The sequence below is a fragment of the Myotis yumanensis genome, unplaced genomic scaffold (genome assembly GCF_028538775.1).
Source record: "Myotis yumanensis isolate MYYU_CA2020_CCGP unplaced genomic scaffold, mMyoYum1.0.hap1 SCAF_11, whole genome shotgun sequence".
NCBI classification, from domain to species: domain Eukaryota; kingdom Metazoa; phylum Chordata; class Mammalia; order Chiroptera; family Vespertilionidae; genus Myotis; species Myotis yumanensis.
The window spans coordinates 55,980,553-56,050,900 of record NW_027223762.1 but is presented as its reverse complement, the minus strand read 5'-3'; the positions used below and the strand labels follow the sequence as shown (position 1 = coordinate 56,050,900).

The window sequence follows — 70,348 nt, the reverse complement described above, 5'->3', positions numbered from 1 at the left end:
GCCTTACCAATAACACAAGTAGTTGATTAACACATATGTTATATGCTAATGTATTATATACTGTATTCTTACAATAAATAAAGCTAGAGAAAAGAAAATGTTATTAAGAAAGTCATAAAGAAGAGAAAATACATTTATAGTATTTATTGAAAAAAATGCACATTTAAATGGACCAGCACAGTTCAAATCCGTACTCCTGACACATTTCCCTCTAAATCTCATTCGGGAAAAATCAGTGGAGCAACATCGAAGGAAATGCCAACAGGAAAAAAGTCACCCCAATCTCGAGGTCTTGTCACAATCAGTGCGTTCGTTCTTCTGATTCCCCACAAATTTTGTGTAAAATTCGTATATGTTAATCACGCTGAACTAATGATTTGGGGTCTCAAAACTTTCGTTTAATATTACATCATTTTTTCATGTTTTCACATCGTCTTGATAACCATTAATTTTTTTTTATATTGAACAACTTACCTCATCACTGATCAGATTAAATGAGATAAATGAGAAAAGGGCTTGGCCTAGAACTTGGCACAGAATAAGCTCTCAATTAGTATTGATATTATTACTGCTGTTTATTAATCCACGATTGCTCACTACATAGATATTTCATTAGAAACACTGCAAACAAAACCCCCCCAAAAACAAGGCAGGAGGTAGGGAGCAGGCCTGTCTCTTTCTCGCCCCTCCCAGCTGTGTTGTGGGAGGAAAGCGCTCACTGGCTGAGTGCCCGGGTGATGTGGCCTCCCTCTTCCCTTCCAGGACAGCCTGTACCACGGGACCACCGGCATCCTGTACATGAGCGCGGCTGTCCTGCAGGCCCACGCCACCATCGTCTCTGAGAGCCAGGACCTGGGCAACTACATGACAAACACCGCGGCCACGGTGGGTGCTGGGCCTGAGCGCCATGGGGAGGGGTCCCCCCGGGCTTGGCTCTTTGGCTCTGCCTCCTGCAGAATAGCCCACCTGAGCCCTCGGGCTGATGGAGCCCTGAGGGCAGGAGGAGGGGTGTGTGTGTGTGTGTGTGTGTGTACACGTGTGCCCAAGCTCACGGTGCCCCAGGCCCAAGTTCAGGTGTCACCTCTCACCTTCTGTTTCCCCCCCTCAGCCCTCTTGCATCCCCTTCACTGCGGTCCAAATATTTTCTTTCCAAAGCACAGATTGCAGGGCCTTCGGGGCTCTCCTGCTGTGGAGTGGAGCCCAGGGCCCTCAGCACAGCTGCACTGGCCAGGCGCCCGTTTATTTCAGTGATGGGACCCAAGGCTAGGTAGCCCAGCCAAAAGGTGGGACAAGCGGGACCCCAGACCTTAGGCTCAACAGACCAGACTCAGGGCCCCTGTGCCTCCCCTCCTGGTCTCTGCACTGCGCCTCCTTCCTCCCTGTGTGGGAACGGCGCCCTCATGTGGCAGCAAGTTCACAGCTGACAGATTCCTCCTCTGACAGGCTTAGCCTTTATCACCTCACCTGGGAAACTTCCAAGGCAGGACTCCAGCTGGGTCTCAGTCACCGTGGCATCACTGTGGCCAGAAAGGTGGAGTCCGTGTCCCTGGGGGCTCCCACAGAGATCAGGTGGCCAAGGGGTGTAGCGTGAGGTGCTGCCCCAGCTTAAGAATGGGGTGCCAGCAAGCATCATGACCCACTAGGGTGGCCACAGGTATTCAGCTGCTTTTCCAGCCTGTCTTTGCCCTTCTCATTGAGCTATTTCCCCTCCTTCAACTGCCACCCACCCCACCTACGGCCCCGGCTCTTCACGGCCTGACCCTGCACACTGCCACCCGCTCTCAGCTGCTACAGCACACGGGCCTCCTGGCTGCCCCTGAACAAAACACATGCTCTGGCTCAGGGCCTTGGCAAGGACCCCCTCACCCCAGGAGGACGAAAGTTTTCGAATGTTCACTGTTATAGCCACTGTTGTTTTTGAAGTCTAGCAGGTGCCCAAAAGATATTTGTTGAATGAATGAATGAATGAATGAATGAACGAACGAACAGAGTGTGAGTGGACAGCAGGGCAAAGGCTGGAGCAGTCGGCCAGGCCTGGGAAGTGTGCTAAGGGCAAGGACTCTACCCTGTAAAGTGGGATCATCACCCGGTTTCATCTCATGCTGGTGAAACAGGGTCAGGCTTCCCTCTTGGGCACAGCAGAGAGCAGCGTGGGCATAGAGAAGGGCAAGCGAGGCAGAGAAAAGCCCTGGCGAGGGGTGATGGTGTGAGAGGAGGGAGAAGTGGGCCGTGGGACAGTGCAGTCAGATGACTTGGGACTTGGGTGGGAAAGGGAGGGAGGAGTCGGGGCGGCCACAGTTGTCTGGCTTGTGGAGCTGGGCAGGAGGAGGGTCCTGGTGCTCACAGCTTGTCCAGCTTCTGGGGAGAGCTCAGGGGCTCCGTCTGGACCATGCAGAGCTAAAGGGCCTCTGAGACTTCCATGGGGAGTGACCAGCAGGCTCTCGGACGGGAGTCTGGGCTGGCGTGGGAAACTGGGAGTCGTCAGAGCACACATGGTGACAGAGGACGAGAGAGGGAGACACTGTGGCTGGAAGACAGCGGGAGAGAGAGGGCCCAGGGCAGGGAGGGCGATGAGCTGCCTTATGGCAGGGAGGGATGCACAGTCTGCAAATGAGGCAGGAGCTGGGCGCCGGGAGTGTGGCCTCAGGATCCCCGCGGTGGGCAGTTCTAGGAGCAAGGAGCACGGCCAGTAGCTGCTGTCCTCAGGCGGACAGCGGGCACAGCAGGGTTAGGGCATGTGGCCAGCTGGGCTCCAGGGCCTGAGGGCCCCTTGGAGGGATGGGCAGCAGCCGGCTCTGTCCGTCTATAACAGTCACTCTCACCCCTTCCAGTTTTTCGCCTTCATCACCACCCTGCTCTACGTGCTCCACGCCTTCAGCATCTACTACCACTGAGGGCAGGAGTCCTGCCCGCGCAAAATGCTCCTGTAACGCGTGGGCCATGGCTCCCGAAGGTCGCTTCAGCACTCGCCATCTGGATGACACACAGACCAACAACACGTCAGTGGGACTAACAGACCGTCTTTTCAGATGAAATCACACTCCGTATAGCCTCCTGGACATTGCAATCCATCGTGATGACTATGAACAGGCTGCGTTGTCTTTTGCCTGGGAAAGTAACTGGTTCCAGAAAACGAGCTTCCAAAGCCCTCAGCGCTGAGAATCCCGATCCACCAGCGTCACCTGGTGGATCCACCTGGCTGGGGGACCCATCTCAGCAATTAGGGTCCCTAGGCAGGTGTGTGGGAACCTGCAGTCTTAGTTTCTTAAAGCCGAAATGGTGCTAGCAAAGCCTCCCCATCACATCTCTGCTTAGATGCAGACCCTCTCCCGCCCTGTGGTTCTGCTCTGATCGGCAGCAAAGACCAGCCACACTGCCACCCCATTACATCCCCCTTCCTCCCCTCCCCAGCTACGGGATCCAATTTAGAGACTAGATTTGCAGGAAAAGAAGTGAGTGACTCTACAAAATTGTTATTCAGTAAGAGCTGGGGGTGGGGGGTGGGGCTGGGCTGCAGGACCCCACCCGACAAGGACTAGAAGCCACCTTGCCCCCCCACGAAAGACCTTCAAGGAAGGAAGCAGGATGTTACGTACAAGGACTCTCCCCTGGGCTCCTCTCACGCTATGCGGGGCATTTCAGGAGGCCGGGAAAGGACCCCGTCCAGGGATGTGCTCTTTCGTGGGTGCCCACCCCCCTCAAGTGCCCGCTGTGGTGCCAGCAGAGAGGAGCCCGGGCCACTCCGCTGCCTCCTACAGCGCGGGGCTCACACGGCTGGACACATGGCTTCCGACTTTTGGACCATTTTCAACGAGAAGGCTGGCGTTGTGCACACAGAAACACAAAAAGAGGTGCTTGGTTTCAAAGTAAAGGTTTTCCCTGAGAAACACGCTGTGCATCTGGGATTTCTCCACACCGTCCTCGGCTCCCCGGTGGGTCTCCTGGCCTCTCGGCTCGGGCATCGCGGCTCAGGCATCGCCCATAACCGCACACACCTGGGACTCCTCTTAGCTGATTTAAGGGCTCACAGTTCCTATCTTCTGCTCCTGGGAGAAGGGGGACAGGGAGTCACCGAAGAGAAACCGGCTTCCCTGTCGTTGACTGCTGGCTTCCCAATTGCCCCGCTATCTTGAAAAGCCCCCATTTATCTCTCTCTTTCTTGCCTGGCAGCTGCCTGGGATGAGCACTGTTCGATATTTACCGAGTAGCCACATCCAAATAAAAGGTGTTTTACAGTAAAACATGCCGAGTGGGCCACTTTGGTGACGCTAGAAGCTGGGAACGCGCTGTGTCACAGCCTGACAGCCCCTGTGGAGGTTTCTCGGGCCCAGCCCCCCGGCCAGCCGCGTGCGAGGCCACATTTGTCTCCAGGGCTTGGGCAACACGTCCACCTCAGTCAGGACAGTCTGGGTACGAGTCCCAGAGCCAAACTCGTGCAGCTGAGGCAAAGCTGGGGGCGCACCGGCTGGTCCTGGGTGGGGAGCAGGCCCCTTGCCAGCCCTCTGCTCCTGCTCTTCTTCCTGTGGTGCTGTCCCCTCTCCCACCACCCCGCAGGCCCCCCACTCACCCAGCCCCGAGCCCTGCCCCACCCCTTCACCTGCAGCTGACGCAGTTCCAGACTCTCCATCCCCTTCCTACCTTGGGGGGTGGTCTCCTTTACTTCTAGGGCCCTCCCCAGGCTCCTCACTTTGCAGGGAAGATCCTAAGGCTCACCAGCAGGAAAGCAGCCCAGGGGCCAGGGCACAAGCTCATCTCAACTTCACTTTCCCATCTGCACCCCAACTTCCCAGCATCCTGCACCCAAGTCCTTGGCTCAGGGTGTTGGGCAACCGCAGACCAAGCATCCCACACCAGGTCCTGAGCACCAAGCATGTGGTTGTCGGGGTTCACCAGCCACACCCCTGTACCAGCCAAGCCAGTTGGCGGGTTAGATTTGCAGTTTTGACCCAGACAGCCAGCAGTTCTGCTTTGGCCAATAACTGGGCTACAATCTTTCAAAGAGATGAAACAGTAATAAAACATTAATATTTCAAAAACAAGCAACCATCCTGGCCCAGTGGCTCCGTTGGTTGGAGCATCATCCGGTGCACCAAAAGGTTTCAGGTTCGGTTCCCTATCCGGGCACATACGGAAAGCAACCAATTGAGTTTCTCACATCGATGTTTCTCTTGCTCTCTCCTCTCTCTAAAATCAATAAACATATCCTCAGGTGATGATTTAAAAAATAAGAAAAACATCATGCCTCTGGGGCAGTGGTCGGCAAACTGCGGCTCGGCAAACCGTGGCTTGCGAGCCACATGCGGCTCTTTGGCCCCTTGAGTGTGGCTCTTCCACAAAATACCAACTTTTGTGCATGGGCCACGAAGTTTCAATTGCACTGTACGTGTGCACCCGCACGTGGTATTTTGTGGAAGAGCCACACTCAAGGGGCCAAAGAGCCGCATGTGGCTCGCGAGCCGCAGTTTGCCGACCACGGCTCTGGGGTCAGCCAGAACAGGACTGGAAAAGCCCCAAATGACAGAATGTTTGGCTCCCCCCACCCCACCCCTGACCTGTCACTGGCCTTCGTGTCCAGAATCTGAAGTGGAGCCTGTCTCAGGGAAGCCTGGACGCTGACCTGGGAGAACCACATGCAGGCTCATCCGCAGCATGATGGGTGGCGGAGAAGCAGCACCAAACTGCTGATTTCCCCCAAAACCTGCAGAGCTAGATTCTCCCTCAGGTGGAGCTGGTCTTTCTAGGATAGCAGAGGACTCCCAGTCCCCGTGCTGCCACACACCTGTCCCTCGGTCACCATCCCCCAGGCTGTGTCTCTGCCTCTGTCCCAATCTGTGCAGTACACAGCAGCAGTTCACCTGTCAGCAGTTCACAGCTGGGGAAGGTGTGGCATGTCCATTGTGATGCTGGGCCACCTGGGCAGAGGCTCAGCTCCCAGGAACTCTTACTGACCTAGTAGACCTTGTAATCGCTGCGCTGGGACTTGTCTCTGTGGAGTTCAGCCCGTCTCTGCCCCAGGTGTGTGTTTTATGGCAGGAGAATGTTGGACATGGCGACAAAGCACTGGGCTGACTCAAAGCCCCACCTAGATGCCTCTTTATTGTAACTAGGCCACCCAGGACACACCCCGGTTTCTGTTGGCCTTACAGTGTCCCACTGACCTCCCACCCCTGCACCACAGTCCGTGGCTGCATCGCCCAGGGGACTGGAGCAGCAGCAGCCCCTGCCCATCCGTCTCCCCCAGCCCTTCCCGTCTCTGCCCATCCTCCCCTCCAGGCCCTGCTCCTGCACCAGCTGCTCAGTGATATCGCATCCTCACCTCCCAGGGGAAGCCATCCCAATTTCACATCCAGGCGCTGCGTGCTCAGGTCGTAGGTCAAGGCCTTAAACCTCACCCCCGGCGTTTCTCCACATTTTCTTCCTTGCTTTGACCTTTAACCTAAGAAGTTTCAAAGCACAGGAAACAGAAAATAGGAACCAGTTTATCAAAACACACAGAATGCCATCCCAGGAAGGTCAGCCAGCCCTGAGCCATGCTCTCCTCCCACTTTTGCATTCGCTCCAGGGGGATGAATTAATGTGTGTGACAGGCAGGGCCCCTGACACCCATTCCAGGCGTCTTCGTTGCTCCCATGATCCTGCTGGTGGTGAGGGCTGGATTCTGGCAACTGAGAAGGAAGCAGAGATCTCCTGAGGGTGGGGGCACGGGGTTCGGAAAAACTCTCGCTTTCCTGAAGGGGTCAGACATGACTGGCTGTCTTAGGCTGAGTTCCTAGGGACAGGCTCTCAGCCGGAGGTTGTGTGTGTGCAGGTTTACGGAGGAGGCTCCTGGGGAGATGAACCTGAGACAGGTGAGGGGGCTGGGACAAGCCGAGGAGGAGCTGGCCCAAGTGAGGTTGCAGCCTGGGCCCGACGAGCGGCTGCCCCTGCAGAGTTGCCCTGCCTGGCCGAGGCACAGGGCAGAGCCTCTGTCTCCCACATCAGCGCTATAGGCACCGGGTCATGTTTAGGGGTGAGGGTGCAAAGGCATCAGTGGCAACTGCTCTCCCAAGGGCCTGTCCCCAGCAACTGGAGGTGTCCATCCACCTGAAGTGGTGACCTGGTGACACCACCACACCCACTGCTCTGTCTTCTCCCCTCCTGCCTTGAACAAGGGCATCATGGCTGGGGCGACTTCCAGGAGATGGTGAAGAAGCTGGCCAGACATTGAACACTGTTGGACCAACACCAGTCACTGCTTTCCTCAGCGTTTTCTGTTTTGTTTGTTTTTAAAATTTGTTTCCATTGATTTTTCAGAGAGAGGGGAGAGGAGTGGGAGAGAGAGATAGAAATATTGATGAGAGAGAAACATCACATTCATTGGCTGCCTCCTGCACATCCCTCATGGGGATCGAGCCCCCAACCTGACCGGGAATCGAACCGGCAACCTCTTGGGTGCATGGGTCGACGCTCAACCACTGAGCTACACCAGCCAGGCCTCAGCATTTTCATTTTCTGTGAGGTTGACTCCCATTGTGATTGACTCTCTAAAAGGCATTCTCCTTCCCATCTCCAGCGCCCGGCCTTGCCTCAGAGGCTCCCCTCCTGCGTGGCTCTAGGCCAGTCGCTGGAGTCGCACACAGGACCTGCATGCCCAGAGCCAGGTTCTGCCTTTAGGAACCCCCGCCAGTCTCCAGCCCGGATCAGATTCTGTCCCTACCTGCCCCAAAGTCCTTCGCTGCCCTCAGAATGAAGTCCAGCCTCCTTAGGAAGCGGCCACCAGCCCCCTGCCCCTGATGGCCCTGCGTCAAGATGGCCCTGTGGCCACTCGGCCCTGCTGCTGTGGCCACAAGTGGTGGACTTCCTGTTCTCTCTCCCTGGGCACAGGAAGCCCTGACCCTCTTGTTGCCATGAAGAGCTCTTATTTGTCCTGCAGAACATCTTCCCGACTCCTCCCTCCCCACCCCTGCAGTAAATCTGCCCCCTCAGTGCCCCTGCACCTGGGTGCATGCTGCTGTCCCCACTAGGCCGCAAGGTTGCCAGGTCTGAGTCTGGCTCTTGGATGTTTCTATCATCTTTGCCCATCCCCACCCTCCCAGGACCGGCCCCACCAGCCTCTGCTCTGAGTGCTCTTCCCAGAACTGTGGGCAGGGGTGAGGACTTGCAAAGGCCACAGCCAGCCTGCAGGGACAGTGGCACAGCTGGCTCCTGCCCTCCCCGTCCTCATCTCCAGCCCCACGGTCTGACATCCTGGGAGCAAAGGCTGTTCAATGCCTGTCTCTTTACCTCCTGGACTTCCGTGTGGCAATCCAGCTCCTTCCACCCTGGCCTCTCATTTACAATGAAGAGGAGCCCAGCCCACCACCACCGGGGCCTGGCCCAGCTCTGGTGGCCTCTCAGGGCCCTGCTGCGGGCCCACCATGGACAGCTGGAGCACCAGGGCTGGCCAGCGTGCTTTCCAGTCCTCCCCTGGTTCCAGCCCAGCACACAGTAGGGCTAAAAAGCAGGCACTCGGGTGCCCGACAATCCCACAGCCTGTGTGTTAGGGAGCTCTTCTAAGGGAACTGCTAAAACCGTGGTTCCGAAATATCATAGGCCAACTGGAACAGCACGTGGACGTGGGGCCAGGAGGGTCAGTTGTGGTCGTGAGTGTGAGGACACCCCTGCCCTCCCCTCTGTGTGGAGGAGGCTGGTAGCGGCTGCTGTGGCTTTTTAAGGCGCCTCCTTCCTCAGACCCCTATTTCTCTATATGGAGACCTGCTCTTGCCTTTAGGAAGAAGGGGTGCAGTGGACCACTCTCCTGGGCCAACTCCGCCAGGCTGCCTGCCCGGCCGCAATGTGGGGACCATGAGTGCAGTGGAAGCTGTGAACTAGGCAGGGCATGTGGACTCTTCAAGACGGGTTTCTCACCCACAGCATGGCGTGCTGGTGGCCTCCCCTGACATCCAGGTCCAGGTGCCTCAGGGTGGAGACAGGCCACGGTGGCTGCTGTCAGATGCAGTTTGGTTACAGTGTGATTATGGCTAAGGGTAGTCATGTCGAGTGCATTTAAGTCACCTCTCCATATGCACTGAGAGGAGGGCCGCCATGATGCACCTGTAACAGCGGCGGCAGGTTTGGGAACCTGTGAAGTGTGATCGTCAGTCACTTGCACAGTCAAACCTGGAGGGAACCCACGAGGGCGCCAGGTCATGTCTCTTCCTCCAACAACCATAGGGAGCAGCCCACCAGCGTTAAGGTGATGGAACTGTTTCTCCTCTCGAAGTTAAGACTATTGAGGGAAAATAATTCAGGAGCTGTATGGAGGGAGGCAGGACACGCATTGACAGTTCCGTGCAGTTACCTGAGGTGGCCACTAGAGGGCCAGAGAAGTGGTCCTCCAGGTGGTGTCAGGGCTTCAGGGCTGGAAGCGGTGGGGCCGGCCCAGGAGGGGTCTTGACCTAGGGAAGGTCCTAGGGAATCTTGTCAGGGAGGGCTGCCCCTGCCGAAGGGGGGACACAGAGGTGCCCCTTGCCTCACATATGTTCCCAACCCAGAATGCTGGGCCAAGGCTGAAAGAAAGAAGCTGGTGTCCCACCCGTGTCACTGGGGCCAAGCCATGGAGAAGGGTCTGCTTTGCGTGGAAGGGGGAGGAGGGGCTTGTGTGCGCTGCCCTTCCCAGCCATCGCCACCACGTTCGCCCCTTTGCACTCAGCTCTGTTCCCCGAATGGCCACAGCCTCCTGGGCCCCTGGGTGAGGCCGTGTGGGTTGGGTTAGGGTTACAGTTAGGGTTAGGGTTAGGGTTAGGGTCAGGGTTAAGGTTAGGGCTAGGGCCGTGTGGAACAAGACACAGGCTGAACAGGAGCTGAGCTATGGCAGCTCCCAGGACCCTGAGGAGCCATATATAATTATCAACTTAAAAATTAGCCTGCTATATTTGGTCAAACATTTAATTAACTCACCTCTAATGCCTTGGCAGGGCCAGATCAAATGATTTCACGGGCCTTATACTGCCTTTGGGCCGGACAGTCCCCACCTCCGATTTAAGAGAATGTAAGGATCACCATATTTTAAATTCAATATTTGAAATGGAAAGGCTCAAAATGACTTTCTTGTCAGACCATTGAATTACTTGAAAAGGAAAGCACATATATTAAATTTATAAAGGCAGAGTAAATGGTTGGAAGGTATTTCCTTAACTACGAGTGCATCTGAAATCAAAGGTCTATTAAGAGTGATTGTTGGCTCAACACTAACAATGAATAATCCTAAAATAGAATTAAGAAAACAATTCCATGTACAATAACATCAAAAAGAATAAAATTCTGGCCCTGGCCCGGTAGCTCTGTTGGTTAGAGCTGTGTTCCATGCCAATAGGCTAAGGCTTCAGGTTCAATTCCTAGTCAGGGCACATTACAAGGAGCAACCAATGAATGCATAAATAAGTGGGACAACAAATATCTCTCTCTCTCTCTCTCTCTCTCTCTTCCTCTCTCTAAAATCAATAAAATTTTTAAAAATAATAAAATACTTATAAATAAATTTAATTAAAAAGTGTAAGATTTGTACACTGAAAACTACAAAGCATTGTTGAAAGAAAATTTAGAAGACCTAAATAAATAGAAAGACATCCTATGTTTATGGAGCAGAAGACAATATTGTTAAGATGGCAACATTTCTCCAAATTGACCAACACATTCAGTGCAACGCCTGCCAAACTCTCACTGGCAGTTTTTGCAGAAATTGAGAATTCGACCCCAAAATTCATGTGGAAATGCAAAGGACTTGGAATAGCCAAAACTAGTTTGAAAAAAACCAAAACAAACAAAATTGGAAGACTCATATTTCCCAATTTCAAAACTTAATACAAAGTACAATAATTAATACAGTGTGGTACTGGCAAAAGTTTAGATTTAAGGGGCAGATAGATTAAAGGAATATAACTGAAAATCCAGAAATAAACCCCCCGTTTACAGTCCATTGATTTTTTACATGCGTGTTAAAACAATTCACTAGTGAGAGGAGGTTTTCAATTGGATGTCCACATGCGAAAGAATGGCATTGGAGCCCTGATCCGTACCAATGCAAAAACAAACTCAAACTGGATCAAAGACTTAAATTTGAAAGCTAAAACTGCTCAAGTCTTAGGAGAAAACATAGAAATAAATGACCTTGGATGAAATGGTTTCTTAGATATGACACCAAAAGTGCAAGCAAAAAATAAAAAATAAGCTAGGTTTCATCAAAATTTAAACTATTTTAGCTACAAAGGATGCTATTAAAGGAGTGAAGTGGCAACTCACAGAATGAAAGAATATATTTGCAAATCATGTATCTGATAAGGAACTTGTATCTGGAATATATAAAGAACTCTTACAACTCAATAATAAGAAGGCAAAAATCCCATTAAAAACGTGGACAAAGAATCTGAATGAAAAATAGATGCGAAAGTGGCCAGTAAGCACATGCAAAGTTGTTTAACCTCATTCACTCCTAGGGAGATGCAAATTAAACCCTTACTCCTATCGGAACGGCTAACATTTAAAACAATGACAACACTGTTGTCAAAGCTGGCAAGGATGTGGGAAAACTGGATCACTTGTGTATTGTTGATGGGAATGTATGTAAAATGGTATAGCACTCTATAAAACGAAACATGAACATATATATAAAACCAACACAGGACCCAGAAACCACACTCCTGAGAATTGAAAACTGACATTCACATAAGAATCTCAACACAAATGTTCACAGCGGCTTCATTTACATAACCCCACACTGGCCACAACCCAGATGTCATTCACCAGCTGTGGTACATCCATATCATGGAATACTTTCAACAATTAAAAGGAGCAAACTATACATATAACAACCTGGAGAAATCTCCAGGGAATTGTGTTGATTTAAAAAAAAATTCAAATGTTGTATAATGTACTATTTAATTGAAATGATATTCTTGAAATCACAAAATTATAGAAATGGAGAACAGATTAGTGACCCAGGGGCTAAGAAGGGGTAGGGCAGGAGGGGAGTTATTGTGATTATAAAAGGGGCAAGGAGGCACCCTTGTGTTGATAGAAGTATCTTGTATCTGGCAGGGGGGCGGGGGCATAAAGGCCCCGTAGGGAGAAGGTGCCTTCAGACCACAGAACGAAGCAGGCACCTCCATGGGATATAACAGGGTTTATTATGGGGTCTTTACTTGCAGGGATGTAGGGTCGGAGCAGACAGATGACCCAGCACTGGAACAGATTGTTCTCCGCTATCAGACCTGTTAGTCTTTTTATACTGTAACTCAGGTTCTAATGACTGACAAGACAAAGAACGCAGTACCCGCCAGGGCCATCTTCCTGCTGGTCTGGTGATAGGTAATTGTTTATAATGTATACTATCACCAGTTTGATATTTATGTTGGTTGTCATGCCAGCTGTTACTGACAGAAGTATTTATGGTTACATTGTGTAAGTCTCAGGAACAGGGGTAATCCTCAACTGGAAGGCTTGGGTGGGTTATACAGCTTGACTATGGTGATGGATACACTAATCTGCACATGATAAAACTGTACAGAACTGAACACACACCACACACACACGGACACACACACACACACACATACGAGTGTACCTGGGATCTCTGGCAGGATCGGTGGACTGTGTCCACGTCTGGATCCTGGCTGTGACGCTGCACGATGGTTCTGGAAGATGCTATCACTGAAGGAAACTGGGCATAGGGTCTGCAGGGTCTCTTGGTATTATATCTTACAACTGCAGGGGATCTATAATGCCCTAAGACAAAACGTTATGGTTTTTAAAGTCCTTTGGATCAGGAGGCAGAGACCTGGGGTCTGGCTGTGGCTGTTCCATCAAGTCACTGTGTGACCCTGGGCGATCACTTCTCTGTGCTTCTGTGTCACATTTGCTTCTTTATCCCAAATATAAAGGTTCAAGTGCCCCAAAGGTGTCCGGAAGCTGGAGCTGCACGCGTGTCTCAGGGCCAGGACTCGGGCGGGCCTGAGGGCTCACCTGCAGGGAGGGCCAGGCTGGCCTGGAGCCAGGTGCTTCCTGTTAGGATCACACACCTCTGGTGTGGCTCCCACTTTTCCGATCGAGCCCAGCCCTTCCGACCGACTTAATATTTATCCGAAACCTCTGCAAAGCTGTTGAAAAGCAACTGCATCTTAACTTCCCTTGGTCCCTTTAATTCACTCTTTGGGCTCCTTCTTAGCCTGGAGGGAAAGGTGACAGGTGGCAGGTGGCAGGTCTTCTGAGGTGATGAAGACTAGGTCTGATGTCCCTTCCTACCCCCACCCCTATGCTACCGCACCCCCAGCCCGCTGCAGGGGAGGGTCTCTGACCCCTCAGGGTGAGTGGGAAGAGGAAGAGGGGCAGTGGAGAGCCAGCTGGCTGGGTCCTGTGTGCTCTGGCACTGGCAGAGGTGGGCTTGGCCTCGTTCTCAGACAGGTGTGTTTCCCCAGCGTCGGGGGAGAGTCCCCACCCCTGCCTTTGCTGTACGCTCTGGCTGGCGACCTGAATGAGGGAGGATGTGGCTCTGTCCACCTCAGCTGCTGAAGAGGGCACCCTGGGCAGCCAGCCCCACCGGCAGCTCAGTGCTGTCCTCTTCCCACAGGAGCTAGGAAGGCCCTCGGGCCAGTCCCTGGCCTCTTGTCCCCATCAGCTCCGTGGCCTCCTTTCTGGCGTCCTCACTGTGACCCCCTGGTCCCACATGGGAGCAGGCTCAGCCCTCACTCTGGATGCTTCAGACTTGAACCCGGGACCAGTCCTATGTCTCTCAAACTGCGGGGTCACAGGTTAAACTCTTCAAGCGGGCTCCTTAAAGCCCTTGGCCTGAGAGAAGCATTCATACCTCTCCCTTCCCTCGGAGATCAGCGGGTCCCCCAAAGCTTTCTTGTTCCTCAGCCTTTCATCCCTGATGTGAGTGAGCTGTTAGGACTCTGGTACTGATTTTTGAGCTCCTGGAGGAATAGGTTTAGGAAAGGGAGTGGTGATGGTGCGGACAGCGGAGCACAGCGCACCTGGGGGTTCTCAGGGGAGCTTCCCTGGGTGAGCCCCAAAGCCAAGCTTCCTGGGTGCCATGGACCCACAGAGGCATGGGCCTCCACACCCTCTGCTCATGACATAGAGATGGTTGTGTCCCCAGCAGGCACCCCAATCTCTGTTCTATAAACTGTCCTCGCACAGCAGGGCCCCTGCCCCGACACTCCTCGTCCTCAGGGGGTCAGGTGGAGAACCAGGCATCTGGACAGGCCCCTCACCCTCCTGCGCTGGAGGGTCCAGCATCTCCTGTGCCGGTGCCTCCCCTGACGTTTCCGTGTGATCACAGGCAGCACACACTCCCTTGTCTGTGAGGTGGATCAGGACATCTTCCCGTGTCACGGGAGGTTCATGCTGTAGATTCCACATGACAGACCCCCAGATCCCTGCAGTGCAGGTGCGATGAACCTCCCACATCCACTTGGCTTGAGGCCTTGTTTCTGTTGCAGCCAAAACCAGGGTGGCACATTGAGAAGAAGCCACTCCCCCTCCGGGCAGGGGTCAGCCCTGGCTGCCTTGCCCCTCCCCCAGGCGGGCCAGCGGTCAGCCCTCCTAGCACCTCTGCTTCCAGCCCTCCCTCTGCTCTGCCCCCTGCTCCTGCCTCTCTCTGCAACCACTGCCCGGGGAAGGGTTAGAATGAAAAGAGAATTACTTGAGAATTAACCAATCCATAATGATAATTTTTCATGTAAATTTATATAGTTCACATTCTAAATGTCTTGTCAAGTTTAAAAGAATGTGGCCTAGAAGGGTAGAAGTTAGCCTTTTTATAAATTTAAAAAGTGTCATCAGTCAAGGTTGGTGATTTTAAATGATGACATCCTAAATTTATCAACAATATTAGAATATGTGAGAGGATTTAAAACACATTAAGTCCCAAGGACATAAAAGAGCCACATCCCAGAGCAACCTCTGCGCTCTGAGGCCTAAAGCTGAGGCTTAATGCCAGGTGCTGCCTTGATCTATGGTGAAACCAGGAGGGACTTGAAGGCCTGCCTACATGTTCCCCTCCCCGCTCGGACCCCGTGGGTAAGGCCCCCAAGCCAAACACAGCTCCAGTGTAGTCCTGAGTATCGGGTTCAGTTCCCAATGGATGAACGGGAGGCGGTTGAAGCACCCTTCCCACATTGGGGACCTCTCCCACCAGGGTGAAAGCTGCATGAGGAAGAGACTTCCTGTCCAGTGGGAACTTGCCAGCGCCCACGTGGCGCCTACGAAAGAGTAGATGCTGAATGTGTCCCAGTGGAGGGCATGTACGGATGAATGCTGAACACATGAATTCCATGATCGGCTGGGGCTGTGGTTGTGTCCAGGCCTGAACTAATTCTGTGGATAGCTTTACCATGACTAACCTAGCACAGCTTCCCGTCCACTGTGCGAGTGACAGGACCCAGGGGCACTGGGCTACCCCCTCAGCTCTGGGAGAGGTCCAGCCACCCGCACAGCTGTAAGATAGTTGTTTTTTTTAATGCTGTTTTGATCCAGGTTTGAGGCCCGGGCTAGAGGCTGGTCAGTGACTTTCTTGAGCAGCTGATTAAGTCCACACCCAACCACTTCCCTCAGGTGGCTCTGACCCCGTTGTACCCCTAATCATCAGGGACCGGGAACTTGACAGCCATGGACAGCCCAGAAGCTGTCCTTCTCATCCCCTAGCAATTATTCAGATTTGACAGGCCACGGAGGCCTGAGAAACCTAGCTAATCCCAGCCCACTGGTCGCACAGCTGCCCCTACAGCTCCAGCTGCCTGCTACCCTGTCCCGGGGCAAGCCCCTGTGTGGCCTGCCAGGCAGCCTGCTCTGATTGGGAGCTGCAAGTGACAGTCTGCCTTTCATCTCTCTGAGCTCTTTGTGTTGTGTCCACCATCAAAGGAACCTTTACATCTTCGAGAACAATCGCGCTGTGAGCTGGGCAGGGTGGCCTGACCACTCGGTGGGGAGACCGCTCTCCCTTTGGCTCCAGGCCAGGGCGGGAGGGGCTTGTTAGTTAGTTGTTAGTCTGGTGCCTGCTCTGTGTCTGCTCATAGTGGCCACTATCTTCATCCCCAATCCCCCCAGCGTGGGACTATTCCACGCTAACTGGGCAAACTCTGGGGACTGCACACTAGCCCAGGCGGCCTCAGGGTTACGGTGAGTTACCACCACCCCCACCCCCAATACACACACACACACACACACACACACCACCTGCACAAGAAGTTACTCGATTGCTTAAGTAAAGCAAAACCCCAAGCCAATGTGCTCGGGCCCCACCCCCACCCCCTACATGAATATGCCAAGGACCTAACACTCAGATGGGGGCCAATGGCCTGTCCATGGAGAGGCTGCTACCCTTCTCCAAAGTGTGAACCCTGACGTAGAGAAGACGGGGCTTCTGGGAGGGCTTGTCAGGGAGGTCCCACTAAGAGAAGATCATGTGACTGGGCCCTTCAGGAAGAGTTGTTCCGGCTGGAGGGAACAGAGAGCACCAAGGCCCTGCCTCTGAGGATGGAGTGGAGGGGAGTGGAGTGGAGAGGAGAGGAGAGGAGAGGAGAGGAGAGGAGTGGAGTGGAGTGTAGATGAGTGGAGTGGAGTGGAGAGGAGAGGAGAGGAGAGGAGAGGAGATGAGTGGAGAGGAGAGGAGAGGAGTGGAGTGGAGTGGAGAGGAGAGAAGAGGAGTGGAGAGGGATGGAGAGCTGCCCCTACAGCTCCAGCCTGTGTCGTCCTGCCTGTAGGTGCGGCCTGGGGTCTTCTCCCGTTTGGAGCTGTAACAAAAATTCTGCATTCACCTGAGTGTGAGTGTGCTATGCTCACCAACAAAAGAATCTAAATTTTATGAAACGCACTTGTACACCACAGGCGTTCTGACTCAGGAAAGGTTGGGAAGCCCTGGGCCTGGGGAGGTGCCGTGGAGCTTACAGGGCCCAGGACCTGACCGAAATCTGGATCTTGAACAAGGAAGAAGATAAAGTGGGCGGGGATGGGTAGGCTGCCTCCAAGGTCAGCCTCAAAAGTTACACTTTGCTGCCAGCCCACATCTGTCCCTGCAAGTCCTATGTCAGAACCACTATACAGACACCATGATAGCCAGGAAAGATTGATCATTCACTCACATACTCAATCACACACTCACTCACTCACTCACACACTCACTCACACACTCACTCACTCATTCACTCACACACTCACTCACACATTCACTCACATACTCATACATTCACTCATTCACTCATTCATACTCGGTCATTTACTTGTTTATCAAACATCTATGCTCTAGGCCTTAATGACAGAAAAATGACTAAGACTGCTCTTTTCTTGAAAAGCTCCTAGGCCTATGGAATAATAAATAATTTCTGTAGGTAAAATGCTAGGCAAATAAAAGAGCTTCCTTGAGGGTGCAGGAAGGAGAGGTAGAGGGGGCCACACAGGTGGATGCCTGGGCTTGAGATACATCAGGTGAAGGAGAGGGTGGAAGGCAAGTACTTAGAGTGGAGAAGGGCAGGGAAGGTGCCCACCACAAAGCAGAGGACCTGTGAGCCTGAGAGCGTAACGTTAGGGCAAAATGAGTGCGGTGAGGGAAATCCAACTGACTCTCCAGGGAGAGGACTTGTGCAGCGACAGAGAACAAGAGGTGGTTGGTCAGAGACCTAAGAAAGTGGGGCAGGCCCTGGCTGGGTGGCTCAGGTGATTGGAGCATCCTCCCGTACACCGAAAGGTGCAAGTTCAGTTCCAGGTCGGAGTGGTAAGAGAGACAACCGATCAATGTTTCTCTCTCACATTGACGTTTCTCTCTCTCTTCCTCTCTCTCTCTAAAATCAATAATAAGCATATCCTCGGGTGAGGATTAAAAAAGAAAAGAAAGTGGTGCAGCCTTGTGAGCAGCGCAGATCATGTAGCAGGTTTCAGATGATCCAGGGTGCAATGTCTCCTGACCCGCTCAGACCCAGCGTCGCCATAGGGCCTACGATGGGCAATTGCTCCTCCGAAGGAGCTCAGTCTGGAAGGCTAGCTGCAGACTAGTTCTCATATGCAAGAGACGTCAGGAGCAGCCATGCTCAGGGAGTAGGCTGGCTTCCAGTCTCTCAAAGGATGTCACACTCAACTGTTGATTGAGGACCTCCTCGGTGCCGGCACTGTTCCTGGTGAGGAGGGTGAGGCAGGCTTTCCAGAGGACCAGCACTAATAAGCGAGCAAACATGGGATAATTTCCAGCTTAAGAAAATGCCATGAGAAATGGCCAAGGGGACATAAGAAGTGACGTAGGGAAGACGGGGCTTCTGGGAGGGCTTGTCAGGGAGGTCCCACTAAGAGAAGATCATGTGACTGGGCCCTTCAGGAAGAGTTGTTCTGGCTGGAGGGAACAGAGAGCACCAAGGCACTGCCTCTGAGGATGGAGTGGAGTGGAGTGGAGTGGAGTGGAGTGGAGATGAGTGGAGTGGAGTGGAGAGGAGAGGAGAGGAGAGGAGAGGAGAGGAGAGGAGTGGAGAGGAGAGGAGTGGAGTGGAGTGGACTGGAGTGGAGTGGAGAGGAGTAGAGTGGAGAGGAGAGGAGTGGAGTGGAGAGGAGAGGAGAGGAGTGGAGTGGAGAGGAATGGAGTGGAGTGGAGTGGAGAGGAGAGGAGAGGAGTGGAGAGGAGAGGAGAGGAGAGGAGAGGAGTGGAGAAGAGAGGAGTGGAGTGGAGTGGAGTGGAGAGGAGAGGAGAGGAGTGGAGTGGAGAGGAGAGGAGAGGAGTAGAGTGGAGAGGAGTGGAGTGGAGTGGAGAGGAGAGGGGAGGAGTGGAGTGGAGTGGAGTGGAGAGGGGAGGAGTGGAGTGGAGTGGAGTGGAGTGGAGTGGAGAGGAGTGGAGAGGAGAGGAGTGGAGTGGAGAGGAGAGGAGAGGAGAGGAGTGGAGAGGAGAGGAGAGGAGTAGAGTGGAGTGGAGTGGAGTGGAGAGGAGAGGAGAGGAGAGGAGAGGAGTGGAGTGGAGAGGAGAGGAGAGGAGTAGAGTGGAGAGGAGTGGAGTGGAGAGGAGTGGAGTGGAGAGGAGAGGGGAGGAGTGGAGTGGAGTGGAGTGGAGTGGAGTGGAGAGGGGAGGAGTGGAGTGGAGTGGAGTGGAGTGGAGAGGAGTGGAGAGGAGAGGAGTGGAGTGGAGTGGAGAGGAGAGGAGAGGAGAGGAGAGGAGTGGAGAGGAGAGGAGTGGAGAGGAGAGGAGAGGAGTAGAGTGGAGTGGAGTGGAGTGGAGAGGAGAGGAGAGGAGAGGAGAGGAGAGGAGTGGAGAGGGGAGGAGAGGAGAGGAGTGGAGTGGAGAGGAGAGGAGTAGAGTGGAGAGGAGTGGAGTGGAGAGGAGTGGAGTGGAGAGGAGAGGGGAGGAGTGGAGTGGAGTGGAGTGGGGTGGAGTGGGGAGGAGTGGAGTGGAGTGGAGTGGAGAGGAGTGGAGAGGAGAGGAGTAGAGTGGAGAGGAGAGGAGAGGAGTGGAGTGGAGTGGAGAGGAGAGGAGAGGAGTGGAGTGGAGAGGGGAGGAGAGGAGAGGAGAGGAGTGAAGTGGAGTGGAGTGGAGAGGAGAGGAGAGGAGAGGAGTGGAGTGGAGAGGGGAGGAGAGGAGAGGAGAGGAGTGGAGTGGAGAGGAGTGGAGTGGAGGGCAGTGACTCTCTGAATTGCGAAACTGAGATGAGTTTGGTGGGCCAGGTGAGCCGTGCTGCAGAGGAGAGGCCATCAGAGGGTGCAGGCACAGGCCCCAGAGAGCTGCTTCAGAGGCTGCGCAGAGGCTGTGGCCAAGGCAGCCTCTGGCTTGGGCCAGGAATGGGGGAAAGGAAGAAAATGGACAGATGGATGACATGTTTTGGAGATTCCGCGGGCTTTAGTGTGAAGCTAATGAAAAGAAAATCAGGCTGCCGGATGGGTGTCCTCAGACCCATGGTTGGAGTGGAGAGGAGCCTTCTGGCTTCACTCTCAGCTCTGCTTTCTAGGATCCCATACATCCAATTCCCACCGTCCCTGCTGGTGCTGGTCCCGCCTTCCCCAGGCTTTATGCCTGCTGTTCTCTTTGCTAGGACTCTGTTGGTCAGGCCATAGCTAGGAAAACACACCCAGGTGGTTGTTTTCCTCTGCTGGATGCCTTAGCAGACAGAACTCAGAACTGGGAGCTAAGAACTGCCTTCCCTCTGGCCCCAACTTGGGGCCTTCTGAGCAAAAGGGTTGGAGATTTTTGGTGGCCAGTGTTTCATATTGGTCTCAACTTATTAGTAAGCAGTGCTGTGGCTGGGCCAACTCTTGTTCTTTTTATGATTGCAAGATGCCCTTCAGCGATAACCATTAGGAAACTTTGGAAAGATACAGGTTTATTACTTACAAGACCAGGAAATTACACAGCACACCTGGGGCCATACAGGGAGGTCACATGTAGAGAGAGACAAGCACCTGGGGTTCCGCTTTTATTGGGGTGGAGTTGGGAACTTAGGGTTTCTTGGGCTCACTCTTTATTGGTAAGTTTAAAACCTAAGAGCACTCACAGCAAGTTGTCTCAGGGAGTTTCAATCACCAAACAATTGTCAGCCAGGAGGACACTGGTGAAAACAAGGAGATTGCTAAAGTTACTCGTCTTGTAGGAGTGGAGAGGAGAGGAGTGGAGAGGAGAGGAGTGGAGTGGAGAGGAGTGGAGAGGAGAGGAGTGGAGTGTAGTGGAGCGGAGAAGAGTGGAGTGGAGTGGAGTGGAGTGGAGTGGAGTGGAGTGGAGAGGAGTGGAGTGAGGAACTGTTGATTGAGGACCTCCTCGGTGCCGGTGCTATTCCCGGTGAGGAGGGTGAGGCAGGCTTTCCAGAGGGCTAACACTAATCAGACCACTAATCAGATAGTGGTCTTCTGTTGCTCTAAGATGATTATTTTGTCAAAGACCTTCTAGTGTACAAGACATAACTATGGCCCTCGCCAGTGTAGCTCAGTTGGTTGAGCATCGTCCTGTGAACAAGATCGCTGGATTGATTCCTGGTCAGGACACATGCCAGGGTTACACGCTCAATCCCCAGTAAGAGGAGTACAGGAAGCAGCTGATCAATGATTCTCTCTCATCACTGATATTTCTATCTCTCCTCCCTTCTTCTCTCTCTAAAATCAATTAAAACCTATTTTTTTTTAAAAAAGACACAACTGTGTCCATCTGTATATAGCCACCAATTAGTTTTCTTTGTTTTTACTTTGTCTCTTGCTATTCGCATTATGATTCAATGTAGATTTGTACTTATACAAAGTTTGTTTGTATGATTTCATGTTAAGCCTCAAATAAATGCTTCCTTATGAGAAAAACAACAAAAAGCAGGGATATAAATGTGGAAAGAGAAAATAAACAAGTGGCCCAAATGGTCGGCTATTTATATCCACCGAGATCTTGAACACAAAGGAGCCCCAGTGGCTAGGCTCCCCTGGAGGGTGTGGCCAGCTATGGTTTGTCTGGATAACTATCTTTGAAATGGATGCCTCAGCAATCAAAGCTTAAGTCAGGCACTTGCATTACAGAAAGGAAATAAAAGAAATAAATATTAGGGTTTATACTACGACAGCCACCAGACTGGTTCTTGCTTTCCAGCAGGAAGAATTTAGACTACAAAGATCATAACAAGTGGAAATGATGCAGTGACACGAAGACAAAGCAATCAACAAAAGAAAGCAGTAGCTTAGTCTCAGTTGTATTAATTCATATGAATGGAATCGCTTTTAAAAGCCATGAGAAGCTCAGGGCAGCATTGTAATACGGTGACCTTTCTCAAAATTGTAACAACCATAGCACCGTGTGTGTGTGCAGGTCCAGCAGCAGTGCCTTAGCTATAAACAGTCCTCCCAGACAGAGTTCTTAGGAAAAAGCTGAGCTCTGGCACCAAGCCTCATTTTTGAAGACCAAATGTAGCCGAGCTTAGAACCTCCCTGGGAGTGGCTCCTCCAGGGGTCTAGGAGTTAATCAGAAAGTTCAGGGAGCTTTTGCCTGTTAAGAACAACAACAACCAGGAAAGAGTCTGTTCTTGGCCGGTTAGAAATAGCCTGGCAGTCCCCTGGGGAGCCCGATACCTGAGCCCATCTCTTCATCAGCCCTGCAAATGTACTCCTTACTCAGAGAGCCAGTCCCCAAGTCCGGTGAGTTCAGGCTGTAGGTTTGGTGAGAAAAATACTCCCTTTTCAATTTTTAAAATAAACTGTTCTTTGTACTGTATTGATTAGTTCCCTACCCTGGGGGGAGGGAGAATTAATTCACCCCCTTCCACAGGGAGCTGCGGATGAGGCTGCGTCCCAAAAAGTGCAGCTGTTGGTTAGAGGGTTCTGGAAAGATGGTAGAGCAGGAAGCACCAGGCATCTGTGTCCCTCCTGGACAGTTGCTCTGGCGGAATCTATCTGATGTAACTCTTGTGGAACTCAGGAGTCTCCTGAAGGCTTGCAACGTCCAGAGGAAGACTTCAATAGCCCACTCACAGTAATGGGTAGAACAGCCAGACAGAAGGTAAGTAAAGAAAGAGAGGACTTAAATGACACAATAAACCAACTAGTTCTAAAAGATATATACTCTACCCAACAACCACACACATGTTCTTTTCTGGTGCACAAGGGACATCTTCCCGTTAGGCCACAAATTAAGTCTCAATAAATTCAAAGAGCTTGATATTATGCAAAGTCTCTTCTCTCGCCACAATGGAACAAAGTTAGAAATCAGTAACAAAAGGAAAACTGAAAAATTCACAAAATTGTGGAAGTTAAACCTACACTTTTAAACAATCAAAAGATCAAAGAAGAAATGATAAAGGAAATTAGAAAATACTTGAGGATGAGTGAAAACTAAAACACAACACACCAAAAAATTTGTGGTGCAGTCAAAGCTGTGCTGAAGGGAAAGTTTATAACTATAAACACATTACAAGACAAAATGGATATCAAATCAACCTTACTTTACAACTTAAAGGACTAGAAAAAGAAGAACAAATAAATCCAAGTTAGAGAAGGAAAGAAATAATAAAGGTTAAAGCAAACATAAGTAAAATAGAGAGAATAGAAAAAAATCAATGAAACCAAAAGTTAGTTCTTCAAAAAGATCAACAAATTTGACAAGCCTGTAGTTAGATGGACTAAGAAAAAAGAGAGAGAAAAGTTAAATTACTAAAGTCAGAAATGAACATGGAGATAGTACTATTAACTCTACAGAAATAAAAAGGATTCTGAGAATATTATAAACAATTGTATGCCAGTAAATTGGATAACCTAGATAAAATGGACACATTCCTAGAAACTCAAAACCTACAAAGACTTAATCACAAAGAAATAGACCATCAGAATAAACCTATAACTAGTCAGGAGATTGAATAAAAAATATCCTAATAAAGGAAACCCCTGGACCTGATGACTTCACTGGTGGCTTCTACCAAACATTTATAAAGAAGAACTAATCCCAATCTTTCTCAAATTTTCCAAAAAATTGAAGAGGAGTGAACACTTCCAAATCAATTTCATTTGATGAGGCCTGCATTATTCTGATACCAAAGCCAAAGACACTACAAGAAAACTATAGACCAATATCCCTATGAACACCGAATTATCAACAAAACACTAGCAAACAGAATTCAGCAGCATATTAAAAGGATTATACACCATGACAGTGGGATTTATTCCTGTAATGAAAGGATGGTTCAACACGTGAAAAATCAGTCAATGTAACACCTTAACTGCAGAATGAAGGGCTGCGGGGAGAGAGGAGCCATGATCATCTCAATTGATGTTGAAAAAGCATTTGACAAAATTCGACACCATTTCATGACAAAAATAAATAAAGGTACTCAACAAACTAGGGAAGCAAACTATCTCAACATAATAAAAGCCATATATGAAAAACCCACAGTGAACATCACACCCGGGCTCAAAGGGCCCGGGTCCTCTTTCCCAGCCTGCAACCACGCCAGCTTGTCTCTGAGTCCAGCCCTGGGATGGGAGGAGGGTGAGCACTTTCACCTCCTTGGTTAAGTTAATTCTTAAGCATTTTACTCCAGGGGTAATATTAGATCCAGGGGTTTTCTTTGTTAGGATATTTTTGATTCAATCTCCTGACTAGTTATAGGTCTATTCTGATGGTCTATTTCTTTGTGATTAAATCTTTCTAGGTTTTGAGTTTCTAGGAATGTGTCCATTTTATCTAGGTTATCCAATTTATTGGCATACAATTGTTTATAATATTCTCAGAATCCTTTTTATTTCTGTAGAGTTAATAGTACTATCTCCATGTTCATTTCTGATTTTAGTAATTTAACTTTTTTCAGTGGTGAAACACTGAAAGCTTTTCCTTTAAGATCAGGAAAAAGACGAGGATGCCCACTCTCAACACTTCTGTTCAACATAGTACTAGAAGTTCTAGTCCAACCAATTAGGCAGGAAATACAAATGAAAGGCATACAAATTGGAAAGGAAAAAATAAAGTTATCTCTGTTTACAGATGATATGATCTTATGTGCAAAAAACCCTAAAGATTCTACCAAAAAAACCTGTTAGAACAAATAAATAAATCCAGCAAAGTAGCAGGATACAAAGTCAGGCTGCATTTCTATACACAAACAATGAGCGATACAAAAAGGAAATTTGAAAAAACAATTCCATATACAAAGCATCAAAACGAGTAAAATACTTAAGAATTAACTTAACCAAGGAGGTGAAAGTGCTCACCCTCCTCCCATCCCAGGGCTGGACTCAGAGACAAGCTGGCGTGGTTGCAGGCTGGGAAAGAGGACCCGGGCCCTTTGAGCTGGCAGCGCTGGAGCAGGTGAGAGGTGATCACAGAGGCCAGGTGGAGCCTTCTGGGCTGAAGGCAGCTGCTCAGGGCCAAGTGAACCAGGCCTGACCGCTGCCAGTGGCAGTTCTGCTTTGTCCCCTATCTCCCAGCTGGGCAGGCCCCTACCGACCCTCACAGGCCCAAGAGGTCACTGGAGGGTGAAGGTGAAACCTCCGGAACAGGTTGGCCGAGTGAGTAAGGCCTGGCGAGGACCAGACATCCAGCTGCTGCCCCTGTGTGTCACCTGGATGTCGTGGTGTCGTGGTGCCAGCTGATGGCACAGTGAGAGCAATGGGGGTGAACCACGGAGGAAGCCAGTCCACAATGGCTGGGTTTCTATTGGGGCTGAGAGATTTTTAAAAAATATATTTTATTGATTTTTTACAGAAAGGAAGGGAGAGGGATAGAGAGGCAGAAACATCAATGAGAGAGAAACATCGACCAGCTGCCTCCTGCACACCCCCTACTGGGGATGTGCCCACAACCAAGGTACATGCCCTTGACCGGAATCGAACCTGGGACCCTTCAGTCTGCAGGCCGACGCTCTATCCATTGAGCCAAACAGATTAGGGCAGGGGCTGAGAGATTTTACTTGCTGATGAGCATTCTGGGACCGTTTTAAGTTTACTTTCCTGCCCTGGCATTAGAAGGCTGGGAGGACCCCTTTTAAAAGGTCAAAGTCAGGCAGTGGTGACCATGTCATCCTTCGCTTTAGTTCTCAGCTGCCAACTGTGGGATTGGCTCTGCCGGCCTCCCATCTTCTGAGCTATAGAAATTCACGGTTGGTGGCTCCTGCAGCCACTGGAACAGAAACTTCCACCGGCTGAAACAGGAAGGGACAGAGACAGCCTCAGGCCCGGGAGGTGCTGGCCAGGCAATGAGGCGGAGAGGCAGGTGTGTGAGTGAGAGCCAGAATGTTCTCTAGTCCAGTGGACTCTGCATCTACATCGGGGAGAAAACTTTCCTTCTGGGCGTGAAGGCACATGGGGGAATCACACACACACACACACACACACACACACACACACACACGTGTGTGACAGTGATGGACCTGGGCGGGTTTTGTGAGCATCTGTGAATCTTGCCTTTTACCTCACAGCTGACACTCAGCCCGCAGTATCTCCTTTAATCCACAATAGCCCTGTGAAAGCAGGATCATGATGGCTATTTATAGGCAGGGCACCAAGGCACAGAAATCAAGCAATTTGTCTGAAGTTGCACAGTGAATTGATAGCAGAAGGGAGATTTGTTTTTGTTTTTTTGTTTTTGTTTTTATTTCAGAGAAAGGAAGAAAGAGGAAGAGAGATAGAAACATTGATTAGAGAAAAACATCAACCAGTGCCTCCTGCCTGCCCCCTACTGGGGATGGAACCCACAACCTGGGCATGTGCCCTGCCTGGAAATCGAACCATGACCTCCTGGTGCATGAGACGATGCTCAACCAATTGAAGTATACTTGCCAGGTGAGATTTCTTTTTCATCCTCACCAAAGAATATGTTTTACTGACTTTAGAAAGAGGGACCAGAGAGAGAGAGAAACATTGACGTATGATAGAAACATTGATCAATTGCCTCCTATACTCACTCAGACTAGGGATGGAAATGCAACCTAGGCATGTGCCCTGACTGGGAATCAAACCCACAACCTTTTGGTGTATAGGATGACGCCAAATGAGCCACCTGGCCAGAGGCAGAAGGGAGATTTTTAACTCAAGTCTCAAATTCTCTGTCAGTAATTTGAGGGTTCTCCAACGTCTCTCATTAGATGTCTGCTGTATATTCAACATGAGACTAGAAAGAGGGGGACGATTGTAATAAAATCAGAGGTGCAGCCCTGACTCAGTGTGTGGCTGTCTCTGTGGAAGGCAATATACAGAGGAGAAGCCAGAGGCCAAGGTTCAGGAGGGCCAGCCACCTGAATACTTAGTTCCTTCTGGTGGGAAGGACACCCAAAGCAAGAGGGCTGTGACAACCAGGGGACTGAGGCAGCCTGAGCAAGCATGTCATCAGCCAGGGGTGGGCCCAGGAGGCGTGCCACCTAGTTCCTGGCCTCAGAGGTGTAACTGTCTCTGTCCATAACTCTAGCCTGTCTCTTGGAGGTTGGGGCCATTTGGGTGGGAGGGAAAAAATGGCATTTCTGGAAGGGGGAGCTCTGAGATCTGGGGTCCCTACCCCCTGCTGTCTGGCTGTATAGCCCACAGGCGTTCCAGCATGACAGAACAAAGGGGACCCCTCAGGTCAGCAGCCTAGAGCCACACCAGGCCTTCCTTTAATGGGTTTTCCAATGACACGGCCTATTCTACATCCACTATTCAAAGAACAAGTGGCATTTCTTACCCTCCTCGGCTCCACCTTTGCCTCACCATCATCTTGTCCCTTCCATCCCCAGACGGAACCACTGTGAAAAGTGTGCCTCCTCTTTCCTTCCAGGTACTTCATCTACACATTTACAAACTTAGACCGTTTCTTCAAAGAAAAACGTGAATTGTGCTTTGTGTGTTAATCAGTAACTTCCTCTTTTCACCTGCAAAGAAGCTCTCCTGGCCAAACTCTTGTGTTAGCACATGAATGTCTGCTGTCCCTTCTTCTCCTGGCACGGGGTCCCACTGTGTGGACACAGGCCTTGTGTGTCTGGGTGACTTGTCCTAGGCTAAGTGGAAGTGGTCACAAGTCCTCCTAGAGAAGAGGTTGTCCTTTCCCACATAGCTGTTCCCTCTGAGCAATGATCAGAGCTGGGGGACGGTGGGGAGAGGAGGTCGTGTCTCAGAGAACCTGGTCATGCTAGAAGTCTGGTCTCTCTGATGGTGAAGGAGTTTAGAGGAGAGGATGGATCTGAGAGGTGCTGCTTCTGAGAGGCGATGGTTCCGGGAGGTGAGGCCGAGATGATGGGGTCTGAATCATCTGCCACGATGCAGTGGCCAGCTCTGCACAGTCAGGGCTGCTCCCCAAACCAGCTAGGCTGGTCAGATGAGGGTCCAGCCCTCCTCCCCACCAGCTGCGGTTGCCGCCCACCCTCCTGGCCGGTGGTTTCCTGCACCCCTCTGTGTGCACCTCTCTGGAGCCTCCTCCTTCGTCACCCAGGTGAGGCCACGCCGGGTTTCCTCCCTTCCTGCTAAGGGCTTAGTTGCTCTGAGTCATAGACCAAGACCTGGGGCAGCCAAGAGCTTTTCCCTCCGCTTCCTTTAGGCCCCACAGTTGGAAAAACAGGTCTGTTTGTTGTGATAGAAATCAGTTCACCCAAAGGGCACACTCTGTGTCACGGATGGCAGTTTTAGGAAACCAATGGATTGCAGCCTCTGTGAGTCTGCGGGTCCCTGGCTTTCCAGAAGCCTCCCTCATTCCTTCTCTCCCTCTCCCCATCTTCTCTCCCTGTCCTTCACTCTTTTCCCTTCCCATGTCCCAGGCCCTGTGCTAAGGACTGGGGCAAGGTCTTACTCCATGAGAACATTCCATCTTCTTCTACACCAAGTTTCTCATTCTGCTTGGTTATTGTGGTGTTTGTATTCCATGCTTATCTGCATCTCCAGGGTCCATGGGCCAACTCAGAGACCTCTGGGCTGGTCTCTGGCCCCTGTGTCTTTTGGCTCTTTTTCAAGAGCTTGGCACTGGCTAAGCATTGCAAGGATTGAAGAGACACAGGCACCGGCTGAACTCTCCTTCCTTCCCCCAGAAGAGAACTCACACTGGCCTTGGCAAGGCCTTGATGGCCCCCACCTGGAATGCTTGCAGGCACACTGGCCTCACCTCCACCACGAGGCTCCCACACGTGCCTTCCTTTCCAGCCTGGTCACCTGCACTCAGACAGCTTGGGCATGGCTCCTGGAGGGTTTGAAGCTGAATGAATGGACAAGTCACTCTGCAGAAACAGAAGCTCAGAGAGGCACTGTCTGTCTCGTCATGAGTTCTAGAAGATCGTTTGCAGAGATGACATGGTTGTCTTAATGTGGAAGAATAGGGAGCATAGCACAATTTTCCTTGCGATGCTTCGTAAAGTTAAGCATATTTTTTTTAACACAAACAGGAATGCTACAAAGACTAGATAGTGAGAGAGAGCCCAGGGGCACGGTAGGTGGGAGGTTAAACGTTCCCCTTACTTTCTCAATGACTGGAGGCAAGTGCTTTTCTAGAAGATGGGTTCCTGGTCATTCACAAGGGGGTCAGTTCCTATGGGGAGGCCTGAGGAGGAAGCCCCAGGTAGAAGTATGTGTTTGAGAGTAAAGGCCTGGGGCCAAGTCCATTCCAGGATGCACCAGCTGACATCTGATATTTACTGGGCAATTGCTTCCGAGTCTAAGAAGCATGCTGTGTGGCAAAGGCTATCAGGGGTAAGTGAAACCTTCAAGGAAGGTGCTTCTCAGGGAGCCAGCCAGCCCAGCCCAGCCCCAAAGCTGCCGGGACCACATTCCAGGGATCCACGGGCCCAGCCCTGCTCTGCGCTTCTAATGTTTCCTGACATTTCGGTCAACTTGGGCTGAATTCTCGGTGTGACTCTCTGGGCAGGTCCTAAGAGCTGGGGTAGAGATGCAGGTTCCGGCTCTCTCTGCGGTAGACAGAAGGAGCCAGATTACTCTCAGGGCTGAACAGTGGATGACTAAGCTTGAAGCATGCTTTACACCTTGTGAGTTTCGGCTCTTTTCTCCTGAGCCAGCCTGCCTTTGACCTTTCCAGCTCTGTCCCAGGAGCCACCCTGCTCCCCACGGAGATCAAAAGCTTTCTGGCCTCCAGGACTCATCTGTGCTGCTCACTCGCCTGTCACACCCTTTCTACCTCCTCCAGCACCCGGTCAGCATCTCTCCTGTCTTCCAGAACTCACTGCCAGCGTCCACTTCCATCTCCCCTGCATGCCCCCGACCTAACTCGAGTGCCTCTGACTCTTACTTTGGATGTCCCTCCTTGTACTTGCAGCATCCTGGATGTAAAGCATCACCTAATGCTCCTCCTCAGACAGTAGAGGGCAGGGGGTAAGGGAGGGGGGGACCTGGCGCAGGCTGATCCTCCCCCAGTTAACCACTGCTCACTCACTCAAGCGGCACTTCCTCCCACAAGCTTCCCTGACCCAGGCCAAGCCAGGCTGCGCTGGTGGATGCTCTCAGGGACTTCCCGCTCTCTCCTTCTAGCATCAAACCTCATCGCACATTTATCATGTGGATGTCTGGTTGATCCCTGTCTCCAGCAACGAATGATAAGCTTCAAAAAGGCGGGGATCACATGTACTCTGCTCCCACGCTATCCCTGTTGCCTGGCTGTCACTGAGCTGGTACTGATGGGGACTTAGGACAGGGACCTCTACCAGGGTTGCATCTTCAGTGCTCCCAACAGGTGCTCATACATGGGGGCCTCTTCCTACCCCAACCTTGAAGTGGAGTGATGGCCCAGGCCTCACTGCTCAGCATTTGCAGAGATGGGGAAAGTGCCAGTGCAGGTCCAGCCCCGGTGTCTACTGACTCTGCATGTGATGTCCCTTTTAGATGGACCTCACCTCAGGGAGCTGGGACTTACAGCCCTTCCACCTCTTCCTTGTCCCTGAGACACCCAGACTACACCAGCACGCAGAGCTTGGCGATGACTCGCCTCAGGAGGTGGGGGGTGCCTAGCCTCTCTGGCACTAGGAAACATGAACCTAGAAGAGGTTGGGAACAAAAGAAAAAGACCACACTCGGTGGCTCCTTGTCTCTGGAGGCAGCAGGGTCTAGGTGCCCCACTGGTCCATCAAGGGACTGCTCTCTGAGAAGCAAACACCACCTCTGGTTTGAAGGGTGTGGATTTTATGCAGTAGAGACAGGCGGTGGAGCGGCCTTCGGGAGTCAAGAGGTCCTATTGCCCTCCCTGTGGTCTGGCACGTCCCCTCCGCACGCTGAGCCTGTCCCCTCCCCACTCTGGGTGACACCTATTAGAAAGACTCTGTGGGATTAAATGAGGTCATGTGGACAAAGTGCCTATGGCGGTGCTGGGCACTTAGTGCTAAAGCCAAGGCCACTGTGCCTGCCGTTAACTCACCTGTCCAGCAGGCGCCCTCATTGCTTAATGTCTTGGATGGAGATTCGGGGCTGTGGTGACTGAAACAAGTAAGATCCCTTGGGGTAAATGCTGGCCACAGTAGCTCTGTGAGCTTGGCCTTCATCCAGCTTCCCCATCCATAAACTGGCATGATGACCTCTAACCTTCTGTTCCCTGTGAGGGTCAGAGCCCTGTTGGCCGGGCAGGGATGCCTCAGAGAACAAGCAGTGCCATGCTTGAGATGACCACGAAGGCTGGATCTGGGTGTCTGCCAATGGTCTGCATGGAGCATGGCATTTGATTGGCATTGTCCATCTTCAGCATGGCCTTAAGTACTTGTAGCTTTGGAGGCAGGCACAGCATCACTCAGGTTCAAGGCTGAGCTTCCCCGCCCCCACCAGCTCTGTGGCCTTGAGCAGCTAATTAACCTTTCTGAGCCCCATTACCTTATGGGTCAAAGGGGAGTCATTCCTCAGGCCTCAAAAGCAAATCATCTGCTATGATTTACTGGCATTTCCTGTGCCATGGATCTTTCTCAGAGCAGGTCCCTCTGCCCCACCCCCTCCCCCCATACACAAGTGGGAGGTGACCTCTTCAGCCCTCGAGCTGGCATAGCAGTGTAACTTTTACTTTCTACTTTGTAGAAACCCACCCGAGGCCGTATTATTATTATTCCTCACCCAAGGACATGTTTTTATTGATTTTTAGAGAGAGAGGAAGGGAGAGAGAGAAACATTGACCAGTTGCCTCCTGTACCCACAGCAACTGGGGATCAATCCCAAAACCTTTTAGGGTATAGGATGGCACTCCAACTAACTGAGCCACCAGCCAGGGCAGGCCATGTTATTATTTTGACAGAAGCCCAGGTCCAGCCAAGACTGACCCCCGCACTCACATCCACTATGCTGCTAGAAGGACTGAGGACACTGCGATGACTTATTATTGGCTGGGGCTGGTTTTTCATATTCTGCTGGAAACTGAGGTGTGGTCCTGGACTTCTTGTAAGTATAAACCCCCAGCCCTGACTATCTCACAGCCCATGTAGGCTCCTCCAGGCAGAAGGGGTCCCCGGAATAGGGAGGGGGCGGGGCAATGGGCCCTGGCACAATGGTCCCCTGGGTCTCAGGCCATCAAAACCAGCAGCCCCAAGGAGACTCACAGAGCTGCAGTGGGATTTTCTCATCTCAAATGCCTGGCCCCCGTGCAAAAGTGGTCAGAATGGATAGCTCCTGGGCAGGGAACTTACTTCTTTCAGAGGGACTGTGGAGGAAAGAGCTGTGTAGAGGGGAAGAGTGAGGGGTTCACTGGAGAGAGGGGAGCAGCTGGCTGCCCTGCCACCAGTTGTGGGTGAAGCCACAGAAGTGCTGGGGAGGCTGAGTGGGTGCGGGGTGGGGTTGGGGGATGCCCCGGTAACAGTGCCTAGATTAAAATAAACAGGCAACCACTCAGTGTGATACTTGTTAAAAAATTAAGAAGAAAAAAAAAATAAAGAGAAAAAAAACACTGGCGGGGGAGGGAGCTCAACTGGGTGGAGCTTTTTCTCCAGATTCAACAGGGCAAGGTTGTGGTTGGGTCCGGGCAGGGCACTTACAGGAATCAACCAATGAATGCAGCGTGAATATGAATGGGTGAGACAACAAATCTCTCTATCTCCCTCTAAAATCAATAATTTTTTTTTTTAAGAAAGAAATTGTGGTGCGGGGGGGGCGGGGGGGCACGCCAAAAACAAGCGCCACAGTTAACAGGCAGTCGAAGGGCTCGAGGAGGAGGCGCCAGCTGCCCCTCTGGGCGAAGGGGATAACTCTGCCCCCTCGGGTTGAGCGCCGATCTGCCCCAGCACCGGCAGCACCGGCAGCAGCACCGGCAGCCCTCCTCCGGGCCGGGTGGCCGAGAGTCACTCCGTGATTCGCAGCTAACGCTCAGAGTGAGCACTCCCACGGCTCACGGGTTCCAGCGCAGCAGAAAGAAGGGGTGGGTGGCCAGAAATGGTCTCGGCTCCGCTCTTGCAGACCCCCGGGGAGCAGGACTAGGAACTTGCCCTGCGGTGAGCCTGGCCGCTGGTGGTGCGCATGTGCATGCACCCCGCAGAAAGATACCCAGCTTAAGGAGAGTTAAAGCAATGGCAAGTCGTGGGGCGCCAGGGTGAGGAGTCTGGGGAGGTAGTGAATGATGGTTGTCATTCCTAAGGGGTGGTGATCACCTGCTAAGAGTGCACAACCTAAGTGGCTTATTCTTGTTCCGGTGGCACCGGAGTTGGGTCCAAGAGGCAGCCTCCCGCCCTTGCTCCCCACGCCCCTGGCGCGCCCTCGGAGTGGGTCAGGGCGACGCCAGCAGCTCCCCTCCCCGTTCCCGCGCCGGTCCCCTGGGGCGCGCCCTGCGGGACGGCGGGCGGGGCGGGCGGGGCGGGCAGCGGCCTGGGCTCCTCCCTCCTCTGCCCAGCGCCCCTGTTCTTAATCCGCGGGCGCGAGGGCCCGGGTCATTGGCCTCCACCGAGCCACCCAGCGGTCATCGCGGAGCAGAGCCGCGCGTCCCATCCCGAAGCCGACGCAGCCCGCCGGCATGGCCCCCGCAGCGGCGTCGGGGGGCAGCTCCCTGCCCAGCGGCCTCGCGGTCTTCACCACCTTCCCCGACCTGCTCTTCATCCTCGAGTTTGTAAGTGGCTCGCGCACCCGCGCTGGGGAGTGATTCGCAAGCGGCGCAGTCCCGGCCGCACAAGGGTGTGGGGCCAGGGTGCGGAGGGTCTCCCGTCCCCTGACCCCACTACCCTTTCAGTCCTTTGGCCCCTTCTAGACCAACGACAATAGGAAACACAGACTTAAGAGGGAAAACCAAGCGGGCCAGGTCCCTTCGTTGCGCGCCGGTTCCAAAGCTGCGCCGGCTTCGCAAGGGCCACGCAGAAGAAGCCCTATTGGAAAGCGATGTCCACTTAGAGGTGCCCAGCTTTTTCCAGGGTTTGGATTTGTTTGTTAAAGTCTGCAAAAGAATCCTGAGCTCACCAGCCCAGGTTTGGAGATGAGGCTGGTGTCGTAGAAGGAGCAAAACAGGCTGTGGTTTGCTCCACTGGTGCGCTTTTGTGTTGGCTGGGAGGTGTGCAGGCAGAGCGATCCCGTGGCTGGGCTGACCTTGAGCTGCCAAGGCCTCAGCAACTGCGCTTGGTCTCTCCTTGCCCTGGAGCGCGCAGCTGCGGTGGCGGCGGGAAGGGAAGGTGCTCCCCAGGTGCCACGGCTCTTACCTGGAAGGGGGCGAGCTGTGTTTATTTTGTGGATTTGGACGTGAAAGTCATGGAGACTCCTTTCTTGTACCCCCACCACAGAGGTGGCTGCCTGGAGAGCTGGTAGGAAAAGAAAATGGCCAAACCTGACTGTTTAAAAATGGGACCCCAGTTTCTTACTGCCTGATGGAGGCAGAAGGGTGATCCCCAAAGGAAGCAGGTTCTGCCATCCATGGCGGGTTTGGGGGGCTGCAAGGGGACTAAGGGGCCCCAGGTTGCCTCGTGGCACTGGATCACTGAGCTCATGAGAGTTGAATTGATCCCAAACCTGGGTATATTCAGAGGGACTTCAAATCCTGGGCTAGCCAGAATCAAGGCAATGACACCCAGAAGAAGCCCTGGTCCAACCCCCGCCAGATGTAGATAGGGACTCTCCCTGTGCCCGGCAGAGTGGGGAGGGGCTGTGCCACTGGTACATTCATTCCCCAAAGGGCTCATTCCCCTGCGCTTGCCTTAGGCTGGGTGACTGATGAAAACGCGCCTGCAGTGCTCCTAAGGAATGGTGCTTCCTGTAGAGGCTACTGGACTGTTCTTAGGAAGGCAGGGTTTTCTGACCGAAAGAGAAGATGGCTGCTGGCGGGTGTGATGGGGCAGAGGCATTTTTAAACAAGGAAAGCTCTCCCTAGTGTCTCTTCAATTGCCCCCAATGGGTGGCTCACTCTGTGTAGCTGTCTGGGGAGCATTATAGCAAGAACCATGAGTGAGTGTTATTGGGCTCCATGAGGAAGATTCTGGAGGGCCCCCCTCTTGCCTTCACAAGAGCTGGCTCAGGTGGCAGCAGGCGGTGGCAGGTTAGGGTCTGGCTTCCCCGTGCCCTCTGCTTGCTCTTGGTGTAGCAGCTTAGGGGAAGGAACGCCCCTGCCCAGTGCCCTCACGGTCTTCACTTTCCCTGAGGTAGGAACAGCCCACAGAGCCATCTTCAAAGGAGGGTCAGGAGGACCCCCACCGCCACCCCACCAAGTGAAGGGAGAGAACAGGGGTGTGGGAAATATAACCAGAGCCAGGGATTAGTGGAAACTTACTCCTCCAGGTGGTGACCTGCGATGGTGGGGGCTTCTAGAAGAAATAATTCTTCCTGCCAGAACACTTCGTTCTCACCTGTCTTATCAGTTGTTTTTTTTTTTTTCTCTTCTACCTCAGCCCTGTTCCCTCCACTCTTTTCCTGAGAGGCCCTGGATGCCAGGTTGTCTTCCCTCTCTTCCTCTCTAGGTTGGGGGTGGGCTCAGAGGGGGCGGGAGAGCAGAAAGAAGGCAGACACAGCCCTGCGTGTTCGAGTTCGCCTCTGCAGGATTGTAAATGCAAAGCTGCCTGTGTCTCCATGTGTAGGGAAAGTAGGATTAAAGGGCCTAGGCCAGTGATGGAGAACCTTTTGAACTCGGCGTGTCAGCATTTTGAAAAACCCTAACTTATCTCTGGTGCCGTGTCACATATAGAAATTTTTTTATATTTGCAACCATAGTAAAACAAAGACTTATACTTTTAATATTTATTTTATATATTTAAATGCCATTTAACAAAGAAAAATCAACCAAAAAAATGAGTTTGCGTGTCACCTCTGACACGCGTGTCATATGTTCACCATCACCGGCCTAGGCGGTGCTGCCACGCTGGGAGGTGTTTCTAAATTACGGACTCTTACAACTCAACAACAAAAAGATGAGCAACCCAATTAAAAAACGGGTAAAGGACTTGAGCAGACATTTCTCCAAAGAAGATACGCACAGGGCACATGGCCAATAAGCACATAATGTTGTCATCCAGGGAAACAACATCAAAACCACAGTGAGGTGCCACTGCACACAAAACTAGGATGACATTTTAAAAAACGGAAAGTGAGAAGTGCTGGCCAGGTTGTGGAGAAAATGGAACTCTCGTGCATTAATGGTGGGAATGGAAAGTGGTTCATCTGCTATGAGAAACTGGTGGGTCCTCAAAAAAAACAACAACAAAAAACCCCCATATGATCCAGCAATTCCATGCCCAGGTTTATAACCAAAAGAATGCAAAGCAGGGACCTGACCAAATCCACGGGCAGGCGTGTTCATCACGCACCACCCGCAATAACCAACAGCTAGAAACAGCCGAGGCCCATCAATGAACAGATTGTGATTAGCCATACAAGGGGAGATTTTTCTCAGCCATAGGAAGGAATCCAGCACTAATACATACTGCAAAGTTGAAGCACTGCTGGAAACACTGTGCTGAGTAGAGGTCACCTATTGTTGGTTCTGTTTATATAAAATATCCAGAAAGGTAAATCCATAGAAATACAACACAAACTGGTGGTTGCCAGGGGCTGAGAGGAGAGGGAAAGGGGGTTGCAGCAACTGCTTACTGGGTACAGGTTCCTCTTGGGGTGATGGACATGTTTGGGAATTCAATAGAGATGGTGGCTGCACAATATTGTGAATATATTAAATGTCATTGAATTGGTCAGTTTTAAGTGGTGAATTTTATGTTGCTTGAATGTCACTTTGGTTTTTTTAATTTCAAATATTACAGGAAAGTTTATATATAAAACTTTCATAGGCACCCGGGTAATTATCATTGAACTTGGTCAAATCTGAATTACCCTGCTCCTGCATCCTCAGGACCACCTCAGGCTACATGTGCTGAGCTGTACTTGCCCTGCTTTACCTGTTTTCACAGGATGAAAACAGCCCCTACATATCTTTCTGTGGCACTTTCCATGCAGCACTGAGGGTTCTACATGTGCACACGGGTGTGTTGTGATGTACACACCCCAGAAGCAGACTTACTGGGAGGCTGCAGAAGCTTAATGAAGCTCAGGACCCCACTTGCTCAGCCCCTTCCAAAACCCTGCCCCATTTTGTATTCTTTTACAAAGAAGGTCCCCAAGTCCTATAAGCTTCAGGCTAAACCTGGACCTTCCTGACTCTCACTAGCAGCCCATGAAAGTCACCATTGTTTCTCATCCTTGCCACACTTGGTAGCGTCAGACAGTGTAGTTTTTTGCTCATACGATGGGTGTGAAATGCTTATTTCTTTATATCAGCGAGTTGTTGATTATTCACTCTTCATGTTCCCATGCTTGACCTCCCAGTAGCCTGGGAGGTGCAGATGTCAAACTTTGGCCTCCAGGGGTAACCAGGGTGGAGCTCATTCCCCTCCCAAGGTAGGAAAACTGCCCAGGGGAGCTAGGAAAGGAGGCGACTCAGGGTGTGGCCTGGCTGCTTTCCCCTGGTGCAGCACCCCTACCCCAGAGCTTATGACCTCTGACCCCTGCAGGGCCCTCACAGGAAGTGAGCACCCCCAGAGCCACACAGGCCATGCTGTTGTTGCAGGCAGTGGAGCACAAGTGTACCCCCTATAGACCCAGATGAAATGTTAATTGTCTCCCCATTCCCAACAACTCACCCCAGGGCTCTGCTTCTGTCCTGTCTTCTCTTCCCCGCCCCCTCCCCACCACCCCCTGCACCACTACCGCCATGGGGGACTTTTCCTATTAAATCCACAGTCTCAGTTTCTTCTCCTTCTATAAGTCATGGACTTATGACACTCAAGCCACCATTCACAGAACAGGAGGCTCACATGGGATGTTTTTTGTCTCAGCTCTAGCCAGAGGCCTAAAGGGAAGCCTCTCACAAGGTGCCCTGAGAGACACCCCACCACACACCCACATACACACTTCCAAACTGTGAAAAGGAAGTGCCTGAAAATGGGTTATGGAATTACTAATTCCCAGCCTCCTCCCGGCCTATATGAGGTGGAGCCACGGGAAGCATGAGAGGGCATTTCTTTGATGAGAGTGTGCTAGGGTGCCACCCACCTCTCTGGCAGCATTCCCCTCCTTGGAGGTGGTGAGAGGCAGTGCTTTGTAGGTGAGCACTTGGGGTGGGGATTCGGAGGGGTGGGGGGAGGGTATCTGGGATCGGTTTACAGTGAACTGGACACACTAGTTACTAATATGAGACCATTTCTGTGACTCAAAGTGACTGGGAACCTCTTATTTGATTGTGACCAGGCAAGTCCCAGGACCTGCCCTAGATTTCTACCTGCCAGGAGTGGGCACTGGGGTTCTGGGGGACACAGTGATACAGCTGTTTTCTGAAGGTTGGTCCACATTCTGGCTGCACTGAGCAGGCAGCATCTGAACTCCTAGCAGAGGAGGGCTGCAAAGTCACAGAAACCCAGTTTTGTGGGCCTGAAAGGAAACTGAGGCTCAGAGAGAGGATGCAGTTGCCCCATAACTTGGTCTCCAGGGTGGCACTTCCTGCAGTGAATCACATCCAGGTTTCTGCATTTCCTCGGATGCCCATGGTGCACTTTTGCCTATAGCACAAGGGACCATGACTAGGTGGCCCTGCCCCACCCCACCCCGGGCAGCCCTGGGCAATGCCTGGCTCCCTTCTTGCACCCTGAGAATGAAGGGACAGCTCAGAGCCATTGGGGAGCTCACAGCCCTCTGGGCCTGCTTGTCAAAAACACACTGGAGGTTTTGAAACACTAGGTCCAGGGCAAGTCCAAGAATCTGCATCTGAGCCCTGGCTGGTAGCTCAATGGTTAGAGCGTTGGCCCAAGTACCAAAGGACTGCTGGTTGGATTCCTGGTCAGGGCACATGCCTGGGTTTCGGGCTCAATCCTGGAGGGATGGGTACAGGAAGCAGCCAATCTAGGTTATGCTCTCACAGCCATATTTTTTTCTCTCTCCCTCTCACTTCCTCTCACTCTAGAAATCAATAAAAACATTTTTTTAAAAGAATCTGCATTTGATAAGGGCTGCACAGGCCCCATGGTCACCTGTAGGCCAGCTCACCCCTCAACGTTTTTAGGCAGGGACAGAGTAGTGGGGACACAGGGAGATTCCGGGATGCCACTCCGCCATCCCCGCTCTCCACTGCCTGGCCATGGCGCACACAGTAGGCCAGCTTCTCAGCCTGAAGTTTCTCTTCAGCAATGGGTAGCAGAGTTAGAAGAAATTAATGCCGAATTTTTACGTGCACAGCAGCAGTTGAGCAAGAATTTAATCAACAGAAAGTAAGACTTACAGAGGGCTGAAGAGGGCTGACAGGAGATGGGAAAGCTGGTGGCACTCTGCAAGTCACGGTGGAGGTTGGCATGAATGAGAAACGGTTTTGATCTTCCAGGAAGTGTAGTCTACTGGGGTAGGTAATACATTTTGTGCAGTACCATCTTTGTTTGAATATATGTTAAGTACCATGAGAAATAAGTTCTACCTAATTCTTCTCTGTGTTCATGTGAATGTGTTAAACTTTGTGTGATGGTCTGTTCTTGTCACGATGACCTGTGATGCCTTTGATGTGTGTGTATAAAGTCACGGCAGCATCTCCTCCAATGACCAACTCAAACTCACGGGGATGCTGGCTAGTGACACCCCTTCCCCTTCACCTCTCACACCAGTCATTCTGTCGCTTGGGCACCCTCTCACAGCCTTTCTTTCTGTCTTTGCTCATTCAATAAATTCAGTTAATCTGGGACGGGGGAGAGGGGGGGGAGAAGGAATAGAAGGGACAGTATCCAGTGAGAGGCTGGGACAGGGAGCCAGGCGCCCTAGGTTCTCCTGGGTTCAGAGAAGGCACCTTCGCTGCTCCCAGGGAAGTTTCTCTGCTGCCCAGCCAGGGACCTCTCCTGCGGTCACAGTGACTGAGCACGGCTGTGTCCACGGACTCCTGGCCTTGTCCCTACCTTGTGCTGCGGCCCCCTCTCCTAGCTGCTTAGAAGGGGTAAGGGCACTGCCCAGGGTTTCTCCTTTCCTCCTCTCTGAAGGGAGGGAAGAATTCCAGGCAGAGGTCTCTAAGGGATTTGTCCTCCAGTTGAGAAGTGACTTTTCCAGTTTTTCAAGAACCAGAGGCCTGCTTTGATCCGGAGTCAGTGACTCTGAGCTGTTCTCTGGAAACGGGGCTGAGCTTGGGGATGGGATAGTCGTGCATATGTCATCACAACCAAGCTGTACTGGAAAGGGGTGCCTGGCGCAGACGGGGTAATGCCTGTAGATGCCTGCGGTGCTCTCAGGGGGGTAGGAGGGTCCCAGATGCCATTGCAGGGGCAGTTCCAGCTGGGGACAAAGGCTGACTATTTGCACCTACACCGTGCCTGCTGCCCAGGAGGGTTGGGGAGTACACGATGCACTGGCTTAGGAATGGCTTTGCTCTGCTCTGGGCTACAGACGCATTCTGTGAGGGAAGGGCTGGGGGGGGGGGGGGGGGACTGAGCCAAATGGGGCCTGGCTCAGGCCGGAGGGGGCCAGCTTGTCCAGACCTGGATGGGGGCTGGGAGCTGACTCAAATGGACACAGGCAGCCCAGGGTCCCAGTGGGGAACGGGGGCTTCCTCTCAGGAGGGTTTTGGACCAACGGCCCCCTGGGCAGACTGATAAGGTACCCCAGCAGGTGTTCTTTTCTGGTGCGGATGGATGTGAGGACAGGGGGTGAGTGGCACCCCTGGTCCCAGAGGCACTGGAGCCGCAGGGAAGTGTAGGCACTGGTTTTCTCTGCATCGGGGCCTGGCCTTCTGCATTCGGGGGGAAGGAAGGACTTGGTTCCTGGTAGCTCCTGCTGGGCACCAGGGTGATGTCCAGGCATGAATTCTCTGCTACCCTTAGTCCGGGCTCTCTACCACCCCTACTTCACTCATAGCTCGTGTTCTGCCCACCTTGGGGCAAAACAGCCCCTGTGTTGAATCACTTTAATGCTCCAAAGCCCTAGAGCCTGAGAAAAATATGTGGGAACTAGAAGAAAGGCCTTGTCGCCAGCATCGCAGGTTGATGCACGCAGCAGGGGGAAGAGGACGCCAGGGCCAGCTGACCTGAAATTCCACCCCAGAGCCGCTCCTGTTAGAGTGCAGGTGGGCGGGAGGGGAGGCGTGGAAAGAGGAGGAGGAGTGAGGAGGACCCCAGAAACTCTGGCTCCAACTTTGGAGGCCCTTAGAGTGCCAAGGGTGCGGGCTTGATGGGGGGCACTCCAGAAAAAGAGCAAATGGAGAACAGAAGATAAGTGGCACCCCCACACCTGTTAGTGGGGTGGGGTACAGTTCCTGACAAGGGTCATGGTGATGGGCCCGGGATGAGGACTGCAACCTGTGCCTGCAGAAGGGGCTGATGTCCTGGAGTTCTGCCTTCTGCTTGTTTTTGGTCTTAAACACAAACCTTGCTATTCTTTTCCTCTGAAAGAACAGAGGCTACTGAGCAGTGGTGGGGGGGGGGGGGCGGGGAGGGCCTCCTCGGGCCACCTCTGCAGTCTCTTCGCCTGGACCCAGGGCAGTGGGAGCAGGACGCAGGCTAAAGGGCTGGTCTGCTCTCCCTCCGTGTCACTGTTCTCACGGGGAATTCGGTGGGCCGCCTGTGGGTCACCTTGGGGACCCGTCACGGGTACGGAGACCAGCCTTCCGAGCAGTGAAGTGGGGATGTAATAGCACCTGCCTCCAGGACGCTGTGAGAAGTCAGCGAGTGTCACACACAAGGCTCTCACAATAACGTGACGCACAGAACTGACTGCGCAGTAGCTGTTAGGGTGGGTCATTATCGAGTCACTAACACTCACACCTGCTCTAGATCAGCTGGCCAGTCAGGACAAATGGGGGCCGAAAGGCCGATCCGGCACCCTGTTTTGCCTCGGGTTCCCTTCTAGAGCCGGGGGTCGAGGCAGAGGGTGCCCTTCTAGAGCGGGGTGTGTAAGGCAGAGGGTGCCCTTCTAGAGCGGGGTGTGTAAGGCAGAGGGTGCCCTTCTAGAGCGGGGTGTGTAAGGCAGAGGGTGCCCTTCTAGAGCGGGGTGTGTAAGGCAGAGGGTGCCCTTCTAGAGCGGGGTGTGTAAGGCAGAGGGTGCCCTTCTAGAGCGGGTGTGCGAGGCAGAGGGTGCCCTTCTAGAGCGGGGTGTGTAAGGCAGAGGGTGCCCTTCTAGAGCGGGGTGTGTAAGGCAGAGGGTGCCCTTCTAGAGCGGGGTGTGTAAGGCAGAGGGTGTCCTTCTAGAGCGGGGTGAGCGAGGCAGAGGGTGCCCTTCTAGAGCGGGGTGTGTAAGGCAGAGGGTGCCCTTCTAGAGCGGGGTGTGTAAGGCAGAGGGTGTCCTTCTAGAGCGGGGTGAGCGAGGCAGAGGGTGCCCTTCTAGAGCGGGTGAGCGAGGCAGAGGGTGCCCTTCTAGAGCGGGGTGAGTGAGGCAGAGGGTGCCCTTCTAGAGCGGGGTGAGTGAGGCAGAGGGTGCCCTTCTAGAGCGGGGTGTGTAAGGCAGAGGGTGTCCTTCTAGAGCGGGGTGAGCGAGGCAGAGGGTGCCCTTCTAGAGCGGGGTGAGCGAGGCAGAGGGTGCCCTTCTAGAGCGGGGTGAGCGAGGCAGAGGGTGCCCTTCTAGAGCGGGTGAGCGAGGCAGAGGGTGCCCTTCTAGAGCGGGGTGAGTGAGGCAGAGGTGAGTGAGATTTGGGAGTGTGGGGGGACTATGGGGGCCACACTTGACTTGTACCAAGAGTCACCTCACACTGCAGACACCACCCTCTGTGGGGCCTTCCCAGGGCCTCCTCAGCCTGGAGCTGCCCCTGCCAGGCAGATGGGGTGGCGAGGGGGAGGCGGGCCTCGGCTGACCTGCCCTGCCTCTGCCTGGGGCGGGGCACTTCCTGAGCCTCCCTCCTGCCAGCCTGGTGCCAGGGCGGTGGGAGAGCTTGTGAGTTTTGAGTGTGATGAGAATGGTTGCATCTGCCCGAAGGCAAAGGACCGAGTACCAGTGGCGCAGGATTAGTCCTTTCAAAAACGATTTGTCATCGTGGGTGCCAGTGCCTCGCCGTCTGGAAGCCCTCGGTTCAGGGGGATGCAGGCTCTGGCATGAGAGCGTGCCCCACTCCCCCAGCCTCCATCCTGCCCTGCACTGCGTGCTGCTAAGCCGGGCACAGTTGGACTGAGCGGCCTGGCAGGCAGGGAACCACCAGCTTTGGGTCTTAGGATCCTTTTCAGAACCAGCCCCGAAGTCCTCCCTGGTCTCCCTGAAGCGCTCCTTTGGTGCAGGTGACGTGGTGGGGCTGAATCCTCCACCCTTCAGGCCCGACTTCCCAACACCTCGCCCTGGAAGCCGCCCCTGAGTGCACCCCTTCCTAGCACTCAGCACCCGTACTGCATACCCTGCTGTGGTCTGTCTCCTCCCTGGACCCCGAGTTTTCCCATATTCCTCACAGGCTGTGAGCCGTCAGGGTGCACCGGAGGGTCGGGGCTGGCCTCTCGCTCCCACCTGGCTAGTGGTTATGCCTCACAGGGTGAGTCCTTGACCCCAGGCAGACAGAAGAGGAAACTGAGGATTGCCACCAAACCCCAGGAGACCCTGGGGACCCGGAGAGAGGCTTGGGGTGCTGGATGGGCAGTTTGCAGGCACACGCCTGTTTTGTTGGTTTTGCTGACGGATTCGGTGACTCCCTTACTGCCTTTTGTTTTTTTGCACTGAAGCCACTCCCTCCTGGTCTAGCGTGTCCGAGGTGGATTCTGTCTTTCACAGGTGGCTTACCCGTATTTTCCACGGAACCTCCTGTTTCTGTTTATCCTGCTGAGTAAAGCCAGTGGGCTATAGGTGTGGCAGGTAAAATTTTCCATCCAGCTGAGGACATGCCTGAGGAGAGCCCCCAGCTCTGTGGATCTGAGAGGAGTGCTCCTATATTTGGGACCTGGTGGCTGCCCGGGTGCAGAGGTGTGGTGGACACGAACAGAAGACGTCCCTGCCCCTGGAGGCAGTGGGGTAGCAGGCCTGAGCAGGGGCCTCCTCCCGCCACACTCGCCCTGTTAATATCAACTGTGCGTGTGCACTCACCCCCATCTCTTTAAATCCCGTCTCTACCGGCCCCTTCACAAACAGAATCCACCTCTCCTCCCCACCAGTCCTGGTCTTGCCTTCAGATTAGATAAAGGGGCACAATCGCAGACCCTTGGGAGGGATGATGGCATGATGGGTCCCTCTGAGAGGAAGGAACCTGCTAATGAAGGAGCCTGGAGGGCAGAGCAACTGCTGTAGGTAAACTCAGCACCACCGCAGCGTACATCTCCTCGGAGTAGGTCAGATGCCTAGTAAGTGCCTTGTCAGGTGGCAGCGGGGGAGGGGGTCTCCCACACAATCCTCTGACCTGCCCCAGCTGCCTCCCCATGGGGTCAGAGTAGGGGATCCTGTGCGAAGGTCTGGGCTTCATCCCTGTCCTGGGCAGAGGTGTCTAGCTGGTCACCCTCACTGGGGCCCCAATACTTTCACCAAGACCCTGCCCTTGGTGGGCCCAGAGCTACACCAGGGGGCTGGTGGCAAGGCTGGGAGGGAGGGGGCAGAACAGGAGAGGGGGCTCTGGGCAGTAGTGTGTGTCTGTGGGTGACTGTCCCCCGGGTGCACCTGCCCGCAGTGCTGACTGTCCTCCTGGTCACTCCTGGCGTCTGTTAGATGCACAAGTGAACAAATGGATGAACGAGTGGGTGAGGGAGTGAGCAAGTGAGGGCAGGGTCTCCTTGGACTCTCTTTGTGCTTTTGAAGGTGTTTTTAAATTCTGGGTCCCTACAATATCCAGGGAATTGGAGCAATTCCTCTGCACTGAGTTTCTCCACAAGGAGGTGGGGCTCACGCAAGGACCAGAGAAGCCGACAGAGCCCCTCTGTGTCTGATTCCTGCCATCCCGCCCTTCAGAACAGGAGGGTCCCCAGCCTCCCTCTCAGACCCGCCTTCCAAAGGGAAGAGCCAGGGGAGCCTGAGGGAGGCCTCAGGGTTTGGGATGCTGGGTCTTCCCCCCTGACCGCCCTCTCCGCATTCTCCTGCCTCCTGGTGCTTACGTGCTGTCCTGGCCGAGTCACCCACCCACTGCCCTCCGGAGGGTGAGTTACCCCTGGCTGCTAACAGTTCAGTGAGTGCAGACGTTTCCAACAACACGGGTCGGAGCTGCTGTCCCTGCTGGCCTGGGGAAGCACCGACAGGCGTGGTGCTCATGCCGTGGGGACGTGCCTCCTGTGCTGTGGCCAATCTTTTCTTCTTCCTGGGGACCTGAGCAAAGCGGCAGGACAACCAAGCTCTGGTTGCACAAGGGCTGTGGCCAGTGTCCTTACCTCTCAAGAGCCCAGGGCACCGCTGTCTGTTCACATGCACCGTCCCGACCCCAGGTGCTCAGAGCTGTGGGCCGCACCACCGGGTGTGCATATGCAAAGCCCAGGGCGGGGAGCTCTTGGGTCCACGTCCTGACATATGTGTTATTGGAAGAGTGCCCGCTGGGGAGACCCTGACAGAGTACAGCAGAGCCCCGAGAAAATATCCAGAGAATCTGAGCAATTCCTCTGCACTGAGCTCAGCTGTCCGAGTCCCCAGGCGGAGACACTGGGCCATTGTGGACAGCGAGCCCCTCCGGCACTGCGCAGGCAAGGGCACCGCCTTGCCAATCTCAAGAATGTGCCGAAGATTCCTTTCTCCCTTTGCAACCGAGGCTCATTGTTTAAAGGCAGCACTTCGCATACTTTGATGTTCTTTGTGTGTGTGTTGTGGAGGCAGACACAGTTCTCTCCACTTTTTATTTCTGAGAAATCATAGGTTTTCCTCTTTTTGACGCTTTTGAAGGTGTTTTTAAATTCTGGGTTCCTACGATGTTCGGAGTGGATACTGTGCAGTCCTAGACCTGGGATTTTCACCTGGTTACAATTGTGACTGCAGCATGCGGTGTCCTCATCTGTGCCAGGTGTTCTGCAGGTATAATCCCATTCACTCAAGCCCCAGGGACAGGGACGGCGCCGGGTGGTCTCAGACAAATGTCTCTAAGTCCCTGGCCTGAACTCTCTCTGGGACCCAGATCCCCAAACTGGGTGGCAGGTGGGACCTGGGCTAACACGATGTGGTTCTCAGCTCTACTCCTCATTTCAATCACTCGAGACACCTTGGAAAAGCACCAATGCCCAGGGTCTGACTCTACTGGGCAGAAGCAGTTACAGGACAAGCGACAGACATCCAGGCTCCCGTTGAAGGCCTTGGCAGGTGTTTCCCTAACAGCCCGTGGAGGATGCTCTGGAAACTCCTGTCAGACAGAAGGAGGGCTCCCGTCTCCAACGCCCAGCAGGCCAGCCTGTGACACCAGCCATGCACTGCTCCATTTCACTGCAGTGAATTTTAGGGAACAGAGATATTAAGTAACTTGCCCAGGGGCAACAGGCTACCCAGCTAGTAAGTGGCAGAGCTGGAATTCAGATTCTTCTTCTAAAGTATACACCAAGCATGTCAAACTCAAAGGCTAACACGGGCCAAATAAACAAGGTTTAAGTTTGTGTGGGCCGCAAAAATCAACAGCTTCAATTTTCATAGAAACGTAGTTTATTTCAATAGAGACATGCTGAATACAGAGGACTGAAATAAGTGAGTAATCGCTAACATCAAATAATAGAACATTTTTTAAAAGTAATATTTTTTCTTGAACATTTACTTACCAGACACTGAATAACTGCACAAATTAATAAGCATAACACAAATAAACCTATCTTTCTTGTTCTCCGAAAGCGAAATATTTCCAGTTGCACACGCCAAACAAGTCAGTCCAAGACTAATGACGTGGCAATCGGCTGCTAAAATATTCCCTGCTAGTATTAGTGGAGAGAAATGGTGTGCCTGCACATAAGGCGCGTAAGGGAAATGAATGTTAATCAGTCATTAGCGAACATTGTCGTTCGTTATTAATAATTATGTATAACAGGATATTGTAAAAATTAAGTTACAAAATTTTTATTAAAACGTTTCTTACATGCCGTTATATTGGCTGGGCCTCAAAAATATTCGTTGTGGGCCGCATGTGGGCCGCGGGCCGCGAATTTGACATGCTTGGTCTACACCCTGAATAGCCCTCACCTGCTCCCTGAGGGTTAATCCAGATAGAAAAGAGAAAACCTTCTCTAAGTTTACACCAGAGCTTCCCCCAGACTGTCTCCTGAGGACATTTTTTTTGACAAAAAGCATTTGATCAGGTCAACCACAGATGTGAGCTCTTTAGGTCTTTGGGAATGTTGTCTAATTTTTAAAAATATATTTTTTATTAATTTCAGCGAGGAAGGGAGAAGGAGAGAGAGATAGAAATATCAATGATGAGAGAGAATCATTGATTGGCTGCCTCCTGCACACCCCCTGCTGGGGATGGAGTCTGCAACCCTGGCATGTGCCCTTGACTGGAATCAAACCTAGGACCCTTCAGTCCACAGGCCAAAGCTCTATCCACTAAGCCAAACCAGCTAGGGCAGAATTTTGTTTAGTTTTGTACATGATCTTTGGTTCTCAGAAAACCTCAGCAAGGCTCAGCATCCAAATCAGCCTGAATTGAAGGAAGGTTTCCAGTCCTGAAACACTAGGGGAGTTAAGGCCCCAATCACCAGCTCAGCCCCCATTCGTAGACGCTGAGGCTGTGTCCCTGTGTCCAGAGGACATCTGAGGATGAGCTCACGTTCAAGGTAAGACAGGGATTGAGGCTTAAGGTGAGGATAGGGGAAGAAAGGAAACTTGGCATCCAGAACCCAGGCAGGAGCTGGAGCAGGGCATGGCTGGTGTCACAGGCTGGCCGGCTGGGCGTTGGAGACGGGAGCCCTCCTTCGGTCTGACAGGAGTTTCCAGAGCATCCTCCATGGACTGTTAGGGAAACACCTGCCAAGGCCTTCGACGGGAGCCTGGATGTCTGTCACTTGTCCTGTAACTGCTTCTGCCCAGTAGAGTCAGACCCTGGGCATTGGTGCTTTTCCAAGGTGTCTCGAGTGACTTGAATGAGGAGTAGAGCTGAGAACCACACCGTGTTAGCCCAGGTCCCACCTGCCATTCCAATTGGGGATCTGGGTCCCAGAGAGAGAGTTCAGCCCAGGGACTTAGAGACGATTGTCTGAGACCACCCGGCGCCATCCCTGTCATGGTCGATGGTGACCTGCAGGCAGGGGCGGTGGGTGATGGCCTCTGAGCGTTTGCGTCCTGGAAGCTGGGGCCAGTGAGAGTGTTCTTCATGAAGGGAAATACTTGAACCCTCACCTACCCCCTTGCTCTTGACAAATATTTGGCCAGTGGGGTCCTGTGGCTGGGACAGAGGGACTGCTCCCTGCCCAGGGTGCCTTATCTGCTGGGTGTGGGTGCAGCCCTTGCTCTGTTTGCTCTCTGCACACTTGCTGGGCGGAGTGGGGCAGCTCCTGGCTTGCCTTGGTCCCATGATTCACGCAGAATCCCAGCTCTGCCTGTGCGGTCTGGGAGGCCTGCACTTTTTCCAGTCAGTTCTCTCTCGAAGCTCACCCTCCCTCGAGCTCCGTGTCCTGCCACTCCTTGCCCCTCACTTCATGCGCAGCTTCCTGGCCTTCTGACACCCTCACTGCTGCCTCAGCATCCGCTGGGCTGCAACGTCCTCTTTCCTCCCCCCCCCCCCAAAAAAAAGCTGCTTCTTGAGCCTTTGGCCTAGTTAACCAACCAAGTGCATCTCTCCCTTCAAGATTTGGTTGGGGCCCTGCCCCAGCCCACCGGGCCTGGTCATCATCCTGCCGTGAGACTGGTGGCCTCTGTGTCCATCTGCACGGAGCTGTGCATGTCTTACCCCCGGTGCTGGATTGTGCTGAGCAGGGTGCTAGAAGTTTCATGCTCACATCTGTAGTTCCAGCCAGCTCACACCAGTGCTGTGGTTGGCAAACTTCGGCTCGGCAAACCGCAGTTCATAAGCCACATGCGGCTCTTTGGCCCCTTGAGTGTGGCTCTTCCACAAAATACCGGCTCTTCCACAAAATACCAATTTCTACGCATGGACCACGAAGTTTCAATTGCACTGTACGAGCACGCCCACACGTGGTATTTTGTGGAAGAGCCATACTTAAGAGGCCAAAGAGCCGCATGTGCACTAGTGCAATGAGGGGCGACAGCGGTAACTTGTCATTTACAGACTAGGAAGCTGAGGCCATGAGGTTGGATCACTTGCCACAGCCTCTGCTGTCGGATGTGGTAGCGCCTCTCAGGGCTCACATGCAAATGCTGCTCCACGCAGGTGACACGGGGACCTCACCTGTGGCAGGGAGCAGAGCGGTCACAGCTTCTCACACAGCCCCGCCCTGGGATTCTCACAACAGTGGCGTCTGTGCCCAGGGCCCTGCTCACACATGTCTAGCTGGGAATAGGGTCTCTCCACAGCTCAGCCCCCTGTCCCCAGGGCTGTTCTGCTCCCACCTCAGCAGCCCTCCTAGGTGGCCCCCTGTGGCTCCCTCCTGAAGCAGCTGCCTTGCCTTTCTCCCCTGGGCACCTCCTGGGCAGGCTGTGAGGGCAGAAGGCAGGCCCACTGCCTGTCTCCTGGGAGCAAAAGCTGTGGGGTTTAGTCATGTCATCTGTGCTGACAGTCCCTTCTTGTGATGTGTAACTTAAACATGTTTCTGGGGCAGGTGGGCCTAGTGGCATTGCCTTAGAAGAGTCCCCAGCTCTTTCCAGTTTGGAGGCCCCCAGAGAGATGAGACACATCCACGCGGTGTCCCTCAAATGGTGGGGGTCAGAAAGGGCCATGAGTGTGTTTCGAGATAGAGGTATTTTGTAAAAGTCGCCCTGAGAGAGAATTTCTCACCTGGAAAGACATTGTGCTAAATGAAAAAAGCCAATCACAAAAGTCCACGTGTTACATGATTGCACTCACGTGGAAGTTGAGAACAGCGGCATCTATAGGGACAGAGTTGGTGAGTTGTGAAGTAGGGATGGGAGGGGTGGAGGCAAGCGATAGCTAAAGGGCACAAGATTTCTTCTGAGGTGATGAAATTGTTCTAAGTGGACCGGGGATGATGCTTGCACAGCCCTGTGAATGTGGGAGAAACCGTCGAATCGTACACGTGACATGGGTGAATTGTGTGGCATGTGAGTTACATCTCATTTAAAAGAATTTCTCTCCACCATCTCAGTATGAAACCTACCATTATAGATAAACCATGCAATGAAAAGGAAGTCGGCATAATTTTCTGCAGGACCTTTGCAAGGTGGGCTATACCCAGAGGTGGGATGGGTTCTTACCATAGACTCCAGGAAGGAGAGAGAGAGAGAGAGAGAAAGGAAGGGAGGAGGCCTGTTTTTCTACAGAGCTGGAGCATAGTCTTTATGAGGTAAAACCCCACCTGAAGCCGATCAGGAGGTCCGGATTCACCTTGCAGCTTCCCTCTGCCACTGGTGCCAGGAGCTGGACACCAGATACGGTCACATCCAGCGAGAGCATATTCAGGACCCCATGGCGAGCCCTCAGGACAGCGACTTCACTCGGAATTCACCTTGTTTTTCTGGCCCTTGGTTCTAGCCGACAACCCGGGGAAGAGTCCAGGTGAAAGTTAAACGGTCTGTGGGCCAGGGGCTAAGAGCCACCTCCTCAGATTTTGCCATTTCAGGTGCCACTCGTGTGTTAATGTATTTTACAGTTAATCTTTCCCCAAATAACTATATTACTGAGTTAAAATTTAAAAAGTGTTGTGATTCAGCTCCCCTCTGCCCACCCATCCTTGGGGCCAATATTCTAGGAGAGCTCCAGATGCCTGGCTCCACCCTGAGCTTCTCTCTCTGCCTTAGTAACACCAGAGAACGAAAAAGAGAACCATTTTCCTCTTGTGGCATTCGGCGTCCCCCAATGCCACGTCTGCAGACCATGAAAACACCTCCAGCCACTGGGCCCCACACAGGTCCTATCACAAGTGCACCCCCCACGGGCCCCACACAGGTCCCATCACGAGTGCACCCCCTCCATGAGCCCCACACAGGTCCCATCACGAGTGCACCCCCTTAATGAGCTCCACACAGGTCCCATCACGAGTGCACCCCCTTAATGAGCTCCACACAGGTCCCATCACGAGTGCACCCCCTTAATGAGCCCTACACAGGACCCATCACGAGTGCACCCCCTTAATGAGCTCCACACAGGTCCCATCACAAGTGCACCCCCCACGGGCCCCACACAGGTCCCATCACGAGTGCACCCCCCCACGGGCCCCACACAGGTCCCATCACGAGTGCACCCCCTTCATGGTCACCCCAAGCTCTTCTTTTGGGATTGACTCACACGTGGCTCTAGTTCAGCCACACCCATCTAACAGGACCCTGAGGCCAGTTCACTAACTCAGACACCGATGCATGGCTAGACAGGTGTCCCACACCCAGGAGTTAGCTGTGAGCAAGGGACTGCATCCTCTCCACCACCTGGTCCGGCAAAGTGCCATTTTGTACCTAATGGGATACACCTGTTTGGGGCTGGGTGCTGCCAAAGAGACGTGCAGGCTCCTTAGGGCATGTGCCTGGGGAACTGACTTACACAGGTCTGGTCCCCCTGGCATCGTCACCAGGTGACCAGCAGGGGATGCTCAGGAGAGGAGTATCCTAGACCCTTGCCTCTGCTGACCAGCCAGGCACTGACACCCACCCCCCTCTTCCTCTCCGTGCCACTCTCTCTCTCTCTCTCCTCCTAAATCCACGTCCTGCCTGCCTATCAGCACGCTCGCGTCCCTTGGTCAGTGCCCATAAGGCCAAGCCATCTGCTTGATCCTAAAGGCCACCGTGGGTGGAATCTGCACACACATCTTGTTCTATGGCTGCCCAAGGGTTTGTAGCTAATTGATTTTGCTCGTTATTGTAAGGTGTACCTGTGGCCTACTGGGTCTGTCACCGGCCTCAGGCAGCTCAGATGCATCAATAAGAAGGCTTCTGGGCACAGAGGCCCATATCTGATGCATTAGGCCCAGCCTGGTTTTGATAAACCCAGACTCTTCACTGCACTGGTTTTTCCATCAAATGTGATTCTCTCCTGGTGTTTCTCAGCTCAGTGGCCAAGAACACGCATGAGGACCGTGGGCTCTCTTACCCAGCAGGTGGGAGCAGGGACCGCGTGAGTTCAGACCACAGGGCACGTAGGGCTGGGAGCAGACATTTAGGAAACCAGTGCCACGCACCCCAGCACCTGGGAACCTTTAACTGCAAAGCCATGTCCACCATCTCCAGCTCCAAGTACAGGCCTTGACTGGGTGGGGCAGGGGTGAGGCTGAGCTGATTTCACTGGGATGAAGGGGGACGAGGAGAGGGAAGAAAATCTCAAAGGATTCATGGGAGCTCGTCCTCGCAACGTGGAACGGTGGCACTGAGGGGCGTCACTGAGCCCCATGTCTGTCCTCACGCTCCTCTTTGAAAACATGGGCTCACTGCCTCTGGACATCACGGGGGTGTCTTGAGGGTAACAATGGGCAGTGTTTCTCCCAGGCCTGTCCTAGGCCGCCTGGGGAGACTGGGCTGACCTGGGCCCCCCCCACTCCAGCTGGACTCCAGGTGTCAGCGCACCTCCCAGACTTGGGGATCTCAGGGGTCAAATTTCAAAAACCAAACAAAACGCTAATGACACAGGGTGACTAGTTTATTTTGCTGGTCACTACCATTTCATAAAGGAAAGGATATTTTAATATCAAAATACTAGGAAGGATATAACCTCAGAATAAAGAACAACCCTTCTAATGATAAACTAGATGATACATTACCTACTTCTATGTACCTCAATTTCTGACAGATGGGTCAGTACCTCACTCATATGGTTGTTGTGAGGATTAACTAAGATTTTATATATATATATTTTTTAATCCTCACCTGAGGACATTTTCATTGATTATTTTTTAGACAGAAGGGGAGGGAGGGAAACATCAATTGGTTGCCTCCCGCATGCTCCCCAACCAGGGCTGAGGATCAAACCTGAAACCTATGTGTCCTGACTGGAAATCAAACCTCCCGTCTTTCAGTGGACTGAGCCACACTTCTACCAACCGAGCCGCACCGGTCAGGGCCTGAGTTAATATTTTCAGGACAGTGCCTGGTATATAAATGTGATATAAGCATTTATCAAATTGGAAATCTGAATTGTATTTTTAAAAATGGAAAAAGCAATCAGGCAGGGGATTGGAGAGACGGGGAGAGGTGATCCGAGCCTAGAGGGGATGAGAGAGTCTTCCCCATGAGGACAGTGTCCGCGTGCTCTCTGCCTCCCTTCCGTTTCCTGCCCAGCGTGACCTCTGGTCTGGCCCTCCCCGGCCCCATGCTCACCCCTCCCTCCCGCGCTCCCTCTGCAGGTCTTCGGGGGCCTGGTGTGGATTCTGATCGCCTCATCACTGGTGCCCATGCCACTGGTCCAGGGATGGGTGATGTTCGTGTCTGTGTTCTGCTTCGTGGCCACCACTACCCTGTTCGTCCTGTACATAATCGGTGCCCACGGAGGGGAGGCTTCCTGGGTCACCCTGGTGAGTCCCAGCCTGGGATGTCTCGGGCGGGGGGGGGGGGGGGGTGGAACAGCAGTGTTGGACCCTCTTCCCAGGAGGCTGGCTTTTCCCGTGCTGGGCGAGGCTGCCCTGTAGACATGCCCCACCCATGTTCCAAGTTCAAGTTGTCCAGGCAGCCAGGGCTCCCTGCCGCCGGGAGGTCTTCTTCACGGAAACCCAGCAGCCCACCCCTGCCCTCACTGCCGGCACCGTCCTCGAGGCTCCTCCTTCCTCAGGAGGGCTGGCTTCCACCTTGCCCTTGGCGTTGGCCTTGGCTGCCCAATGTGAGGCCATGCTTATTGCCCAGCTCACAGTCACGCCTCCTACAGCAGGGTTGCCAGCGAGGGACTTGGAGGGGGCGGGAGATGACCTGTGGTCTCCATCCGCATAAATTCTGCCTCGAGGCCCATGGAGAGGGTAACACTGGAGACACCTGCCGTTACCTGCCCTGAAGTGGGTGCGGATTTGCCTGGGCCTCTCGCCCTGCGCTGGCCACCAAGCCACATCCTCCCTGGGACTGGGAACTGCTCAGGTCCGGAGCCATTTCCACCGATTAAATAAATGCCGAGCTGCTCTTGTGCCCCACCCTCCCTTCTTGGTCCCACCTCAGGGGAAAACAGCGTCCCTTCTTCATCGAAGCCCTTGCTCTGGCCCCAAACCAGAGAGAGAAATCTCTGCTGGAAAGCACTGATTAGTTTGTGAGGAGGGCACCGGCGGGGGTGGTGATGGGAGGGTAAGGGGGACCGAAGCCAGGCCGGGTGAGGACAGACGTGGACTGTCCCTCACATCCACGCCGGCCCCACCTCTCTGACCCCGCAGGACGCAGCCTACCACTGCACCGCCGCCCTGTTTTACCTCAGCGCCTCCGTCCTGGAAGCGTTGGCCACCATCCAGATGTACGAGGGCTACACCTACAGGCAGTACCACGAGAACATCTCCGCTGTGGTGAGTCCACCAGCCTCCGCCTTCGCAGCCTCCTCTCCCCCCCCCCCCCGCCCCCACTCAGGCCCCCTTTCTATTGTTTCAGTTCACTAACTTTGAATGAACTACACCTTCCCCTCCTTTCTGAAGAAGCAAAGCCCGGGGAAGGGCAGTGATGGCCCAAGGCTGGCCTCGCCATCAGTCAGTGTTGCGCTGCCCAGGCCCGGGCTGGCCCAGGGCCATGTGCCCGGCCTTCGCGGACGGCAGGTGGGAGAGACATGACAGCCGAGTGTCCGGCCTGGGAGTCCCCCGGGAACACTCTCATTCGACCCTCCCAGCCCCTAGGGTGTAGGCACTGTTATCACGCCAGGTCACGGGGGAGAACCAGGGCCCCAGGAGCCTGTTTCCTGCTCCCGTGGGAGCTTCTGAGGACTTTCTGTGGAGGGTTCTCATGGGTCTGGAATTGCCCAGACGGGGAACTGCCCCCTGCTGGTGGGGGAGGTCTTTTAGGGGGCTGCGCAGACATGTGCGACTGCTCCTTCCAGACAGGGGACTTGGGAGTCCCCGGATGAGTTCTCTTACGTTTGTTATTAAGTAACTCGGCTTACTCATCGCCCCTGGCCAACGAGACTGAAGGGCTCGCCCATGTGTGGAGTAGGGGACAGAGCAGCACGGTGCCGCCGCTGTTAATGGGCATTTTCCAAAGTCACGGAAGCGTGGCCACCCTAAATGCTGTGCCTGGCTTGGAAACTCTTGGCCCTGAGCCCAAGGTCACAAAACCAGGTGCAGATAGTTGACTTGAGGGCAGGCAGCTTTTCGGGAGGCCAGCCACCAGAGTGGGGTGATGGGAGTACAGGGGGCCCAGGGGGAAAGTCAGGGGTGTGACAGCCATCAAGCGACCAATTTCCAGGCCTTCCTTCCCAGCGCCAGAGCGGCTGGCTGGGTCTTCCAGCAGCTTTCTCAGTAAGCACCCCCTTTTGTGCAAAAGCTCAAAATCCCTCCTCTGGGTGCCTGCCCCTCACTTCCTGTGAGCCTGGCCCCTCACCCAGGCCTGTGACATGAAGAGTCATGGAATAAAATCCTGCTGGGGTCTGAGTTGTCCAGGCATCATCGGGACCTTCACCAGAGCCAACAAACCCACATGTTCCTATTTCTCAGCAGAGGCTGCTGGGGCCGCAGTTGGTGGGCTCTGGTCCTGCCGGTGTGGAGGAGGGAAGTTTTCCATGGAGAGTAGTGGATCCTCTTTTTCTGAGGCCCCATTTCTAGATGGTGGCGCCCACATGATCGGGCAAGAAGGTAGATAGCTGACCTTGCACGCCCAGTCCAGTGGATGGGCTGGCCAGCTGGAGCTCTGTGCCGAAAGCATTCTGGGGCCGCATCTGGGCTCAGCAAGGAAGTGCCGTGTGAACGGTGGGAAGCAGTGGCTGGCCGCTCAGGGCGGGTCTGTCGCCCTGAACAAGCGTGAGCAGCCGCCTGGTGCACAGCCCGCTCCTTGCCCTGTCCCCAGCCTGCCCGCTAATGGTCATTCCTCTTGGTTTCAGGTGTTTTCATACGTAGCCACGCTGCTGTACGTGGCCCACGCCGTGTTTTCTTTAATCCGATGGAAGTCTTCATAAAGCGGAGGAAGAACTTTAGCCTAACACCCAGATGTGCTAACCGACAAGCCCGCCTTCCAGCATAACTTTGTAGAATGCAGGCATGCTCTCCGTGGGGGAAAAAAGAAAACAAACCAAAAAAGCCCAACACTGCTTCTATGTTTACTGTCCCACAGACCTCATGTTGGAGTTGGGGGCCAGCCACCTTTAACCTCCAACGAGGCCTGTCTTTCTTGGGTCATTTCCTGTTTTGGGGGCGGGGGGTGGGGTGGAGGGCACTGTCGGGGTGAGAAGTGGGAGCTGTGATCAGAGAGACCCTGGAACGAAGGCCCCTGCTGACGCTGGACGGATCTCACGAACTCTCAGAATTGTCCCGGGCTCTCAGAGCACCCATTTCGAGGCGTGTTTCTAAGTCTTCACGGAGATTCTCCCCGTCACCAGGAATAAAACTCGCCCAACAAATGTTCAGTGTCCACGGTGGAAGATGATAAGCCTTCGAGACACTCCATAAAGTGCCTTTTATGTCCAGTGCTTTGGTGGGTGTTTTTGTATCGGAAACGCCATCACGTCCGCTTTCTTTCTGAGGCCTCCTGGGCTCAGAGTGACTCTAGAGGCAGCGACAGATGGCAGTTCAGGTGGCAGCTGTGTTCTCGGCCACTGCAGTGATCTCAGAGCCTGGCACTGGGCATCCACCCGCCCCAGCTACCAGGGCGTGTGCCAGGATGGCTTCATCCTCCCTGGACACTCCCCAAGTACCAGCCTGAGGGTGCCCTTCTTTTCCCTACGAGACAAGGGTCTGTGCTCATTTAGAACGTCTTTAAGCCACAGAAAACGAGGTGCAGAAGCTGCTTCTCATTCTCCGGGCAGCTGATCAGAAGCGCTCGGGCGTGTGCGCCGATTCTGCTCCAGTTAGGGGCGTGGATAGCAAACTGTCCTAGTATTTCCTTGGGCCACTTCACAGGAGAGAAAGAGGACCAGACTCCAGAGTGCAGTGTGACAATGGTGAACGCCTGCTGCGGGTATGAGGTGTCTGGGTTGAAAGGACAGGGCGGTTAGGAAGGAGGGCACTCAGGACTCCTGAAAGCCCAGCTCTCAGCATCAAATGCGCCTTTGTCCTGCCGCCCAGAGAAGTTAGTGATGTTCCGACTGGGACACCAGAGGGGGTGCCTCACACAGTCAGCTCCTGGCCATGGGCTGCACAGGCAGAGGCTGCCTGACCTGCCAGCGGCCACGCAGGGCAAAGGCTGAAGCGTCAGGAAGAGGTTCAATTAGTAGACAGTTTACCTCCCTTCCACCCTGGGGACCCGATGGCTGAACTGGTCCTTGGGTATTTTCGGGTTGTCTTTTATTATCCCACGGTAATGGTAGCAGAAAAGGGGCACTTTTAATGAGTCCACTTAACACCAAATGTAAGTAAAACCATAGTAAATTAGGAGCAAAGGTTTTTTTAAAATCCTCACCTGAGGATATTTTTTTATTGATTTGAGAGAGAGGAATGGAGACAGAGAAACATCAATGCGAGAGAAACATTGATCAGTTGCCTCCAGTACATGCCCCAAACGGAGATGAATCCCACAACCTAGATATGTGCCCTGACTGGGAGTCAAACCCTCAACTTTTCTGTGTACGGGTCGGTGCTCCAACCAAGCGAGCCGGGCAGGAGCAAAGGTTTGATTGGGGTTTTCCCCTGAATTAAGAAATGAGAGGAAGTTTGTCAGGTGTTTAACAATATTTACAATCAAATGATTGAGGGAAGTCTCATTTTTTTTAACAAAACTGCCAGTGAGTTGGCACCATGATGCTAATGGAACTTTATTTTTGACCCTCTTCCCCCAATCAAAAAAGAGAAGCAGAAGGCTTAGTTGAATTTCTCAAGGTTTCCACATTTTAATCCCACTCTTTAAACTTTGATATGATCTTTCTCTACTTTCTCTTTCTCAGTTGCAAATGGGCCCAACTGTGGAATCCTTAACCAGCCCAAGGCTTTGCAGGGGACTCTCCCACCTCGACTTAATTTTACAATCGGCAGCTTCATCTGGTCTTTGATTTGCATTAGTTCATAATGGATGTTAATGGGAGGGGCAGCCTCAAAATGCCCTCCCCTGGCTTCAATTTCCTTCCCCACAGGCCGCCCTTTCCCCCCTCCCCCATTGCATCTCATTGCTCAGTTCCTGCATCAGCTATTTTAGAAGTGTTTGCAGGTCCAAATACTAGTACTGGTTGATGGGCGGGCCTCTGCAAAGAATGAGCACTGACTGAGCACCGACTGTGTGCTGGGACCTTTGGTCCCTCGAAGTATGGGATGGTGTCTGCCCCCCAAAGCTTCTTGTGGCCACCATGCCTCCCCATTCTGTCTCTAGGTGTTGGGCAGGAGGGGACCTCCTCTGGGGCCTATCTTGGTGCCACCCCAGCAGCCAGTGGGGCATTCTTTATATGTTGCCTGCTTGGTGGCCCTGACTTGGACCAAAGGACAGGTAGCACCAACACCCACCCACGACTGCTGAGGCCCACACCTGCATGTGTGTAACCATCTTTCTGCCATCTTTGGAGCTCTCTCCTTGGGTCTGGCACCCACAGCATATACACCTTACATACCCGTAGGGTCCTTTCATCCTGCCAGTGGCCACCGCAGATGACCACTACTGTCGCTTCACAGGTGAGTACGCCTCCACTCAGGTGGTGAGAACGGGAGCTGCACTCAGGGCCTGCTCCTGCTGTCCCTGGAGCCCTGTGCTCACCTACCACCCTCCAGGGCCCAGACCTGTCCTCCTGCAAGTCTGTCCTCCAGCCCCTTGGGAAGTGACAGTGAGATGAGACCCTGTAGTGTGCCCCATGCCAGTGGGCAAGGGCCTTCAGAGGCACTGCCCCTGACCACTGGAGGGTGAAGTCCCAGCGGTGCCAGTGTCATGGCACTGCTTTGTAAAGAAGATAAGAGGCTGATGTCTGCAATGTGACCCAGAGCCAAAGCTTTCAGAGCAGACCCCATCACAGTCACACGTGTGTGGTGAGGGTGCGCATCACGGGAGGACAGAGCAAAGACGGCTGTGGATCAAATCTAGCCGGGCTGGCGCAGGTCCTCGCCTGTGGCTACAGTGGCCGTGGCCCCTGGCTTCATGGGGACCCTGGTCGCACCTCCTGGGAGCCTTCTCTGAGTATGGCAGGGTGGCCTGGGAGGGGCTTCATCTGCATTCAGGGGACAGACCCCTGATCCTCCCTTCTGCTCACATTGGTCCCCCCTGGGTACACCCTCTGGGGAGGACACAGTTCACTGGAGCTGGGCCTCGCCGACATTCTAGAACAGAACTAAAGAGACTTGTCAGAACCCACAGCCTCCCTGTGCTGACCTTGAAGAGCAAAATGCTCGCACTGCCAACCGTGGGTGGAGCGAGTAGCCTTTGGGGCCACACAAGGGCCTGTTGTTCCGGGACCACTCAGGCCAGTTTGGGGTCACAATGGGGCCTTTCAGGGGACAAAGTGCCTCTGGCCCAGCTGAGTGTCCCTGCACATGGGCACTCACATGGGCACTCACCCAGGGCATTTAAAATAACACAATTTGGAAAAACAAATTACAGCGATTTCCCCCCCTCTCTGTGTGACTCAAAGGCCTTTGTGTGCCTCCACCATCCCTGGCTGTGGCCACGGCTTGGAGCTGGGGTGCTGGAGGCAGAGGCTGGGGTTCTCCGGTGGCTTGCTTCCCTCACTGTTAACCTGGGGAGTCACAGTGCCAGGCCCTACAGATACTATGGAGCCTGATAAACACAGGTGCTCAGCTTCCACCACTTGCTTCAGCCAACACACGGTCACCAGGGCAGGAAGGGGAGACTTGTCAGCGACACTGGGTGCCTGGGCTGCTGGGGGCGCTTCACTCCTTCACGTAATCCTTGTGACATCATTTGTGCTCGATACCATTTTGACGAGGCATCTGAGAGAGAGGCTACATGACTTACCCAAGGTCACACAGCAAGGCGGTGCGGTTCCATTCAAAGGGTCTGGCTCAGAGCCCTCACGTTCCTGTCACTGCCACATCTCGCCATGACCGAGCCCCTGTGCCTCCGGGAGCAGCGGACACAGTCATGCCAAGCAAGTCCTTCCATGTCACTAGTTCCCTGACTAGTGACATCAAAGGTTCCAAAGGGCACGGGGAGAAGCCAGCCATAGTGTCACGTGTACCACATGACTTGACATGTATATATACTGTGAAATGGTCAGCATAGTAAGTCTAGTTAACATCTGCCACCGCACATAGTTACAAATTTGTTTCCCTTATAACTACAAGTTTTAAGATATGCTCTTTTAGCACCTTTCAAATATATAATCCATTATTATTAACTACAGTCTCCATGCTGTACATTAGATCCCCAAGACTTATTTATCTTAAAACTGGAAGTCTGCACCTTTTGGCCACTTTCACCCAATTCTCCTACGCCCCCCCCCCAAACCCCCACTTCTGGCAGCTACAAATCTGATCTGTTTCTATGAGATTTTTAATGTCCACATATGAAATCACAAGTATTTGTCTTTCTTTAGCTGACTCATTTCACTCAGCATAAGGAAATCACGATCCCAGAGATATCTGTACCCCATGTTCATAGCAGCGTTGTTCACAACTAGAGGCTCAGTGCACGAAATTCGTGTACTGGGGCGGGGGAGGGGGAGTCCCTCAGCCTGGCCTGTGCCCTCTCACAGTCCAGGAGCCCTTGGGGGGAGTGAGCCTAAGCCGGCTGTCATCCCCGAGGGCTCCCGGACAGTCAGACATCCTTAGTGCTGCCGCGGAGGCAGGAGAAGCTCCCGCCACTGCCACCGCTGCGCTTGCCAGCCGTAAGCCTGGCTTCTGGCTGAGCGGCACTCCCCCTGTGGGAGTGCACTGACCACCAGGGGGAAGCTCCTGCATTGAGTGTCTGCCCCCTGGTGGTCAGTGTGCATCATAGCAACCGGTCGTTCCACCATTCGGTTGATTTGCATATTAGCCTTTTATTATATAGGATGGCTATGACATGGATGTGATTTAAGTGTCCATCAATAAACAAATGGATGGATTAGTGTACATCTACAATGGAATACTACTCTTATAAAGAGAAGGTACAGCCTGTCGTGCAGCGAGTACACAGAGGGACCTTTGGGCAGTACACGCTCCTCTTTTAAGATATCGGGCTGCTTTCTGTGGTTGTCACTGAGGCAGAACAGAGGGGCTGAATTAGCAACCTGCACTGATGACATTGCAGAAAGCCAAGAGCTGTCCCTGAGTGTGGGGACAGTGTTCAGGCTCGTGGCCCCTCAGAGGCCTCCAGTTTCTGAGGTTAGAACTAATGACGACCTGTGGACACTCACCCGCTGGGGTGAGGCATGGCTGTCATGGGCATCATGCGACAATCAGCCAGCACACTCTTCATACACTGAGCTATGAATGTTGGTGACAATGATGATGGTGGTGGTGATGACCACATGGTCATCCGCTGGCCTAAACCCTGCCCAGCTGGCAGGCCACATCCTCCATGGAGGTGTCCCCACCCCCAGCATGCACCTGCTCCTGGGTGTCCTGGCTATCCACCTCCCACCACCACCCCTACCCGCCACACGCAAGGTCTCCCATATCCACCCCCCAGAGAAAGGCTAGGACGGTGGCTTCCGCAGCTCTCAGGATGGAAAGTGACTGTGGGAGGAGGAAGCACATCGGTCCAGAGGGTCCCTTCTGACTCATGCTGTCACCCAGCCCAGGAAGAATGGCCAGCAGGGGAAGCACAGGTGGACAGACAGCATATTTCCATGGACCTCTCACTTCTAAAAGCGGGGCTGGGCCTCCAGTTTCAACCTGTGCCCTGCCTTGGGCAAACAATGACAGGAATGCACACTGACACAGCATGCCAGGGAGCTGCCTGGGTGGCCAGATTCTCCGATAGGGCTGTCCTGCCCTTCACCCCACTTAACCAGAGTCAAACAGTTCGCTGGCCCCTGGTGCCAACATCAAAGGTGTCTGACCCCTTTGGGGGCAGTCTGTCCCCAGGGTGCCCTCCTTGCCCTGGCATAGCAAGGCCCCCACAGTAATGGAAAGGGCAAGGGCTTCCAGCCTCACCAGGTAGGAAGGTGGGGAACGGGGGTGATGGAGCGGGGAGAAAGCTACCATGTGGTCAGCATTGGGCTCTATCCTGGCCAGCACCCTCTGCTGAGCTTGGTTCCCTCAAGGGTTAAACATGAAGTCCCCAGGCACTGGTGTCATTCTTGGTGTGACTGCAGCTAAGAGCTCCCTACAGGTTCTTTACTGCCACCTCATGACAATTCTATTAGGTAGGAGCTATTGTCATTTCTACTGTGCGGACAGGGAAGCAGGTTCCATGACACTGAATCATGCCCAAGGGGCCCTGAAGCCAGGGCAGGCCAACCTAGAGCCCAGGCAGGCTGGAGCCATCCTGCAGAGGGGTCACATAGACAAACACCTCCCCCCTGTTCCCTGTCCCGCCCCCCCCCGCCCCCCTTCCCCACATCCCCCAAGCCTGGCTGAATGCAGGCTCTCAGCTGCCCTTCTAAGCTCTTTGGGCTTAGAAGCGCTACTTGTTTTGGAAGACCCTTGAAAATCTGCAAGGAAGGCTCTAATGGTGATGTTTCAGACACAGGGTCCCACTCTTTCCCGTCCCAAAACTCTTCTCTCAACGAGAACTCCTGCTGACGTGAGAGAACAACCTAGCTCGCAGTCTTGGGGAGCAGTAAGCAAGCTCTGTTCTCCTTGGGCCCAGATAAATGGTCTCCCAGACAGAGCATTGAGGAAGAACAGAGGTGGCTGCAGCAGCCATCAGGGCCTGCGAGTGGCCAGGTGGTTGGGAGAGGCATATGGGGCGGGGATGGATAAAAAGAAACCTTCCTTTCTTGGGCACGACCATGCGCAGATATGGGTGTGGTGTCCTGACTTATCTGGCTTGGTTCTCTTGGGGTTTCCATAGCAACACTAGGACCGAGACATCACCCGGAGGGTAGACACCAGAGAGCCTTTCTTCCTCAGTCTTTCTCCTGTTTAACTTTGGATATTTCTTTTATTGCTATGTCTTCAGTTCACTTGTCTCTTTTGCAGTCTAATCTGCCGACCACATCCAGTATATTTTTCACCTCTGGAAATTTGATTTGCATATTTTTGGTCTTCCATGCCTCCTAACATGCTGTTTTTTCCTCTAGTCCTTGCCTACTGATCTGTTTCAATGTCCTTGTTTACTAATGCAATGATTGTGTTATTTCTGGTCATTTTCAACTGGCTGGTGTTCCCCTCAGTATGGGTTTTATTTTCATGCTTCTTTGCACCTCTGTGATTTCTTATTAGAGGCCAGATACTGTGAATTGTACTTTGCTGGGTGTTATATTTTGTATTCTTACAAATGTTCTTAAGCTTTTTTCTGGAACACAGTTACTTGCAAACCGTTGTGTTCTACTTGAGCCTTGCTTTTAAGGTTTGTAAGTTGGGGCCAGAGCTAGGTTTACTGTGGGGCTAATTTTTCCACTCTTGCGTCCAGAGTCCTCCCACTGCTCTTCAAATGCCACATGAGTTACAAGGTTTTCCACTACGGCTATTGAAGGCAGGCACTATTTTCAGCTCTAAACACTGCTTCCTCTAATCCTTTTGGGTAGGTCTTCCCTGGCCAGGAGTAATTTCCTCACAAGCACGTACTCTTTCGCCCACAAGTAATTGATGGGTTGATGGGTCCTTCTGCAGACCTCAGTGCTCTTGCTGTGCAGCTCCCTCCTAAGGAATTCTCCCGTGTGAACCCCAGCCACCTTGACTGCCCCTGGCTCTCAACTCAGGGAGACCCTCCGGGTCTGACAGGAGGATCCTGCCTGGAGCCTTGCACTTTTTCCAGATAGTAAGTGGGGATCGTTTTGTTTCCCATCTCCAAGGAGTCATTGTCCTTTGTTACCTGAAGTCAACGTCTTAATATTTCTTAGATATGTAAGGAGGGTAACTTAGCAAGACAAAAAACTTCCCTACTCAAGCCAGATATCATACACAGAATGTGGCCCCATCCTCATCTGAAGTCACAGGTTGGGCACTTTCACCGCCACCCTGCCCACCAAGGCTTCCTCCCTGTCCCACAGTATCTCTGGGCTACTCCCCCTCAGCCCAGGCAGAGAGGAGGCCTGGAGGAGCCTGAGGAGGGAACCTGGATTTCCCCACTTGATAGCAACAAGGCAGTGCTCCCCTCCCAGCCCTGTGCAGCCAAGAGGACACCTGCTACAAGAGATTTAAATAACACCCTGAATTTCATAATTTTCTGAACATGTCCAGGATATAGCCAAAACCACTTGTCATATCAAGAAAAAGAAATTTTCAACTGGAGTGAGAAAAGACTATCAAAGGATGCCAACACTGAGATGACACAGATGCTGGAATTATACAATAAAGATTTTAAAGCAGCCACCATAAAAAATATTTCAGAAATCACCCTCGCTGGTGTGGCTCTGTGGATAGAGCATGAGCCTTTGGACTAAAGGGTCCCAGGTCCGATTCCAGTCAAGGGCATATGCCTGGGTTGCAGGCTTGATCCCATGTGGGACATGCAGGAGGCAGCCTATCAATGATTTTCTCTCATCATTGATATTTCTTTCTCTCTCTCCCTTTCCCTTCCTCTCTGAAATCAATAAAAATATATTTAAAAATATGTATTTCAGAATTTATAAACATTCTTGAAACAACAAAAAAAATACCTCATCAAAAAAATATAAGATTAAAAAAACAAAGAAGCAAATGGAAATTTTAGAACTGGAATACATAACAGCCAAAATAAACATTTTAAATGGATGAGCACAAAAGCAAAATGAAGAGGAATCAATGATTCTGAAGATATAACAACAGTAATTATCCAATTTGAACAACAGAGAGTAAGCAGACTATAAAAAAATGAACAGAGCCTCAGGAATGTGTGAGACATTACAAAAGATCTAACATTTGTGCCAAGAATGACCCTCACAGAGTATATGAGTGCAATTTAAAAAACATTCAAAGATGCCCTAGTCAGTTTTGCTCAGTGGATAGAGCATCAGCCTGCAGACTAAAGGGTCCTGGGATTTGATTCTGGTCAAGGGCACGTGCCTGGGTTGTGGGCTCAATCCCCAGTAGGGGGCGTGCAGGAGGCAGTCAATCAATGATACTCATCATTGATGTTTCTCTCTCTCCATCTCCCTTCCTTTCTGAAATCAATTAAGATATTTTTTTAAAAGAATATCCAAAGAAATAAGAAAATAATATATCCCACAAAATGGGAGAAAACTTTTGCAAGTTATGTAACTAATAGAGCTCATATGTAGAATCTATCAAAAACTATTACAACTGCAGTGCTCCCCTCCCAGCCCTGTGCAGCCAAGAGGACACCTGCTACAAGAGATTTAAATAACACCCTGAATTTCATAATTTTCTGAATATGTCCAGGATATAGCCAAAACCACTTGTCATATCAAGAAAAAGAAATTTTCAACTGGAGTGAGAAAAGACAATCAAAGGATGCCAACACTGAGATGACACAGATGCTGAGGAGAGATTTTATATATATATATATATGAAAGTGGAACGGAGGGAGGAAGGGGGAGAGAAAGAGAGAGGATGAGAGAGAGAGAAAGAGGGAGAGAGAGAGAAGACCATGGATGAGAGAGATGCGTGGATCAGTTGTCTCCTGCACATATCCGAATGAGGGAATGAGGCCAGGGATGTAACCTGCAACCCAGGTGTGTGCCCTTAACTTAATTGAACCAGCAACCCTTTGGATCATAGGCCCACACTCTAACCACTTAACAAACTGGCCAGGGCTGGGTTTGCATCTACTCTTAACAGAAATTACTGGTTATGAGTGGGGAAACAGTATTTTTGGTAAACCAAAATGAAAGGGGATTTTATATAGTTCTTTTTTTTTGCTTTTTCCCCCCGTTCTTTATTGATTAAGGTATTACGTATGTGTCCTTATCCCCCCAGTGCTCCACCGCGCCCCCCCCCCCACTCATGCCCGCACTCCCCTGGTGTCTGTGTCCACTGGTTAGACTTATATACATGCATACAAGTCCTTGGGTTGATCTCTCCACCTAACACCCAACCTCCCCTCCCTTCCCTCTGAGGTTTGAGCATCTGATCGAAGCTTCTCTGTCTCTGAATCTGTTTTTGTTCATCAGTTTATGTTGTTCATTACAATCCACAAATGAGTGAGATCATGTGATATTTATCTTTCTCTGACTGACTTATTTCACTTAGCATAATGCTTTCCAGCTATAAGGTTCTTTTTTATATTGCAACATGCCCACTCAGAGTATTACTAAATTCTGAAGTTTCAGACTGTGAGGATACCATAAAAGTATGTCCCTATTAACTTGTAATTTATATTATGAATGTTTTACTCTGAAATTAAAGGCAAATAAGTCCATAAAGAGGGATAATTAAGGAGCTTCTGAAAAACATAATGATTTAATAACATAGGCTCTGGTATCAAAGTACCTAGTTAAATTCCTCTCTATTTCTTACTAGGTATGCAACCTGATTATTTAATTCCCATTTATAAAATGGAGATTTTAAGATGGTCTATTAAATAAGTTCTTGGTACATTAAATGAAATGGTATATATAAAAAACTAGACACTAGGAGAAACCAAGATGGCTGCATAAGTAAACACCTGAAATTGCTGCCTCTCACAACCACTTCAAAAATACAACTAAAAGACAAAATGGACATCATCCAGAACCACAAGAAGGCTGGTTGAGTGGAAATTCTACAACTAGAAGGAAAGAGAAAAGCACACTGAGACTCAGAGGAGGTGCGGAAGTAAAGTGCAGAGGTACAGAGGCACACGTGGAAAGGGCTGGCAACTGAGGACATGGTTGTCTTTTTCAATCAGGAGGAAGACACAAGCTCCCGACTGCTCTGAACTCCAGTTCCGGTGAGTCTCTGGGGACCCAGACTCATACGGAGAGAAACTGGACTGTCTGACAGCGGGCAGAACTCGAGGGCGGCTTTCTCTCAGAGGTGTTTGCAGCGATGACCTTGGGACACTGAGACCCGGGGCCCCTTAAGGCAGGGTTGAGGATCAGCCATAGCTGTTTGCTCTGCCCTGTTGATTCCCTGAGACCCCGCCCCACCCAAGCTGTGTGCAGAGGCTTTTGCATATGAATGGGCTGGCCCTTTGAGATCTAAAATTATCTCACAAACTACAGCTGTGTCAGAGAGACCCAGAACATCCAAAAGCAGGCCCAAGGCCCCACAGCAGCTTGCATTGCTTCACAGCTGGGCCTCATCGGGGCACCTCCAAATCCCAAACAAAGAAGAGGAATCTGCAGATCTCAGGCAGAGGCCAAATTAGCACCTCCTTAGAGATTCAAGTGCCAGTGCACCTGGTGGTCAGAGTGGGACCATCCAGATTACAACTCCTCAGATCCATAAGGGACACACTCAGGGGGCAGACTCAGTGAGCACCAAAGCCCCACTGAAGCAAGTCTTGCCCCAGAAGGGTGTTTCCAGCACAGAAGTTCTCTCACTGTAGACACAGCTGACTCTCACAGCCGATTGGCCTGGAGGTCAATTCCTCCTAGTGATACCAACTACAATCAAGGCTTAACTACAACAAGATTGTGCACACAGCCCACAAAGGGGTGCACCAAGAGTGTCCACCTCAGGTAATTGGGGAGGCTGAGCCACTGAGCCCTATAGGACACCTAGCACAGAAAGCCACTCTATCAACACAGGGAAACATAAAAAATGCAGAGAAAAAGAAACAGGTCACAAATGACAGAAATGGAGGAAAGCAAACTACTGGATATAGAGTTAAAAACCACAGTTATAAGGTTACTCGAGAATCTTTTAGAAACCGCCAATAAATTCAGTAAGACCCTCAATAAGTCTAGTGAGACCCTTGAGGATATGAAAAAGGACCAACTAGAAATTAAGCATACATTGACTGAAATAAAAAATATTATACAGACTCCCAACAGCAGACTAGAGGATCGCAAGAATCAAGTCAAATATTTGAAGTACGAAGAAGTAAAAAACACCCAACTGGAAAAGCAAAAAGAAAAAAGAATCCAAAAATATGAAGATAGTGTAAGGAGCCTCTGGGACAACTTCAAGCCTACCAACATCCGAATTATGGGGGTGCCAGAAGAAGAGAGAGAGCAAGATATTGAAAACCTATTTGAAGAAATAATGACAGAAAACTTCCCCTACCTGGTGAAAGAAATAGACTCACAAGTCCAGGAAGCACAGAGAACCCCAAACAAAAGGAATCCAAAGAGGACCACACCAAGACACATCATAATTAAAATGCCAAGAGCAAAAGACAAAGAGAGAATCTTAAAAGCAGCAAGAGAAAAACAGTTAGTTACCTACAAGGGAGTACCCATATGATTGTCAGCTGATTTCTCAACAGAAACTATGCAGGCCAGAAGAGAGTGGCAAGAAATATTCAAAGTGATGAATACCAAGAATCTACAACCAAGATTACTTTACCCAGCAAAGCTATCATTCAGAATTGAAGGTCAGATAAAGAGCTTCACAGATAAGAAAAAGCTAAAAGAGTTCATCACCACCAAACCAGTATTATATGAAATGCTGAAAGGTGTTCTTTAAGAAAAGGAAGAAGAAGAAAAAGGTAAAAATAAAATTATGAACAACTAATACATATCTATCAACGAGTCTAAAAATCAACGGAATAAAAAATCTGATGAACAGAATAAACTGGTGAATATAATAGAATCAGGAACAGAGAAAGGGAGTGGACTGATAATTCTCAGGGTGAAAGGGGTGTGGGAGGTGCTGGAAGAGACTGGACAAAAATCGTACACCTATGGATGAGGATAGTAGGGGGGGTAAGGGCAGAGGGTGGAGTGGGAACCAAGTGGAGGTGAGCTATGGGGGAAGGGAAGAGGAACAACTGTAGTAATCTGAACAATAAAGATTTTAAAAAATAAAAATAAAAAACTAGACACTAAATAATTATTTAATAAAGGTTATGTAATATTATGTAAAAGAGAGAAATTTAAATGTGCACACAAGCTTCACTTGTAGTCATTTTCTTCCATGAGACTCACCTGAAAGACAATGACTTCACTAGCTTCTTTACCTGTTCACATTATACTGACATGTTTTGTCAGACATATTTCAGTGACTCTAAAATTTAATTAAAAATGAGTAAAATGTTGTAATGTATAATGATCAATGTTCTCTGTATTATTCCAAAAAGAAAGAAGAATTAAGATAGAATATAAGGCACCTCAAAAATAATTTTAGATCTGAATTAAAGAAGTTCCCAAAGGGAGGATGGTGATGATATTATTCAAGCCACTTCCCCAACTTGGAACATTTCATGTTTATGGTATCTTCTTTTTTAAAAAATCTTTATTGTTGAAAGTATTATATATGTCCCATTTTGTTTTTCCTAATGACCCTCTCAACTCCTTACCTGCACCTTCCCAGGCCTTCACACACTATTGTCCATGTCTATGGGCTATACATATATGCATGTAAGTTCCCCAGTTAGTATCTCCCCACCTCTGCTTTCCCTCTAAGGTTTGTCAGTCTTTTCTATGCTTCTATGTCTCTGGATCTATTTTTGTCATCTGTTTATTTTTTCCATTAGATTCCACATATGAGTAAGATCCTGTGACATTTGTCTTTCTCTGACTGGCTTATTTCACTTACTATCATACTCTTCAGATCCCTCCATGCTGTCTCAAAGGGTAAGAGATCCTTATTTTTACAGCTGCATAATATTCCATGGTGTAAATGTACCACTGCTTTTTTATCGACTCCTCTGCTGATGGGCACTTGGGCTGTTTCTAGATCTTAGCTATTATAAATGGCATTGCTATGAATATAGGGGTGTATTTTTTTCTGATTGATGTTTTGGGATTCTTAGGATATATTCCTAGAAGTGAGATCACTGAGTCAAATAGCAGTTCATATATATATATATATATAATTTATATATAATTTAATTAATATATATATAGAAACTATATCTATCTATCTATATAGATAGATAGAAAGATAGATAGATAGATGATAGATAGATAGATAGATAGATAGATAGATAGATAGATAGATAGATATAGTTTCTTTTTCTTAGTTTGTAGGATCCTTGAGACCAATGATTATGGTTATTTTTATATACTATATAGGACAGGATTCCGTTCCTTCTACAAATATAAAAATCCTATGAAATCTCATTGGATGAAAACCTTCCCAAAACATTTCTACTCTGAACTACCTATGTCTACTCTCATTTATACATTGATTTCCCATGTTTTTAATAATTGCCTTTGTGTAGAATTTGTAGCCTTTGTCTATTTTGTATTTCTAAGTCATCTATTATAACAACTAACAGAGTAGGCTTTTATTAAAAATGTTTATTTTTTTTTCAAGGAAATTATGTAAATAATTTCTGTAAGAAAATAGAAGTTATCCTTAGTCACTTTGATTTCTTCTTTTGATCATTCCAACCATAAATCAAATTATTTGCCTTCAAGTTTTTTTTTTCTGTAAAAAAGTCGTTTAAAATTTTTTTACATTTATAATTTTACACAACCATATTTATTAATAATTGACTTGCATAACTTGTACTTATATATAATAATTTATTTGTTTTGTGGCCTAAAGTTATTCCAATATGAATT

The 70,348-nt window shown here is 51.7% G+C and overlaps 2 protein-coding genes across 4 annotated transcripts in view; both read left to right on the top strand.

Moving 5' to 3' along the window:
- The window catches only part of MALL (mal, T cell differentiation protein like), a 22,356-nt gene extending 18,115 nt beyond the window's left edge, over positions 1-4,241 (top strand). The window contains exons 3-4 of one of the 2 annotated variants that reach the window (XM_070429689.1): positions 763-885; positions 2,832-4,241. In XM_070429689.1, the coding sequence (XP_070285790.1) occupies positions 763-885; positions 2,832-2,894 (186 nt within the window). In that variant the 3' untranslated portion in view covers positions 2,895-4,241. The remainder of the gene's footprint in view (positions 1-762; positions 886-2,831) is intronic. The other variant, XM_070429690.1, reaches the window with a different exon arrangement.
- Positions 4,242-32,340: 28,099 nt separating this feature from the next.
- MAL (mal, T cell differentiation protein) lies at positions 32,341-55,899 on the top strand. 2 transcript variants are annotated; one of them, XM_070429688.1, is made up of 4 exons: positions 32,341-32,376; positions 53,028-53,195; positions 54,033-54,158; positions 55,676-55,899. In XM_070429688.1, exons 1-4 carry the CDS (start codon positions 32,356-32,358, stop codon positions 55,748-55,750), a joined length of 390 nt encoding a protein of 129 aa, XP_070285789.1. In that variant the 5' UTR covers positions 32,341-32,355; the 3' UTR covers positions 55,751-55,899. The 2 variants fall into 2 exon arrangements, with proteins under 2 accessions (XP_070285789.1, XP_070285788.1); XM_070429687.1 differs by lacking the exon at positions 32,341-32,376 and adding an exon at positions 33,194-33,400.
- Positions 55,900-70,348: the final 14,449 nt, after the last annotated feature.

Excerpts from the sequence above, each read along its gene's own strand:
- MAL (XM_070429687.1), top strand. The coding sequence starts at position 33,308 with ATGGCCCCCGCAGCGGCGTCGGGGGGCAGCTCCCTGCCCAGCGGCCTC. Across the intron at positions 33,401-53,027 it reads TGCTCTTCATCCTCGAGTTT|GTCTTCGGGGGCCTGGTGTG; the intron begins GTAAGTGGCTCG and ends CTCCCTCTGCAG. Across the intron at positions 53,196-54,032 it reads AGGCTTCCTGGGTCACCCTG|GACGCAGCCTACCACTGCAC; the intron begins GTGAGTCCCAGC and ends CTGACCCCGCAG.